The 66,316-nt window shown below is 38.5% G+C and overlaps 3 protein-coding genes across 7 annotated transcripts; 1 reads left to right on the forward strand and 2 right to left on the reverse strand.

The window, feature by feature from the left end:
* Positions 1-5,231: 5,231 nt before the first annotated feature.
* LOC121867170 (protein arginine N-methyltransferase 9-like) lies at positions 5,232-35,686 on the reverse strand (the record flags this gene model as incomplete). Of its 5 annotated transcripts, none has more annotated exon segments than XM_042366951.1 (5): positions 5,232-5,468; positions 15,755-15,881; positions 22,578-22,719; positions 25,834-25,961; positions 35,636-35,686. In XM_042366951.1, coding segments are annotated over 4 exon segments (578 nt in total), but the record flags the coding sequence as incomplete, so codon positions are not given.
* LOC121867171 (UPF0739 protein C1orf74 homolog) lies at positions 14,080-15,756 on the reverse strand. Its single transcript, XM_042366953.1, has one exon. The coding sequence runs from the start codon at positions 15,286-15,288 to the stop codon at positions 14,431-14,433; it is 858 nt and encodes a 285-aa protein (XP_042222887.1). The 5' UTR covers positions 15,289-15,756; the 3' UTR covers positions 14,080-14,430.
* Positions 35,687-36,985: 1,299 nt separating the features above from the next.
* LOC121867172 (ATP synthase subunit gamma, mitochondrial-like) lies at positions 36,986-51,136 on the forward strand. Its single transcript, XM_042366954.1, has 6 exons — positions 36,986-37,122; positions 42,279-42,465; positions 42,935-43,116; positions 45,144-45,287; positions 45,425-45,645; positions 50,540-51,136. The coding sequence occupies exons 1-6, from the start codon at positions 37,088-37,090 to the stop codon at positions 50,638-50,640; spliced, it is 870 nt and encodes a 289-aa protein (XP_042222888.1). The 5' UTR covers positions 36,986-37,087; the 3' UTR covers positions 50,641-51,136.
* Positions 51,137-66,316: the final 15,180 nt, after the last annotated feature.

Consider the following 66,316-nt stretch of genomic DNA (forward strand, 5'->3'; position numbering starts at 1 on the left):
AAGTATTGCCAGAACAGGGTGCTGGTAAAGGTGGAAAATTTGTTGGTGAGTTATTTGATTCGTCAGGCGCGACGCAACATGGCGGTGGACACGCGCTCAGTGCAGGAGTACGCACGTGAACTGTACGCAGCAGTGTCACGTAAGCTGTGAATTGCAGAGCCCAAACCCTTCAATGCTTCCTCTAGTTGGCTGCATAGGTTTAAGAAGAGGAACAAGATCACCAACATCAACATTGGTGGTGAGGAAGCGAGTGCTGACCGTGTGGCGGCTAGAGATTTTCCTCCGTTCTTACGTGAGGTTATGGAGGAAGGACAGTACACTGACGACCAGGTGTTTAACATGGACGAATCTGGTCTTTTCTGGAAAAAGCTACCTTCCAAGACTTTCGTTGTCCAGTCTGCCAGCAAGGTAAGGGGTCGGAAGTTGCAGAAGGAACGCATCACCGTCCTCTTTACCACCAATGCCTCCGGTACCTGTAAACCAAAGTTATCGGTGATTCACACAGCCCGCAAGCCGCACGCCTACAAGAATATGGACATGAACAAGCTTAATGTCCACTGGCTAACCGCACGTAAGGCGTGGATGTCCTCTTCTCTGTCCCTCTTCTGGTTTGACGACTGTTTTGTTCCCGACGTGAAGAAATTCTGCGAGCAACAGAATGTTCCATTCAACATTTTGTTGCTCCTTGACAACGCACCTGGACACTCGCCCCTACTTATGGATCGTCACCCCAACGTAAAAGTGGTCTTCCTTCCTCCCAACACTACGTCATTAATCCAGCCCATGGACCAGGAGTTGATCTGCAATGTGAAAGCTGCATACTCTGCAAAGAAGTTCAAGCTCCTGAACGACTCTACCAACACCAAGGATGAGTTGCGTAAGCTGGATGACACCGACAGCGAGAGTAAAAGCGACAAGGACAAGGAACAAGAGGTGGCGACTCAAGAAGTTCTCGTCAAACAGTTTTGGAAGAAGTTTAACGTCAAACAAGCTGTAGACTTCTTGGTGGAGGCATGGGATCAGCTGTCTATTGCTACGATTCGTCACGCATGGAGACATGTGTTGCATGGCATACCAGGTGAGAGGAGGAGTCAACCTGTGACTGGTGAGGTTCAGACTGTTGCAGTAGCAGTGGACCTTGCCAGAGAAGCTGCGCACAATATTACAGCTGAAGGCTTCTCCGAGACCACCAACGAAGACATCCTGGAGGTGATCAGAGATCCTGAAGTGACTGCCGACGAGATGTTGGAAGATGAGCACGTCAGAGAAGAGGAAGAAGGTGCGTCATTCTCCGAAGAACACAAGTTAAGTCATAGTGATATTAAGGGTGCCATGGAGTGTGCAGAAAAAATGAAGTCCTTCCTTTCCCGCGACAATGACGATGACCGCTATGAAGTCTTCCATACCCGGCTGGTGCAGGCTATGGAGCCGTACATCACGGTGTACCAAGACAACATTAACACAAGCCGTCAAAAAAGCATTACCGAGTTCTTCGCCCGCAACCCACCACAGCCAGCCAGAGCCAGTGATAGTGACAGTGAAAGTGACTTTGAGGGATTTGTCAGGGAAGCCCTGACAACTGTAAGTGACAGTGATGGTGATGCACCTAGTAATGGTGATTCACCTGAGGGCCAGTAATCTGCCCTCTGCCTCGGAACCAGCCTCCATCCCCGTATGCCGACCCATCTCTTCTACTAACGTAAGTGTTCAACATAACTTTTAGTTTTCCTAACCTAACCTTTATTTTTCCTAACTTAACCTTTATTTTTCCTAACCTAACCTCTTCTATATTACTTGTTTGTTCATACCATCATAAAGTTATGATAAAATTTTTACTACAACATAGTTGTGTGTCGTCAAAAAGTGGAGTTTGGGGGTCGGGCCAGTCTCTATTGGAATTAATCCCATATGTTCTGTTGTTCACTTAACGCGGTTTTCACTTAACACGGTACCCTGTGGTTTCAATTGACCGCGTTAAGCGGGATACTACTGTACTGTAATTTTAATATCAAATTATAAATTATATATACAGTATAGTCTGGATTTACGCGGTCAATTGAACCCATGGAAGTCCGCGTAAAACGAGAAACGCGTAAACAAAATAACAGAACATATGGGATTAATTGAAATAGAGACTGGGCCGACTCCCAAACTCCACTTTTTATGACACAATACGTACCTTGTAGTAAAAATAACATCATAATTTTATGATGGTATTGATACACACATAATATCTAAATAAAAAACTACAAATCTAAAGGTGTTTAACGCTTGCGTTAGAAGAAGAGATGGGTCGGCACACGTGGATAGCGGCTGGTTCCGAGGCAGAGGGCAAATCAGTGGCCCTCCGGTGAATCACTTTCACTACTCGCAGAGGTTTGCAGGGCCTCCCTGACAAATCCCTCAAAGTCCATATCCTCACTGTCACTATCACTGACTTGGGCTGGCTGTGGTTATGGTGGGTTGCGGGCGAAGATGTCCGTAATACTACGTTGACGACTAGCATTGATGTTGTCGTGATACATCTAGACATACGGCTTAATAATTTTCGACAGAAGGTTATTAGACACTTCATACCAATGCTTGACTATGTCTTTGTCAAGGATGAGCTTAATTTTCTCCCCCAACTTGATGATTTCCTTCACATAACCATGGTTTTTCTGGGGTGGTGGGAGTCCAGCAGAAGCCATTGTGAGGGGAATAGCGGGCACAAGAGAGAACTGTACAGTATACGCGGACTGAGAACAATGAGACTGGCCCGGCTAGGTCAGCGACTTCTGGTGGCAGGCATGTCATGTTACATTAGACCAATCACAGCTAGCGGTGGAGAGAATGCGTGGGTGGTAAGGATGCGTGGCCCAATCACAGTCCGATACGCCATATGACGTCAGCGATAACGTAAGAGCGACCTAATGCGCACCCTGCCCGCGCCGCTTCCCGCGTAAATGATGCAATGACCCGAGTAATTCAAAATTTTCATTCTGGAAAGGTGCCGCGTAAATGACCAAACGCGTAAACAAAATCCGCGTAAATGCAGACTATACTGTATTGTAGTTTTTCTGTAGTGTTTAATATTTTATATTATCAATGATAAAACATACACCAGAAGAGGCTGATCCTACAAGAATATGATTATGAATGCAGGTAAATAAAATCATTGGTGAAAATGCCAGTGCCAGCCTCCCTCCCTCCTCTCTGCCTGTTCCCTGTAACTCAGTGTCTCACACAAGACTTTAAACTCTAAATATGTGTATGTGTGTGTGTAATAATAATAATAATAATAATAATAATAATAATAATAATAATAATAATAATAATAATAATAATAATCATAATAATAAACGGTTTATTGAAAAAGTTCTGCAGCCTTGAGGCTGAAAAATACATTGGACATAAATGACTTATTACATATATTGGTGGTTTAACAAAAACCTTCATTAGAGAAAGTTAAAGGAACATACAGTGAACATACAGATTAATGTTTGCAGTGGAGGTCACGTAGATCATGTGTGCTGAGGTGCAGAATAGCAGACACGTAGTGTAGTAACTCCCTCAGATGGTGTTATGAGGGTGTGTGTGTGTGTGTTGGGGTATTAATTAATGAATAATAACTCTGGCCTAAGGTTAAAAATGCTTTGAAAGCATTTGAGGTGGATGTAGGATAGATGATTAGTAGGTCTCATGTTTTTTACCTGACCTGACCTGTTGTTGTCACCCATTTTCATAAGCTCTTCTTTCATTTGCGGTGGAGGTTGTGTGTGGATTAATGGATCCCATGTTACTGACCTGACCTGATGTTATGTAAGGTGACCCATTGGATATAAGCCTCTCTCAGTCCCTGAAAATTCAGTTGCCTCTGAAGATGTCTTGAATTAAGTCGAGAGCTAAGGTGCTCCAGTGTAGTTAGTGACCGAGAGGTAGCAGTGAACATCCCACATGATGGCGGCAGGACTGACTGAGTGAATGTAAACAAACCCGACATGCCAAGTGACGTGTGGCATGTTTGGCGGGGAATTTAACAGAATCATGCTGGATTTATTTAAATAGTTCGGTAGTAGGCAGCTATCAAACAGGGAGGTACTACAGCCTGGGAAGATATTGGAAGTATAATGTGTTGTCTCATGGTAGACCCTGCTGCCATATGGCACCACAAAAATTGTGACCAAGTCCCAGGTTGCTGATATGACTTTCTGCCTCATTTACACACAATTGCAGGGTCTCAATTGTCTCATACTATTGACATCACAACATACATACTGTCGTTTCTCACTCGTTTTTTTTTTTATTACAGTATTATTATTATTATTATAATTTTTATTTATTTTATTAATTATTATTATTATTATCATTATTATTATTATTATTATTATATTTTCACCTCCAGGCCCTGATGTGGGTCAGTGACCTGTGCCCGGGTGGACTAATCCTCTTAATAAAAAAAAAAATAAATAAATAAATAAATCCAGCGAACATAACAGAAAGCTTGATTAAACAGAAATTTCAATTTAACGAACAGGTGTGGCTCGAATTATTCGTTAAATCAAGAAAATACTGTACTTTCAAACTATCCCCGTGTACATCTTCAGTGCTAATCAACTAAACTTCATGTTAGCTCTATTTCTAGCTCTCTTCTTTTTCAAAATTTCCAACATGTGTTAATTGAAAACTTACACCCATTATGTCTGGAAAATGCCTGCAAGTGAGTCTTGGTAAACCAATAGCTCCTCCTTCTTGTCTCCCACTGCTGCCACGAAAGATTAGTAGGGGATGGTGCGCAGTAGGAAGCAGTGGTAAAAAAAACAGCAAAATTTGACAAAATTAACTGGCGAGTGTTTATTAAATTTAGTTTCATATGTTAACACTTTGTTTTACCTATGAAAACCATAACATCTGCAGAGTCATTACTGTTACCTAAGGAAGCCATCTTACAGTATTTATAGGGTAAGAATTGACACTGACAAGAATGCACATTTATAGGGATGTTTTAATGACATTCCAACAAATTAATCACTTTAACAGACACTCCTCTAAAATATACCCACTCTGTTATGAGAGGTCTGATTGTATATAACTTTTTCAGTTTCTTTGACCAATCAAGATTATTGACTAAAACTCACACCCACTTATATTACAAGATTTAATGTTATGGTTTTCTTGGCAAAACTAATTAAATGAATTCCCTTAAGCAAAACCAATAGAATTCACAAAGCAGGCTCACCACACTAACTAACCTGAGTAGGCCAGTGCCTGATCCTATATCCAGCACGGTCTGGTGTCCACATTCCATTGCTCTTTCAATCGCCAGTTTAAAGGCGCCATTTCTGGTGGAATCATTGAGCATTGGCAGGTGCCATCGATCAACCAGGGCATTGGTCAACCGGCTTCGAGTCTCTTGAACATTTGGGTCACGAGGACATTCCACCTGAGCCAGACATGCATAATTCCAAGCTTCGCGCACACTCCCATGTCTGTAACGACCCAAGGTAAATGAAACCACACATATATGCACAACCAAATTTATTGCACAGAGAAATTCATCATTTCAAAATGTCTTTGAATAATGCAAAGCTTCCAGGCTTAACTTTTACATTAATACAATAGGGCATAGTTTTTGGGCTTTGATAAATGCGGATTATATTACACATTATTATCGGATTCCATATATTCTAAGTCCTCACAGTTTGATTTTTGTTACTTTAAGAACTCACAGGAAAGAAACAGTGCACTGTACTGTAAAATAAATACTTAACAGTAAAACTACATGGGCCTGATGATAGTTTAGTATTTTTCAAGTTTAGAGCAAATATCAACATTTATCATAAGGCTATACAATTTAATTCACAACTGTATTTTAAAGCTCAAGAAGAATGTAATCCACTATATTTTTTTTTATCCATACCAGGTACAGTATACAGTACAGTACCATCTATATATACTGTAAGCTACTCCATCAATATCATGATGACTAGCTTAACTTCTTATCTTATAGTTTTAGCATTACCTTAAATACTGTATACTTAATACAAATTAACAAATATGAAAAGTGCTGGAAATAAGCATAAACATATATGTAACAAAGACACTCTTCAAAATAAGAAGTTTCTATGAGAAATATATAGGAGAAGTTCTGTGACAAAGTTTTTAAGGTCTGAGTCAGGTTTTATTGCCCAAACTAAATTTTTTTTTCACACAGATGAATTTTTAGGGAAATTACATTATTCTATACGATAGTATAATTTCCAGTCTCAAAATTTGAACCAGAAAATGCAAAAGCTCCAAATAGGTGACATAAGTACCTGGTGCATAACCCCAATATTTCACATTTGGAAATACAATACTGTACAGTGTAGTACAGTATTCAGAAACCTCTAAAATAATAAGGTTAAAAAAAATAAATATACAGTATTTATTTTTTTACAGCACTATCATTATAATAACACTAAACGTCTCCGAGACTTGTTAAATAAGTATCTTGAATTAAAGGTCCCATGGAAAAAAAAATGATTACAGGTACTGTATATCTATTTTTTTTTTAACAACATTCAATAGCTTTTTCACATAGTATGAATTAGTATTGTAACGTGTTAGTTTAATCTCATCTTCAAACACAAAATACAGCTGCAGTACATTATCTGGTTTGTCTGGACCCACTGACCATAATTTTATATATTATATACAATAGAGTTTGCATCTGCCATAAATTATCTCAATTTTGAAGAAGAAAAAATGCTCTAGTTTCAACCATAGGTCTCAAAGTGAAGAAAGGACATAAGGAGTAACTTCTATATGTACAAAACTTACAACTGCATTTAAATACTGTAGAAGAATAAATAACGCATGAATTGAATAATTCTTAAGCTGAAAACTTGTTTTCTTCGTTTTTCAGTATTTACTGCCATATACTGGAATTTGATAATTCAGAATTTTATATAACTTGGCATGGATATGGTCTTGGAATGTATAACTCGGGGTTGCCGAGATATATAAAATTATCTGGGAAAATCTTGGCATATCTGGCCACCTGCATCACCTACCGTGCCTTTGTGTCACCTACCGTGCCTTTGTGTCACCTACCATGCCTGTGTCACCTACCATGCCTGTCACCTACTATGATGCTTCATTCTTTGCCTGCAGTGCTGGTAAATGTTCCCATTTTTTACATTTAGTAATTACATGTACACATATAAGTTAATAATTTTTTATTGTTGTATTTTTGTGGGGAGCCTCAATGTCGGAATTTGGGATAACTAGGCAAGGCCAGAGCCCCATATGTGCCGAGTTAAAGAGGGTTTACTGTTTACAGTATTTAAGTAATTTTAGGGTTTCTATACAATAAAACAAACTCTTTTACCAAGAGAACAACATAAAAACTGAGGAATCATTAATTTTTTTTAAATACTTTCTGAATTTTTAAAGCAAATGGCAGAGAAACCGGACTTAAGACCTCAATCCATATCCTATATTGAATCGGTCATTATTTTTGTCTTAATATAACACAAAAACTAAAAACAGTGTATTTATGTTTGAATGTGATCATGACCTTCTCAATGTTCTGGTCATTCTTGAAAGGTCATAAGAAGTACCAATCAGTCAAAACAAAGGAAATATGTGCCACCAAGAAAAATGTCTTCTGAGAAAGGACACATAGAAGCCAGCACACAGAGAACTGATTAACGAATGCTCATACATATCTTAAGCAGATAATATTTAGCAGACATAGCACACATCGGTTTTTTTTTTAATTATTCCAAGCCTTTTTCTATTATGATGTAAGATGGTGATGATCCTTGTTTATTAGTAGTTAGAGACTGGAGGGTTATCCCACCCTCTTGGTAGGATGCTAGTCCACCAGAGTTTTTCCTATTTATGTAAGTATACAGTCCCAGACCAAAGTTCCTGATCTGCACCTTACTTGTTGGCAGGTGATACCACTCATGAAAAACAATGTTTTCCATATTTGCTTCTGTATCTTCCCAGGTTGCTAAAAAAATTTCAAGGTATGACAAGGAATAAAATTATTTTAAACCTAATCAATACAATTCTACAAAATGTACAAAATATATAAAATATACACAAAATAATAGATTACAAAAGCAGAGATTTTACTTCATATCTCAGCAAGTAGACCTGTTACTGTAATAATAATTTAGTGTAACCTACTAAGTAATTAATTTTAATTGCTTCTACACTGCAGCAACTAAGAAAATATATTTAATATTTCTTCAAAAATGTTATAAGGAAGATTCACATTGCTTACAGCTGCAAGATTGGCGAATCATGGGTACAGGGGTGCAAATCACCTAGGTTTTCAAAATTTTCTTCCAAGCCTTTAAAGTTGGGGTATATTTTTTAAGATCTAGCAAAACATTTCAAGTAGTGGTACCATTGGTCACTGACTAGCCATTGTCACCAACACACAAACTAGTACTGAACAGGTCAACATTCTATCTCTGATACTTCCATTTCTCAATAAGGACTGAGAAAGGATGTCATGGTTTTGTTTAATAAATTCACAAAACAATTTACCTAATCAAATTTGACATTATTTGACACAATAGGTTACATCAATATTAAATAGTCATGACATAGTGAAGAGTGTGTCTTGGTGGCTGGGATTAACAAGGATAATATCAGATTCCTCCAAGCTGTATTTTCCCTCAGAATACTAGGCATGAATGTGAGGGATATTATGGTTCTGAAAAGGACATTTTATCTCTCTACTTCCCAAGATCAGTGCTGAACGACATGGCCAATATATTGCACACCAGACAGCAGGACAAGTTTAAACAGAGGTGTTATCGACACCACCACAGCTGACAGTGTCGAGTAGCTCCACCGACCAGACATGAACAGGAGGGAAGAGAAGTTAGTCTTAAGAAGAATCGTCGGCCTCCGTGACTCTGGTCTCTCCATATGTGCCATCGCGTATGAGCTTGGTATGTCCCCCCACAACTGTAGCCAAGTGGATCAGGACGTGGGAGGAAAGAATAAATGTGACCGACCTGGGTAAGCTATTATTGGACCAGTAATACCGAAGGACAATAGCATTGATGAATTTAATATGATCAAGATAAACTCTATAAGATTCCCATTCTCTTCTCAGCAAGATAAACTCTATGTGGAGAACTACTCCAGCTGGTGGATGGCAACACCATCGTGGTAGCCAAGCGGACCACTTCATAAACACTGAGTTCCCTAAGGGAGAGCTTGCAGTTAGCAGTGCCTGCAGGGATTGTGAGACAGAGGTTGAATCAGGGGGGATCTACACCACTGCACTTCCATGAGGAAAGAGCGTCTGACAGAGGGACACCGGGCAGGGAGACTGGCTTTCACTCAGCTTTATGCTGAGAAAGATGAGGATTTTTGGAAGAGTGATATTCTCAGATGAAAAGGTTTTCCACAGCACTTCTCATGGCCAAATTCATTGCTGGAGATGCATAATACAAGGCATGATGTTTGCAATATGTGCAGTCATGCAGATCATAGTAAATACTGTAAATGGTGGTAGTTTTACCATAGAGAACAACAAATAAAATAAAGGGATTTTCTACATTATGCATGATCTACTTTATACAGTATATTGCCTATCAATAAGCATTAACTAATTGTTACTCTGTCACGCTTGCAGGTATGACAAGTCGAACATACTGTATTCTAAAAGGCCCGTTAAGGACACGTGATCTGCACTGTCTGGGGCTGGGTTTCACAACATGGCATGAGTGATGTGTTCCTAATTGAGGGGAGGTTTACAGCAGCAAAATACATTGTGCTGCTTGAGGAGGGTTTCCTGCCATCCCTCTGTTTACCCTTTCCTTCCTGGGCCCATTCTATTTGTCCAAGACCGTTACCCTATACACACTGCCTACGTTGTTCAACAGAGGTAAGGGAGGCAGGACGAGTTTGGTATGTTTTGGAGCACCCGTTTGGGCGCTGGCGATTTGGCACGGCCGTTAGGACGGCAAACCTCGGCGCCAGCCCATTTGGCAACGGACCTTTTGGCGCTGAGAACATTGTTTATTTGGAAAACTGGTTTTTGTTCTACATATTTTTAAATTCAAGAGTTGATATGCAAAGTAACATTTGTATCCGACTTTGAAACTAACAGAACTAAACAACTAACCTCAACTACCAAACTACTCAACTACTCAACCTCGTTTAGCCGTTTGCTCAGGCGACAGATGGCGCTACTGTTCCTGCCAACAGGTGAAGTCACAGTTCCTCCTTAGTCTCAGTTGTGTTTGCTGCGGGTGCGCTGCCACAAGTGTTTCATTCTTTTGCCATCTTTTTATATTTTGTTTAACTAAATACCCTTCGTTTATGCATATGATGGCTGAGGAAGTATTAACGAAACGTGGTAAAATTTTTTTTTTGCATAATGGATTCCTCTACGTCTTTGACAAAGCAAGCAAAGCTGATAGGGAGTTGAAATTTTGGCGTTGCGAGCAAAAAAATCGGTGCAAAGCAAGGCTGCATACTAAAGCTGGAGAGGTGGTAAGGGAGCTGAACATCCATTTGCGTGAAGCTTCTGCTCACAACTAGGGGCTGCACTTGTCAAAACTAATATAAACAAGAGAGCAGCGGAGACTCTTGAGTCACCGACTGTAGTTGTTAATGAATGTTTGACAGACATATCCCAAGCTAGTCTAGCCCCCATTCCTAATATATCTGCTTTGAGAAAAATAATACGTAGAAAGCCTAATTCAGTGAACAACGCCCCCACCAATCCAACTGATTAACAACAATTAGTTCTGCCAGAATGCTACAAAATATATGTCCCTCAACCAGGAGTGGATGATATTGTTTTATTGTGTCATAGTGGACCAGGCCCTAATCGGATATTAATCTTCGGAAGAGCGAGCTGGCTCAAACATTTAGTGACATATGATATGTGATTTGTCGATGGCACATTCAGTATTGCTCCCAGCCTCTTTTCTCAGATTTATGTAATTTTGGCAAAAAAAAAACACGGAATTCACCCTATACAGTAGTGTATGCTCTTTTGCCCAACAAGCAACGCACCACATAAGTGAGAATTTTCGAGTTACAGTATTGAAAGAAATGGAACCCAATTTGAGACCCACTTCAATCGTCTGCGATTTTGAACAAGTTGCGCACAGTGCTATGAAGGACTCATTCCCTGATGTTCAAATAAAAGGACACTTTTTTCATTTAGCCCAAAATTTTGCAAACACATCTAGCTAGATTGGGTTTCACTAATCTGTATAACACTGATCCAGATTTCGCGTTAAAAGCTAAAATGATTATTGCCCTTTGTTTTGTACCTTTGAACAAGATTGACGAATATCTGGATGCTCTAGCGACCGAGTTGCTACAAGAACTTCAAGGTTTGAAGATACACATGTTGGTCGTCAAAACAGACGAGCTCCTCTATTCCTCCCCGTGATTTGGAACCTTTATCAGAGAACTTTAAACGGGGAAGACCGCACAAATAATCATTCGGAGGCAGCCCACCATCGATTAAAATGTGAACTTAGCATGCAACGTCCCACCATATGGAAATTAATAGATGGGCTGCGTAAAGTACAGAAAGATAGAGATGCATATTATGAACGGTTACTAGCTGGGCATGAACCACCGCAGAAACTAAAAAAGTATAGAGATGCAGATAGAAGAATACATGAAACCGTTCTTAGATGTGAAAACATAGATACTGTCGAGTACCTGAGGAGCCTTGCTCATAATTACCAAATGAAGAGCTAAAAAAAGTTACATAACTTTTTTTTATTGATTAACAGATTTAACTTTTTAGGTATAAAGGTAAATTACAGTTTTAAATTTTTTTAAAGTTTGACCTTTGAATTATGAGGAATCAGACAAATATTTTATTTCCTAGCGCCAAAATGTATGGCGCCCAAAAACCTGGCGCCAAATCAGCTAGAGACCAAACGGCTGAGCCCAATCGTCCCATTCCGAGGCAGGACTACTTAGGGCAGACACGAACGTTATAGAACACGTGTGGGCATACAGTACATGGTCAACACGTGGGAGATGGAAGAGGAATGGACCGGCAATCAACTTATGATGTACATTAACGGTGGGAATACTACAGGGGTAGACCGGAGCTGGTGCGAAACCTTGTGGCATCCATGCCGGACAAGCTACGGCTAACAATGAAAAGGAGGGAGAATGGACCAACTACCGTAAGAATAATTTTGGTGGCAACATGTATTATGCATAAATTCTGTAATCTAAAGAATAGATTGTTTGAATTACCGCTTTATTTTTTAACTGTAAATATATACGAAGATATTAAGTGTATATATCATCAGCTACACAACATTTATGGTTACCTATATAGGGTATACGAGTATACGTAGTATAACTAATAATAAAATATGGTTATGCTGCTTTTAACTTATTTTTCATGCAACCCTAATCAATGGTGTTATGACCTACTTATAGTTGTGATGCACTTTTATATTAATTGGGTCATTCATATGTCAGCTATACTCCCATCATGTCATCCATTGTAGTGATCAAGCCAAGGTTACGTTCGGTAGACCCTATGATAAGGTCATTATCACGGAGGGTGATAAAGCATTTGCTTATGAATCATATTATCCCTCAGAGTTATGCTTAGTTTTTTGGCTAGCATTCTAAGGGAAAATACTGTACAGCTTGGAGGAATCTGATATTATCCTTGTGAACCTCATCCACCAAGACACACACACTCTCCACTGTCATGATTATCCAATAATGATGTAACCTATTATGTCAAATAATGTCAAAGTTGATTGAGTAAATTGTTTTGTGAATTTATTAAACAAAACGGTGACATCCTTTCCCAGTCCTTATTGAGAAATGGAAGTATCAGTGCTCGATTGTTGAACTACTCGGGTACTTGTTTGTGTGGGGGGATGATCAGACAGCGGACCCACCGTCCAGTAAGGGTGGGAGCGGACTTTGACACCCCCCCCCCTAAACTGTGTCAGGAACTTCGGTCCGGGACTGTACATCCAAAAGAATATAAATTCTTCAAGGGTTAATGGTCCGAATGGGAACCCCAGTCTTCTGCTCCATCTGGAAATCAAACCTGGTACTGTTTTCCTGTGAGGAAATACTCAAACACTGATATAAATAAATACTGTATGTACAGTACCAGATAAGCTAATTTGGTATATGCATCCTGATCAATGGTCAATATCAGTTCTTACAGTAATAGAGTAGAATGCTCTGTCCCAATCACCTACATAAACCCTGGAAGCCCTACAGAGGAAAAAAAAATAGGAAGCAAAGACAAAATGTTCTTTTAATTCTGTGATTCCCCTTAAAGGTTTGCCTCTTAAAAATATCCACACTAAATCCCAGACATAGTGGAACTGCAAATATTAATAATCTTCTTTCCTTTAACTTATATATTTAAAAAAATCTTTTGTATATTTATCCATGCTTAAACAGTACAGTACTTGAATTATCTCTTAATCATATTCTTTGACGCCCACTGAAGTGATCAAATAGGGGGAAAAATGGTGCCATATACTGGGACACATTCACTGAGAAATGCCGCTTAATAATCTGCCACACACTTTTCAGACACCATTATTCTTTCAAGCACCGTTACAGTACTGTATTTTCAAAATATTTATTACCGATTCTCCTTTATATGTTGCTCTCTGCCAATTTTGCTCATTTATACCTATTTAACACACTCTTTTTTTCAAATTGTTTCATTTCTCAATGCAAGAAAGAGCTAACTGCTTCTCCAATATAATATTCAACCAATAAACTTCAAGGAGACAACCCAAGCTATTTACATAATAAGTCCTAGTTTACCATATGTTTAAAAAGAAGCAGAGGTTGATTCAAATAAAATAACATGTAATTGGCACAAATTGGAAGATTTTTAAAATCAAAACTACACAAATTACAGAATGTAATATCTGCAATATTCATGTAAGCAACTAAGGCCTACCTGTGGTGTAATGGTCAGCATGCTCACCTCACAAGCGAGCAGACCCGGGTTAATTGATAAGTGGACCGTATTCTGGGGTAATGGCGAGTTGTCCGGTTTTCTTGGGCTGTTCCTTGACACTGGGTCATGCAGCTCATTAACTCAGGGTGTGATTGTTGTTGGAGACAGCTTCTACACCTTAAACAAATTCATCCCTAGGTGGCCCTTGGGCCGGCCATCCTTGTTACATGAGGGGCAACCAATGCCAAGAGGTATCAGAACCAGGCACTTTACTCCCACCGACATAAGAACTATAATTGCCCCTATACTGTATTCTAGATATTCAAACCTGCAATATCACATAACTGTGGATTAGAATGGCAAATGATACACTCCATAAGTTTCAAGTACAGTACTTGAATGTTATTTTTCCTGCACCAAGAAACATAAGATCTGAAGTAAGCTGTTCAGTACTGTGCCAATACATGTTAATTGATAAGCATATTACTCAAAACATTTTATAAAGCTACAGAAAGACAGAGGACTGAATCACATCTGAATTTAGCATTTGAAAAGCTGCCAGCCTGCTCAATCCTTACATTGACAACGTTCCCCCAATGTTCAATACCTGGCCGTAAGTCTCCCTCCAGGGCTTCCGGGATGCTGAAGGAATACAATTCGACAACAGTTCCATCAAATGAACAATTAGCACTAAGTTTGAATACCTTAAGGGGCATACCGGAAAGGCTATTACCACCAGACTCACCCTCCCACCAGTATATATGAGGATATCCAATCATACAGCCAAATATAGTGCTTAGGTTAAGATCATCAGGCAACTTTATTTGTACTGCTTTAATTACTCCACCATTGCCAGCTGTACCTGCACGATTAGAGTGAGAGGCACCATCAACTCCATTTTGGGGGTGAGTACCCACAGAGCCTAATGGTGAATTTTCTTCATCATCTGCAGTAGCATTACCTAGCTGGGCAATGATGGAATTAAGATGTGTACGGAGCTCCTGGTGATTTTCATTACTGGCAACTTTAGGTGTAGCACTGCTTATATCAATTAACCAAGTTGGAGTACTGCCTGTGATGCCACTGAGGGTACGGATAACAGCAGCAACATTCACAATAAACACATCGAGACCTAATTCAACCAAAACAAGCTTGGAAACTAACAAGCTCTTTGATTGAGCTTGGTTGAGAAGGGCAAGCAATGCTGAGGTATCTGCAGTACACACATCCCATAAAAGGGATGGCTTTACCCCCTGATCCACTGCAACTAAGAGAGGTGCAACCTCATCACAATACTGAGCTCCACGTCCACCTAAACACTCCCTAAATAATACACGCCACGTTTCCAGAGCCATCTTGAATTTGGTTTTTACATATATTCACATATATTTCTACCAAGTTATACAATGATCCTATGCCATTCGGAAAATTTTATAACTCATTAATTCATACATTATCTGCCTCATGAGCAAATAATATTCATTGTAAATACTTAAATTTTTGTTCAATATTGTACAGCACTACAGTATATAATTATTTTCTCACAAAAGTACCTTACTGTTTACATAGTACATAACACCCAGAAATATTTTTTCCAAAAGAACCGGTAATAATTTCTAAGTTATCACTAATTATGTAAACTAGAAATAATTCTCAAGATGAATAAAGACTATAGAGCATAGTACTGTGTATCATCAGACTGTACACCAATATCTTCTCTGACACATCATGAATTCTGGACACAAATTATTGTTAATATACTGACCCTCCTTTAGACAAATGTATAAAATATTGACTTCAGTACATCGTTTAGCTAACTACCTGGACAGTGTCTTTGCCAGCAGATGGTGAAGGTCTGGAGAATCAGGGTAGTGGTTTAGTGCAACCTCAAATATGGTCATTGACTCTTGGAAACCATTGTTCTCTTCAACTTTTGCTATCCAGTCTTCTGTAACAGGAAATAAGGTTATATTTGTTAAAGGTGAGGGACTGATTCTAAATTCCTCTTTTCTAACTGAGTCGGGATTGGATAACTCATGCTTTGTCAATATATCTTTGTGACTGGACACCCAGGTTCTCAGGACCCCGAACTTGTGACACGTGTAAAAATTTGATAGTGTAAACATTTAAACTAGCATTTACCACAGTTTGGAAGTACAGTATGGGTATAGGAGTGGGGTGAGCATCTCCCGAACGTGAGTTTTCATGTGCATGCTCCGTGTGAACAGACCAAAAAAACTTCATTAATTTCTAAACTGCGCAGGCCAATACTATCGGGGGGAAAAATGCTCGTGTGAAGTGGGCGTTATATCTGGGATATGAAAGAAACGAAAGAAAGCGAAAGTCATTGTTTTCATGATTTTATCCCACTTTCCACTGTACAGTAATATGTATGTCATTTCAGCCAAAATATTACATTTCCATATTTATTTCTGAGAATATATTCATTCAGTCACAGTTAAGGTAAAATATACTTGTGATGTAATATTTTAATGAAAATACGGTATCGTAGTTTTCTTTTGTATCAAATTTAATTAACAAAGATTGATGTTTCAAATGTAATGAAAAAAAATTTATGTACAGTATCTATAAATACACTTTAATAAATGAATACTTTGTTTTACATCGTCCTGTGCTACCATACCATGGATTTGGCTACTTTGGGCTTGCTATGATGACGCAAGAGATCTGCCCTGGCAACTGTACCGACACTCACAGCTGGTGGTGCGTTGGTGCATCGTTTCCATTGTTTACTGATAGTTACTGGTAAATACTTTTCAACCTAACAAAACTATTACCCTTTTAGAGGTCGACCCCCAATTTTTTGCAAAATAATTTGGTCTTAAAAACTCGAACTACACACAGGTATATACGGTAAATAAGGACATGGGGGGCCAGGGGTTTTTTTTTGGGGGCAGCAAAAGTACACGGATTTTTAACATTCACGGGTATCTCTGTCACCTAACCCCCGCGTATGTTAAGGGCCGACTGTACTGCTGTAATTTCAATATTCAAAGGGGAATACGGAGAGAGAATTATTTTACATTTGTTATAAAGTAAGTACAGTACTGTAGTGAATATTCCAATATTATTTCTCTGATATCTTTGGGAAACACTGTTTTACTGTATACAGGTACCCTGTATATGTAAATTGAGGATATGAATATTGTACAGGGGGTCCTCATTATCCACGCAAATTGGGACTGGAAAAATGCCTCTGATAACGTATCCACTTAAAAAGGGGAATTAATCCCATATGAAAGAATGGAAATAGGTCAAATTGGCACCATGACATTGTACAGGACACAAAAAAAATTTACATGATGCCTTTCAACAACTATTTACCTCTGTAACATTTGTTAAACATCTGATAACACAATATTTTCAGCAATTATTTAACTTTATAAGTTATCTAACATCCTTAAAGTTCATTGGGGTCTTTGTATGTTCAGGCAACGTAGGCTGTGCCAACGACCCAGTGGTCTGCAGCAATTGTTGCTGGTGCACACTCACTCAAATGGTTCATTGACACAAAATACTTATTAAACTGTTTTAAATATAAATAATTTTAACATAATAAAATATTTTAATTTACTTAGCTTTAAAGGTACAGATGTTTGGCTTAATTGGATTGATGGAGGTGGGTGTTGGGGGATGGAGGATTAGTCGGAGGATGAAAAAGAAACAGGACGAGGTGGATTGTCCACTCCCACTCTTCTTTCACCTAATCACTTCTTATTTTACATCTATACTATAGCTAGTGTGCATCCCTTTGAGCGCTGCACCACCCTGCTTGGGTTGGGAACTCATGGCCATGAAAATTATAAAATAATTCACCACATCATGCATGAAAAGACAACAAAGGCAGGAGAAAACACAACACGACACTGGTCAGGACAAAACAAAGTGGGAGATTGGTGTGGGGACACCGGATATGTGTATGCATGCATGATGCCAGGAGGAGGAGGAGGATATTTCAAATGCTTCAGCTAAGAATCCATAGATTTTTTGGGGAGTTTTAAATCCGTAGATGTTATCCGGAGTTTTCAGAGTTTTTGAGTGGAATCCACTTAAATGTGGGGACTTTTTACGTGGCTGGTCACAAAAAGTTGACTGCGAAACCACAGATACTGAATACTCTTATAACGAGGACCTCTTGTATATAATTCTGTATATTGTCTAAACTCTTTCCCATAACTTTCAAAATTAATATTGAAAAACTATCCAAAACTATTCCCCCTCCAGGGATGGCCCAAAGTGGTTGTGATGTGGGGGTGGGGGTACCAGCTCACCAATCAGCCTATCAAATTTGACCAACTAATGAGGATTAAAAAAAATGTTTTTGTGACATAGTCCAGAATGCAACGTCTTGCTTTACTCACAGAATTTGTAATTCAACTGTTAAACAGAGGTGTGATAGAACTGTTGCAGTCAGAGAAATGTTTCATGTCTCGCCTATTCCTAGTCCCCAAGAAAGGCAGCGACAAATTGAGGCGGATTTTAGATCCTTTCGTCCTGAACAAGTTCATTACCAAAATAATGAACAAGTTCATTACCAAAACAAGTTTCAAGATGCTCACTTACGATCATCTGAGGCATCTACTTCCGCCCAATGCTTGGATCTCAAAAGTGGATCTCGAAGATGCCTATTATCATGTGCCTGTTGCTCCCAGGTACAGAAAGTTTTGAGTGTTCACAGTGGGGGATGTAAGTTATCAATTCACAGTGATGCCATTCGGCCTGACAATTGCACCAAAAGTGTTTACAAAACTGGCAAACATCCCCAAAGAGATCCTTGCAAAGGAGGGCATAAGAACTTTTGCTTATCTAGATGATTGGCTGATAGTGGGAACTCTTTCGAAGATTATCAAAGGGCAACCCAATGTACACTAGAACTATTTCAAAACCTAGAATTAAAGATAAACCAGGTCAAATCAAATCTCAAACCATGTCAGAAATTGGATTGGTTATGTCTCCATTGGGACACCAATCAGCAGTCAGTCAGTCTACCAGAAGCAAAAGTAACAGATGTGATAAACCAAGAAGAAGTCTTTTGTGTAAAGCAAGAGGTTTCTTGGAACGATTGGGAAAAAACTACTGGGTCTGTTGAATTTTGCCACCATAGTAGTTCCTTTGGGTAAGTTAAGGAAGAAGAAACTAACTCATCTGGGGTCGAATTTGCTTCACAGAAACAGAAATACTGCTTCTTCTCTCCCTATTCAGATCAAGAATCATCTGTCACGGTGGAAAAATTTGGACAATCTAATCGGTTCATCTCCCTGGGTTCCCCCTCAAACAGACTTGGTCGTTTGTACGGACGCGTCCGAAATAGGATGGGGATACCATTCCTCAAAAGGAGAGTTCCGTCAAGGGAAGTGGAGTAACTCCCTTTGGGACAAACACAAACGTAAAAGAATTAGCAGTAGACCTATTCTTTTTGTTGGCAAACCCAAATTTCAAAAACATGACAATTCTGTTTGCCATGGACAACAGAGCAGCAGTGTTTTGTCTCAATCATCAAGGCTCAACCAGATCTTGGCCCCTTCTAAACTTATCAGAAAATTTTTTCAAAGTTTGCGTAACACAAACACTTTACCCCAAAGCAACTCACATACCGGGAGTACAAAACAATTGGGCAGATGCATTGTCCCGTCTCAGGCCAGTATCGATGGAAACAGAATGGTCCCTAAAGATATCGAAGTTCAAGGGTCTAGTGAGGAGGCTTGGGACTCCACAAATAAATCTCTTTGCCTCACAAAACAATCACAAGATGCCAATTCATGCATCTCTGGAAAGATCGAATCTTTTAGGAAATGCTCAACTCATAGATTGGAGCCATTGGAATTAAATCTATCTGTTCCCACCTGTGAAAATGTTGCCCAAAGTGGTTCACAAACCCAGATCCATCCAAGGGAAGGTCCTCTTAATTGCACCATACTGGATCCTACAACTGTGGTGTCTCGATCTGTTGGACTGGTGCCAGCATCCACTACAATTGCAACAGGGATATCTAGAACAGGTACTGCACCCTCAATTCGAGATATCCTTGGCACTTCACGCTTGGAGTTTCTCGAAAGATGTTTAAATAGAGTGTTGGGTAATTCCAATATAGTTAACCAAGTGATAGCAGGTCATAGACCCCAAACTTCTATGCAATATGAGAAAGTTTGGAAACTTTTTCAACAATTTATCAGGTTAACGACTCCAAATCACATTGCCGGAAACAGTGGTAATAGAATTTTTAGATTTTCTGTTCAGAGTTAAAGGCCTTCAAGGATCGACAATTGCATCTAACAAATCAGCATTGGTTGACCCTCTGGCATGGGGTTTTAATATTACTTTGAACCCAAGAATTTACCAAATGCTCAGATCGTCCTTTTTCATTCAGAGACCCCCTTGGCCTAAGAAAATCCCACCTTGGTCTCTCGATAAGTATACTAAATTTCTTATGGGGCCTAATTACAATATAAATTTGAACAAGGACAGATTGCTCCAGAAGGCAGCCTTCCTTCTAGCAATAGCAACAGGTATGAGAATCAGTAAGCTGATTTCAATTTCCAATAATCCATCATTATTGGTATTTTCTGAGGAAGATGCCACCCTTTTTCCTATGGAGATCCTAAGAAAAAATGAAAGGGAGGATTTTTGAGCTCAACCTATCAGGAATCTTCAAGAATGGTTAACCAGATTCCCTAATCGAGGCCCCAATGTATTCTCATCACAGGATGGTAAGAAATTGTCTCCTAGTCAAATGACAAAATATTTATCTCAGTTAGTGAGTAAAACAGACCCTGGCAAGAAAGTTTTGGCACATGATGCTAGGAAATATACAGGGTCTGTAGCCTTTCTGTGGCATATGAGTCTCAGTCTGATCAAAGAAGTGGGCTTTTGGAGATCTTCAAAAACTTTTAAAAACAGCTATCTTCATCTATCTCTGAAAGATACTTCACATGTGGTGGTGCTGGGGTCCCCTCCCCTACCTAGTCAATCTCCACAGCCAGGACCTTCTTCTTCCTCATCAGAGTAAAGTGAGTATCCTAACTGGGATATGTAAATTAACATTTTACCTTCTGGTAAATGTTCCTAATACTGAAAAATATTCCAAAAAGTTTATAATTATAATCTGGATCAAAGCTAGCGGAGCCTTATACGCAAAGTCACCTCCAAGGGAGTAGAAGCCTGAAGAGTCAGTGGTTTATGTCATCAAGTTATTGGAAGCTCCAACAACTCCCTGAATACGAATTCGCAACTTTCGACTTACAACAGGTACCTACTTTACTGCTAGGTGAACAGGGACTAATGGGGGCTAGGAAGTAAGTCCAAACAACTTCCACCGGCCCCCGGGAATCGATCCCGTGACATCTCGCTTGTGAGGCAAGAACGGTACCGCTTCTACCACCGCCCTTAACTCGTGAAACATAAAGGCAGGCATGAACTTAGCATGCTTCCCTGTTGGGTGCTGTAAACACTTCTGCGCTTCACCTTACACAAGGATGTAGGGGGGTGCCCAATACATATAAAAAAAAAAAGTCACCTCCCTCTCCACCTCCTGCTCGGGTAATCAAAGCTAGATGTCGCATTCTGGATTGAACAAAAAGCCGTTTTTTTTCTAAAAACCTCTAACTGATCAGTTATGTCATTTTCACAAGCTATGATAATAAGATTATGCAACCGCTTTTCTAAGGTTCTGTTTCGCAGGGATGTTTTCAAAAGCTTAAGCCTGCAAAAAACTTTCTCTTTCACATAATGAAGGTGGTACTGTCAAGAATAGCCTGAAAACTTTTGCCACATGAGAAAATAAATTTTATTTTCTATGAGCATTCAGTGCACATTGTGCAGCTGAGTAAATTATTTTCTACATTAGGATGCTGCTCCATATAATCAGAAAAATTAATGTTGAACACTTCTAATTCAACTAGAAAAATTTAGTGTTAAGTATTTCAGATGGATAGGTTTCCAACAGATTTTTCATGGATTCAATAAAACTTTGTCAGAGTCTGCAGCATTAGGATCAAGAACATCCGCAAAAATATTTGAATGAAGATTTCAGATTTTCACATTTTGAAGTCAACATAGGAATCACCACATCTAAAACTGCTTTCATTTCCTTACAATAATAGGGAACAAATTACAGTACTATATTGATCACGAGAGTTTGGATTATCATCAATTTTGTTTTGGCTGTTTCTTTTGACAGTGCACTCTCTAACTCTTCTTCTCCATCAACATCAAAATTTTTTGTAAATGTTTACGAGCCTCATCATCACTTCGTATTGACAAATATTTTCAATGTACTTTTCATACAGATAAGAGCTCCATGATCTGCTGTGTTACCTCTTGCTACCAGTGTGTGTGTGTTTTGTCCCTTCTTAACCATCTCCCTGAATTCTTGAAATCATTGCGACCAACTTCTGGCAAATTGACCAATCATTGGGGGGGATGAACCCCCCCCTTTTTACTTCAATTTATTAACAGTGAAATAAAATACCTGTAGCTACAGTATATATTTTTGAAATTATCAAAACAGAGCAGTCTGCCAAACATCATACAAGTAAGCTTCTAAATGCAAAAATAGCTTACTGTAATAAAATTACTCAAATATACATCAGCCTCCTTTTCCAATTTAGAAAATAAATATACTGACCAAAAACTTCCAAGTAGGTAGTGTAGTACTGAGTCTTGAGGTGTGGCAGAATGCACAGTGCCAGAGACAAGTGTGAGAAGCTTCGACCAATATCCCCTCTCTGCTGACACCACTCAAACTCCTGAAGATGACGCTGTGCAACCTGTGGGGTGGCATGAGCTCACTGTTTAGAAATTAATTAAACTTCAACTTAGAAAACTATTCTTATGATCTGTATAGATACTGTGCTTTCACCATTCTGTAAAATGTGTAAAGACTGAAACAACGCACTCGTATAAGTAACACATAAGAAAGAAGGTTCACTGGGAAAAAATATTGTTACAAAAGAAACAAGCTACAGTAGATACAAATACAGTACAGGTATCCCTGCTGTATGAATGTTTGAGATATGAAAATTCACTTCTACATGATCATTTACTTAGCGATATTTAAGTTTAGCGATTTAAAGATTTTAACTCCCTTTCAAATTCAAAAATCGTTAATTTTTGGTTTAGTGATCTTTGACTCGCTGGGAAAAATTCTGTAGGGAAGTCGGAAAAACTGGGGATTTTGTGCTCCAATTGCTTTTATAAATAAAGAAAATACTGTGGTGTTTATACTGTACTGTATATGGTACAGCAGTCCTATACAGTGTTGTATGGTACAGTACCGTATATAGTATATGTTGTATGGATTTTGGCTTAATTTGCAATTTTATTTTTATTTTTTCAACAAATTAAATGATTTGAATTCGGAATGAATTCGTAATAATTGAGTGGTTCCGAAAAGTCGCCCTGGCTACCACAAAAAATATTTTATTTATAATTACTGTGCAAATAAACATTTTTTTAAATGTACAAACAGTAATAATAAAGTAAATACTGTAGTGCTGTACAGTAATAAATAAATGTAACATATTGCGAAGTGAGCTGTTAATATGCAGATGACAGTGTATTCTGAAAGTGTAATGGTCACATTGTAAATGAAGTAAAAACCCACACTGGAGAAATAAAAGATAAAATCTTGGAGCTGGTATACTAGGACCCTCTTCAGCCAACTATCAAAACAAAGCAAGGGAGAAAGACATTGAACAAAGGAATCAGGTTACATAACCTATCCCCTCTTCTTGATGACAGCATTCAGGATCAGGTCAGTGGGTTTTTACATCATTTACCCTGTGTGACCATTACATGTTTGGAATGTCATCTACATATTATCAGCTTACCTCACAATGTAAGTGTTCCATTTATTAATTGCTGCATTATTTACTTTCTTACTACTGTTTGTGCATTAAAAAATATTACAGTATTACCCCGCTTTACGCGGTTTCACTTTCCGCGATTTCTCATTTATGCGGTGCCTCGCCAGAACCGAACTTTCACTTTCCGCGGTGCATCTACTCATATACGCGGGAAGCGGTACGGGCAGGATGCGCACAAGGTCGCCCAGTCATCAAAACATTACTGAGTTCTTCACCCGCCACCCACCACAGCCGGCCTAAGTCAGTGATAGTGATAGTGAGGATATGGACTTATATGGACTTTGAGGGGTTTGACAAAGAGGCCCTGCAAGCCTATGTGGTGGATAGTGATACAATTGATACAAGTGATACAGGTGAGGGCCAATAATCTGCCCTCTGCCTCGGAACCAACCCCCCATCCCTGTGTGCCCAGCCATCTTTTCTACTAATATAAGTGTTAAAAAAACTAATATTATTGATATTTCTCTAAATTATTAATTGTGTGTGCATACCATCATAAAATTAAGATGTAATTTTTACTACAACGTAGGTATTGTGTCTGAAAAATTGGAGTTTGGGGGTCGGGCCAGTCTCTATTGGAATTAATCCCATATGTTCTGCTGTTCACTTTACGCGGTTTTCACTTTCCGCGGTACCCCATGGGTTCAATTGACCGCGTAAATCGGGGTACTACTGTATTTGTTTGAACAGTAATTACAAATAGAATATTTTATGTAGCAGCCAAGGCATAGTAACTGAGTATGTTTGTTGGCTGAAATAATGAGGACAACCTGAATAAGATGCAAAACCTGAATGGAAAACAAACAAATAATTGAACACATAAATTTGGAAACTGTTGAATAATGTTAACCTGTAAACTGGTCATTAACATTCAAGTACGTGATCACCGATGTTACTATCTCTGGTCATTCACATACTAGAATATTTTCTAAGTATACTTTTCCTGTGTCTTTGAAACTGATTCTAGCTGCCATAATTTGTTGGCTGGTAGTCTGGCATCTAATTTAAACTTTTCCTGCCACTTGGCATTGAGGACCCTCCCCCCCCCTCCCCCCTCGTTTAGTGATCCTTTCACTTAATGACTGGTTTTCAGGAATATTTGTACATCCCAATCGCTAAATGAGGCATACCTGTATGAACTTCCTAAATTACCACCTCTTTTTCGAGTTACAATAACTTCCCCCACCAACACGAATTTGGGTCCCGGCAAAAATTCAGATTGTGCACCTCCTCGAGTCAGCTGGGCCAACTACATTCCCCTAGCGCCCTCCCTACCAGGCTGAGGTAGGAGTTATGTTATGGCTATTTTTCAACTCGTAATTTTGGGTAGATAAACATAACTTCCTTCATATTCCCCCCCCCCCCATTAAATGCACACACAACTCAACATACAGAATGTGAAAGAAAAAAAAGTTATTATAAAGTAAAAAATATAAAGAGAATAAACACTTGTTTGTGAGCCAGCTTGAGTCAGGAGGTTGAGCAGGGAGGTTATGTTATGGTTATTATTCAACTTGTAACTTGGGGAAGATACTTAATTTTTTTTTTTACTCAGTTTCAGGCACACACATTTCTTAATACATAATTTGCCCCCTCCCCTAGACAACATTACAGTAAATAGTAACTATTAGAAGTTCCCTTTTCTACAAAGAGGCATTCTGTATCTCCATTTCAACAGAAAAGTATTACTGTTATTTGTCAATTTTATGACATAAAATTACAGAAATAAAGAATCCCCATACAGTATTACACTTAATAAACAAAATTAAAAAATCCGAATTACTCAAGTATTGTATCTTCCACTGAAAACAAAGCAATTATTTCAGAGCTTAATTACATTACTTTTAAGTCAAGTAATAAACAAGTGCAAAAAAAAAAAAAAAAATTGATGGGTATAAACCCACTAAAAAGAGAGGTACAGGTAGCTATTGCAAAAAGACTGTAAATCCTACAAGATAGAAGGAATGTCCCAAAGTGAGAAACAATATTTGCTAGCTGTCTAAAGAGTCAACTAACCTGTGATCCAGTCACAAGACTTGCCTTAGTCTTGCCGTTGATAGCACCTTGGGCAGTGGGTCTTCCTGACATACTTTTCTTAACTAAACAATAGTATACCGGTGTGTCTGGTGGAGATTGCCCAGAAACTGCAATTGAAAGAAGAATTACATACACACAATATATATATATATACAGTGACCCCTCGTTTAACGAACGCCTCGGTTAACGAAATTTCGGTTAACGAACTGCCTTCCATAAGGATCTTCAATTCGGTTAACGAACAAAAATTCGGTTAACGAATTTCTTACGAACCGACCTCAACATGTTTTCGCTTGCACTGACCGGGCAACCAGCTTTAGTATCAGTCCGCCAATACATTAATTGGTTCTAGGGCTTAAATTCCTTACTATTTTAGTAAATATCAATTAGTTTATACTATTCAATAATTTTAAAAGTTTAATATTCAAATTTTTAGTCATTTTAACAATTATTGAACATAATTGAAGGTAAAGTGACTAGTTTAATGCGCGGCATCCAGCCTCTTGACACAGCAAACAGGCGTTAGTCTCTCTCAGTTTTTGTTAAATATTTTAAATTGAGCAGTGCAGTGTTGATTTAAACCAACCAAAACCCCCATTCTAAATCCCATTGGAAATACATGTAAGTAAACTTCTTCCATCGGTTGGAATTTTTTTCGGAACGGGATTGAGTTCGTTAACCGAGGGGTCACTGTATGTGTGTGTGTGTATATATATATATATATATATATATATATATATATATATATATATATATATATATATATATATATATATATATATATATATATATATATATATATATATATATATATACAGTGGTCCCTCCGTTAACAAGCACAATCCGTTCCAGCAGGTTGCTCGTTAACCGAAAAACTCGTTAACCGAAACCATTGTTTCAATGGGTTTTTGGGTAATTGGTTCCAGCTCACCGAAAATTTCCTAAATTCAACAAAAATGGAAGAAAAGTTTACTTACTTTGAGGTGTGTATGTAGAAGGCTCCTGGATGATGATGATGATGATGATGGGAATTAGAATGGGGGTGGAGGAGAAGGAAGAAGAGAAGGCATTGGGGTGGAAGAGAAGTCACCCCATGGCACCATTTCACCCATAAAATTTTAGCTCTCTTGGTGTAATTCAAGATTATTTTCTTTAAATCAACACTGCACTGCATTATATATTGTCAATATGTAAAATATATTTCAAAATGCACCAATATATTGTCAATATGCAAAATGACCAATAATTTGCTTAAAACACAGAAAAAAAGCGTTTAGTTGAAGAGTCTCAAGCAAGATGTTACCTCCACTGAAAACAGAGAGAGACTAACACCTGTCTGGTGTGTTAACAGGCTGGATGGCACGCCAGAAACTAGTTTCTTTACCTTCAATTATGTTCAATAATTGTTAAAATGACTAAAAAAGTTAATATTAAACTTTTAAAATTATTGAATAGTATAAACTTCTTGATATTGACTAAAATAGTAACGAATTTAAGCCCTAAAACCGATTACTGTATTGGCAGACTAATACTACAGCTGGTGGACCGCCAAATGCAAGCGAAAACATGTTGAAGTCGGCTCGTAAAAAACTCGTTAATCGAGGGATTGCTCATTAACCGAAGTTAAGAATCTTATGGAAGGTAAATCGTTAACCGAAATCTCGTTAACCGAGGGACCACTGTATGTATGTATGTATGTGTATATATATATATATATATATATATATATATATATATATATATATATATATATATATATATATATATATATATATATATATATATATATATATATATATATATATATATATATATATATATCCCTGTATACCAATTACAGTACTGTACAGTATTGTACTGTACTTTGATTTTAAATTGTAAATATGAAGAAAATAAAAATGAGTAGAAAATCAATAATTAGTTTCCAACATATTATAATACAAATAATACAGCAATATGGTAATCTGACAGTCCCATTATGAATAGCCACTATGTACTTTTTTGAATATCTCAAATCTTATAAAAAGGGCAGAATTTGAAGAAAAATAAAGTGGAATACAGTTTTTAAAGGAGTTCAACAGTCTCTGTTTTGAGATAATACTGTCCATTCTGATGATAAACCCTGTAGTAAATAACATTCTCTCTCTTTCATCTTTCATATACAGTACAGGGTGATTCAGCAGAGTACATTAAATTGGAGGATGAAATCCTTGGATAATTCTAAACCACAATGTATCTCTGGTAAAATGTCAGATTCTGCATACGCCCACGTGTTCGTGACAGGTGCGAGCAAATTAAACATAGTCCAGGCATAAAGGAACATGTCAGACAATCAATGGTACAATGTGTACAGGCCTGCATTGAGGCAGAAGGGGGCAACTTTCAACATTTCCTTTAGGTTGTAACAAAGAGGGGCCACACTGTAGAGATCTGTGAATAAATGATTACAAAAACTTACAGGGTGTTTTACTTCAAATTCACTGTCATTAATACAACATTTTAAATGTATTGTAACAGGGAAACTATGCAGAATCTGACATTTTACCATAGAGACATTGTGGTTTAGAATTATCCAAGGATTTCATCCTCCAATTTAATGTACTCTGTTGAATCACCCTGTATATTATATACCTGTACTGTATTGTGATGGTAGGACTCTTTTCTTAACATAATTTTATTTTCAAAATAAAAGTATGACAAACACAAGAGAATAAGGTGCTACTGTGCTACATAGCATAATTCATTATCCAAGTAATTTGTCTAATGGTAGACCCTGCTGGCATATGGCATCACAAAAATTGTGACCAAGTCCCAGGTTGCTGATCTGACTCTGCTTCATTTACACACAATTGCAGGGTCTCAATTGTTTCTCGTATTATTGACAACACAACATTCATATATCGTTTCTCACTATTGATCTTTTTTAATTGTTGTATTTCTTTATGGTTCTTTTTTATTATTATTATTATTATTATTATTATTACCATTAGTGTTGTTATTGTTATTATTATTTTATTTTTTATTTATTATGTTTTATTTACTATGAACTAATTATTATTACTACTACATTTTCGCCCCCCAGGTCCCGATGTGGGTCAGTGACCTGTGCCCCGGTGGGCTAATCCCCATAAAAAAAAAAGGTAAAAAAAAAATGAATAAAAAAATAAAAATAATAATAAATAATAAAAAAAATATTCAAATAAAATTTATTTTCTTACTATATTTTCATTAGTGAGATCTGATTTAATATTAATTTCTTGAGTAAATTTTTCATTTGGTAGAAAATTAGGCACCTCGGTGGGAGAGTACAGTACTACTGTACTGTACTTTGTCTTTCTCAGCAGTGATGCCGCATCCCGGACGTAAATAACCAACCAAATTTATGTACTTCAAAACATTCCACTGCACTCTCTGCCATTCTCCGATTGACAACTATGCTCAGTGTGTGTTTATGAGCCATTCTGTCCGGGGGGCTGCTCTCACGTCCACAAGGAACGTAAAATTACACCATATTATACTAAGCTCTTTCTGTTTAATATGCTGGGGGTCTGGGGGGTGGAGCCCCATGGCTAGGATGTTAGGTATGTTTCTTTGGTTAGGTTGATGAGGTCTTTTAATAATGCTTCTGCTGCTTGTTTTTCTTATTGACAAGGTTAGGTTAGGTTTAATTTAGAAATAATCACTTTTTTACACATTTACCCAACTACGACAGTGTTCACTACAAAACACGGTAAATCCTGACAAGTTGCCACTACTGTACAGTATATGAAATCGAAGTTAAAACTATGTTTTCCTGAAGGTTTTTGGTGTGTTATGAGCAAATTTGACCTTCATTTCTGAGCGCAAATCAATAGCTTCTGATATAAGACCCCCTCCCATCTCAGAACCTAGAGATTTGCCATAAAAATTAAGGTAGAAAGTGTTCAAAACAAATAAAAAATATCGGGAAAAGTCTTGAATCTAAACTAATCTAACCAACTTACCTAACTGGGGGCCTCCACAGTTGTTCGATGTTCTGGGTGTGTAACGCCACATATGAACATACTTAATAAGATGTTAAATATCTTGCATAAACGCAATTAAAGCCAGTAATGCCGGCAGATTTTTACAAGTTGCCCATATTCTACTGAAACATTTAGTTTAGTTTAAGCTAGGCCCACCAGGGATCCTGGGGTGGAGCTCCCAGCTAGGGGTTAGGTTAAGCTCTCCCCCATTATTGTAGGAGGGAGGGGGGCCCAAAAGCGAGCAATTACCGCCAAAAATGAAGGTCAGATTCGTTTAAAATACACCAAAATACGGTCAATTTATAGTGTCACACCGATCTTTATTTTGATATAAAAATGGGTTTTCCTATGTACAGCTCCTCCCCGACTTACGACCTACTCGACTTACGACCACCCGCACTTACGACCTGCCTCATTCGTACCAAAATTTTGTAAAATTACGTATTTTCGAGTCCCAACATCAGTACACAGAGAAAATTTTCGTTTGAAATTCACTTTAAAATAGCCAGCAAGCTTAAAAGTGAGAGTTTTGTGGTGCTGAGAAGAAAAAAGAGACACCCATTTCAGATTTTCTATGTACTGTATTATTTAAGCATTTTCGACTTACGACCTGAATTTGGGTCCCTAACCCCGTCATAAGTCAGGGAGGAGCTGTACAGGCATTTTGATGAGTTTCGAACGAATTTGATATTCATTTCCACCAGAAATCACGTGTTTTTTAGATAACCCCCACTCAACAATTATAACGGAAAAAGTTGGATTTTTTTTTTTAATAAATAACAAATTATGGTCTTATTTTACTTTTGAACATAGTGCCCCCGAAAGAAACAAACCACTGAAACATTTAGATCTAGCTATTCTGAGCATTTTGAACCCCATATATACGTGGTGGAAATGGATAATAGCGACACAATTGAATTTAATTGATTTTAAGTAGTTTTAAGTCTTCGTCTCTGTGAGAAGATGTTATCTGCGCATCACGCATGGGCAATGTTGACTGACATCATCATGCCGTGACCAATGAGCTATTGATATCATCACGCAAATTTTTTTCGACCAATCACATTTGATTCTTCTCAAAGGAAGCATCTTGGGTATGATTTTAATTTCATTGACCAGTTTCACAATGGCCGTGGTGGAGGTAGGCTCGATTTGACTTTGTCAAAGTGTTGTTTTTGCCTCCCAACACTACATCAATTATACAGCCAATGGACCAGAATGTGATCAGCAACTTTAAGAAGCTGTACATGAAGAAAATGTTCAGGTGTCATTAGGCAACTTCCACTGATCCTGAACTAACACTGGCACAGTTCTGGAAGACACAGTTTAACATCCTGGAGGCTGTAAAATTGATTGTGTCCTCATGGCAAGAAGTCTCCACTAGAACCCTCAATTCTTCATGGAAAGCACTGTGGCCATCAGTAGTCCATGATTTTGAGGGATTTCAGGATGAAACAGAGTTGCACCAGGAGATTGTGTCCATCGGTCAGTCATTGGGCCTTGAAGTGGAGGAGGATGATGCAGAAGAGCTTGTGATGTCTCATGAATAGGAACTTACTCCTGAAGACTTGCAGCAACTGGATGAGATGTTAGAGGCTACAGTGGTGAGGAGGAAACGGAAAGTGATGACCATATGTCAACTTCAGAGTTGAAAGATGTTGTTGACCACTGGGAGAAGTTCAGGAAACTGGCTTCAAGGCACCCAGATGTGGAAAATTTTTTACTAGCTTTGTGTCATGTTGAGGACAAAGTGGTCTCCTTCAAACATCAGTTAATGATGAGGAGAGATGCCCCACAGACAAAAATTGACAGTTTCTTCAGTAAAAGGTGGCAGGAACAAGATGCTAGCCCTCAGCCCACCACTTCAAGAAGGAGAGAGGATGTTCCTGGTGGGAAATCTGTCAGTCCAGAGGTTCCTGACATTTTCATGGAAGGTGACTCACCTTCCAAGAAGCAGTAAAATGCTTCTCCTCCACCTCCACTTCCTTTTGTTCTCCCTTCTCCTCCTCCACCTCCCACTTCAAATTCACATCAGCATCATCATCCAGGAGCCTTCTACATACACACCTCAAAGTAAGTGTACTTTACTACCTTTTTTGTTGACTCGAGACAATTTTCGGTGAGCTGGAACCAATTACCCAAAAACCCATTGAAACAACGGTTAACGAGCAACCTTCTGGAACGAATTGTGCTCGTTAACCGAGGGACCACTGTAATACCCGTCGTCGAGGGAGAACGGTAATATACGTCCTCCCTCGAGGAAAGACAGAACCATCCATGATGGCTCTTAATAATGTCTTCCTCTCGTCAAGGATATCAAACTACTGCCGCAAGAGGTGGCCAGAAAGCCGGCTACTTAATGCCTTAGCTCAGCACTAAGTGACACGACTTCCAGTGGACAAACTTTATCACGTGCTCCGAACATGCTACCTCATAGCTAGTGGAAAGTTACAGAGGGTGATAGAGTATATAAATCAAATGTAATTAAACCATTTATATAATACTCATGCCTATAAGACAGGGGCTATTACATCGCTCGGTCACATCATCCAAGCTCCGCGAGGAATAAACTAAACTCGCAGAAAAACCCTATACATAAACCTAACCATTTTACATGCATGTGTGTAAACACTAAACTGGGGAAGCTGACACCTGCGGTTGAACAGCTACTCAAGCCCTAGTCTGCAATGCCTTATTGAGAGTACTGTATATTATGTACACTGGCAAAATTGGATGATTCTGACTTAAAAGACAAAAATATTACTGTATAACTGTCACATTTGCAGTTTAAAAAGATGTGTCTATGACATCATTAAAATTATTATAAAACTATCATATTTGTAGTTTGATAAGATATGTCTATGACACCATTAAAATAATTAACATTATTATCCTTCCTTCACGCGAAGCTCTCTCGGTTCGGCGCGCTGCCCTCACTCGTGGAATGTCACAGCATCCCCAAGCCAGTTTGTGTTACGACTTCACAACATTCATGCGTGCTTAAGTGCTTTTGCTCTAAAACTGTACTCTAACCATTCAAAATAGCTTCCAAGCGCCCATCAAGTGCTATTGATGCTCGTGTAGTGAAGAGGCAACGTAAGACCATTACCCTTGCTGCGAAAATGGATGTAAGAACCCGATTTGAAAAGGTGGAACGTGCTGTGGACAAAGCCGCTGTGCTTGGTCTAACCCCCACAACGGTGCGTACTATCCGGACCAACGCTGACAAGATTAAGGTTAGTGCTGGAAATGGTTCTTCTCCGAGTGCTACTAAGACAACTCGTACTAGAAGCACTGTGATAGAGGTGGAAAAGATGCTGGCAATATGGATGGAGGACCAGAATCAACGCAATGCCCCTGTGAGCCTTATGGTTAACCAGCATAAGGCCAGATCCTTGTTTGACGACATGAAGGAAACAGAGGGTGAAGGATCGAAGGAAGAGACCTTTACGGACAGCCGAGGCTAGTTTCAACGATTTAAGCACTGGTATAACTTCCACAACATAAAGATGACTGGTGAAGCTGCCAGTTCAGATACGGTTGCTACCGAGACATTCCACCAACACCGGAGGACCAAACAATCAACGGAGGATGAACAAGCATCAACAGAGGATGAGCAAACATCAACGGAGGAGGAGCAAGCAGCGGTGCAGGAACCCCAGTCAAACACCATGCGATCGAAAAAATGCTATAGTTTCTTCGTTTTTTCCCCCAAAAAACTCGCAATCTGCTCCATACAATTTAAGTGACACCCATCGCAGACTTCCATGGTCGGAACTGAATTTGAATTTCAAAATATGAGACCCAAAATAAAACTTGAATTTGATTGGGCCAAAAATACCGCAAATTAAACCCAAAATCATTTTAATTGGTTGCAAAAACAAAAACGCTTTTGATTGGCCACATGACGTGTACGGGAACGCATGCGCGTGATGATTTATGAAGAAGAGACACAGTGTGGGAGGTGAGGTAGGCGATAATGGCGCAAGATTAATTGAAGAAAATAGAAAAAATTTTGGATACGCTTCTCCGTTATTACACATTTCCGCCGGTAATGTAATAGATGAAAATCATCTTATAATTAGACGTCTTATTCGAATATGATAATAGATTAGTGCTAGGAATGTGTGGTGTGTAAATGCAAAAAATACCCAAAAACTAACCATTTCCGCCAAAAATGAAGGTCCGATTCGTTTAAAACACACCAAAATACACTGGAAAACATAATGGTCAAACCCTAGGGACTCATGTCCTAAACTAAAAATTTACCTAAATTATATTACAAACCAACCAAGAAAACCTAACCTAACCAGGGGGCTCCACCCCCCTGGACTCAGCATCGGAGGCCTGGAGCGATGCACGAGCAGGGGGTCAGCGGTCCAACGAATTACCCAAAAGTACCCAAAAGTATATTAAATCTGGGTAAAATCTTAACGAATATATGTTTTACATCAATAAAACCTGATTAATAATGTTTTCACTGAAATGTAGTCAAAATAATGAAATAATAAACAGCGAAAAATGCTAAATTCCAAAGAGTCACCTATCCAAAATGGAGATATAATTACCGATGTTTCTGTTACTTTGGGGTATTTAACATAGCCGTAGGATTTACTTTTCGTTAGGTTAGGTTAGCGAAGTGCATCACAATGGGTCTGAGTTATCTCCCTTGTTCACGAACTCTTTGGAATTTATCGCTCGCCAATACTGAAAGTTTTTCGCTGTTTATTATTTCATCTTACAAATTATTTTTACAAAATTACACTAAAAATATTATTAAACATGTTTTGTGTATGTATAACAGATATTCGTTAAGATTTTACCCTTATTTGCTATACTTTTGGGTACTTTTGGGTACTTTTGGGTAATTCATGGCTCCCGGGGGTCAGACCATAAGTAAACAAATCATGGCGATACTTGTGACTGAGCGAAAGTAAAAATCTTGAAAAATTGATATCTCGGTTATCCTTAATTTCCGGTGAAAATATCAGAAGAAAAATGTCTTAGAATTGTGTTAACATTACGAAATACAAATTTTTAATACGGAAATAAAGACCGGTGTGATACTATAAATTCACCCAAAATACAATGGAAAAACTTATTGGTCAACCCCTTGGGACTCATGTCCTAAAAATAAAAACTTACCCTAACCTAACTTGGTAAATGTTTACAAAGTGCCCATTATCTAACAAATTAATGCGATTTTCTCGAAAACGAACCATTTGCTATGGAAACGTTACTAAGAAAAGTTGTTAGAACTGAGGAGATATGATTAGAACCGGACCCAAAAAAAAATATTGTGGGACATTATGGGCAACTTGTAATAAAATACCAAAATGCCATTGAAGAAAAGTGTCTTAGAATTGCCAAATTACTGATTAAAATTATAAAACTCCGGTGATACGTTTAGTGGCAACAAGTGAAATACCCAAAACACAAAATTCCAAAGATTCCCGTGTAACACTTGACCTCAGTACCAGCACCTTGAGAACCACACCGACCCCCACACGAGCGTAAGGCACAGTGTGGGCAGCAGCACTCTATAGGATACATTGTTGCTTCTCACACTAGAACTGATTGTGAACAATGTACAACATTTTAAACACTAATGGTTTCATTCGCCCACTAGCTGTCACAGTGACGGCGACACTCTAACGTACAGTAAACGAGTTACGTTAATTTTGTTTTCACTAAGATTAGGATAATAACAACCTACACTGCACTCTTCACATTAAGCAAATTATCATTAATCACAACTTATTCTGAGTATTCTTTACCTCTCCACAGACTCCACTGTTTAACCCCTGCGGCGAGGTAACTGACCTTACTAAAGATCAACCAAACATGCCGCTTTAACACACTGTAGACAACTAAGTTCCTCCTAATTTCTATTCTTTATTTGCCATTGAATTAAATGTTATTCATATACTTTATAAGCTAATAGCTTATATAAGTTTGTTATAAATTGGGTAAAATGTATTTATACCACTGTCGCTTGGTAGGACTGTACATCGATTACTTTATTTGCAAATACTAAACAAAAACAGCAGTTTTTGACATTCTGTAAGGAAATTTTGATTCAGGTCATAATTTATTTAATGGAGTTACCGTACATGGTGAGTAATAGCATTTACACATGGGGGGGCATAGTGTTGTTCGTTTGTCTCATGGGCGTGAGCATTGTGGGTCATGAACCACAGAGACTCGAACCTGGGTGTTTGTGCTTCATAATAACATTTGTTTCAAGTGTTTTTTTATGGTGTACAGTACAAACTTCTGATTAATCACTTTGTCGAAACTAAGAGCATAGTACAGTAACTGTATATTTACATCATGTAAATGTACATGCATACATGTCATTCAGAAAACATTGTCTTTTTTGCAATTTTGACTTTGTGAAAAAATTATTAGCAAATTACAATTATTTTAATTGAATCATTTTTTATACTAAGTAAGTTCAATTTAACCTTAACTCTGAGTTAATGTAATATGTTGCTTGTGGTGTAATAACGGAACAATATCAGTTCAATAGAAATTTATGTAATAAATATTATACGAGAGTAAAGCTCACGTAATACATTTACTCCACGTTCCCCGGTCCTGTGCATTTGCGTATATAAAATTGCATTATATCCATTAGTGTGCTCCAACAGTTTCGTGCATAACAAGGTTAGTGATTACACTTGAAATAATTATCAAAATACCGCACTTATGTAAGTGACAAGAAAGAAATATAAGCTCGGTACACAGTGCAGTACTCACCAATAGACCTATAATAAATATTCTGTTTTTATACTTTACTGGGTAAGTCAGCAGCTGTTGATGGGCAGCTTTTGTGGCTTTTTTCCATAATTTTATTCTTCTCTATTGTTTTAACTCTCGGAATAAAAATCATTATTACAATTAAAATTTGAAACAAAAGATGGTTAGGTTTAGTGTGTTTGACAAGAACATCTTAGGGAAACTTTATCAATTAGGGGCCTTGTATTAGGAACTGTCAGCACAAAGGAGCCCAACTACTCAACTAAGGAGACCCTGCCCCAAAGCCAAGTCTTACTCGGGTAACTCATAATCATAAGCACTGTTTAACTTATTTGACTTAAGTGGTTTATGAAGCAGGAGTTAAGAAGCCTAATGGTTCACAAGGCTCCGAAGCCCATGGTCGAGGCAGGTGGTGAAGCATCAGACTCCCTCCCGGTGTTCTTCGGGTCGGTCACTGCACAGACGACATGTTCCGCCGAGCCACCCTTCTAGTCCCTCACAAGTAAGAGAATCTCAATCCATTAAATTACTAGCTTACGTTTGGCAGGATACTATAGTTTACGTATCAATAAATGTTAAACTCAGAACCAGTGTGTGTGTGGTGGGATAATAGAGGATAAGATGTTGAAAGTGAAAATGGCTTCCAGTGGCCGGTTAGCATCAGCTGATACAACCAAATGTAAACAAGACGGTAATTAGTATTTCTCCTCGGTGACTTAAAAACTAATATATTAACCTAAACCATGTTTCTTTTGAGCTTGATGCTGTGATGTGTACAAGTCTTTTGGATAAACTAATAATAGAGAATTTATCCAAGTTCCTTACGGTTATTACCAAGGCTGTGGTTATTTGTCCGATCATTGACCACTGCATACACTATTTGTGTGGCATTGATCTAGTTGATGACGCTGATCCAGGATTAATAGTTTTGATCTCTTGCAAACATGTTATGGTTAGGTTAGGTTTGCAAGTGACTGAATACAGTAAGCTTGGAAGGTGTCTTTTAACTCTAAATCAACACAGGCTGGACAAGTAGCGGAAGCTTATAAAGGTCTGTGACCAAACAAAAATATGGTAAATTTTCACTTGGCCTCACTAAACGAAATCGAAGTTGAAACTATGTTTTTAATGTGTTATGGACGAATTTGGATGTTATTTTAGGTTTGGTCATCCTGGGAATTTAGGTTAGGTTAGATCTACAGTAGTTCCTGGGTTGTGGCTTGGTTAGGTGAGGTGGTGGTATCGTTTCGGTCATCCAGTGAATTATAGGATTTTAAGTTACCACTGTCCGAGAGAGCTCCTGTGTGTTGCTCTGACCTTCATTTCTATTGCAAATTACCACTTTTTGTGATTTTCCCCCACCCAAAACCCCTGGTTTTCAATGGGGTCCCCCATTATCGTTGGATAAGAATGGGGGAGCTCAAAAAGTAGTGATTTGCTGTAGAAATGGTCAGAATCGTTCAAGACATACCAAAAACCATCTGAAAAACATATCAACTTCCAGGTAGGTGAATGACAGAAAGGATAATTTTACCTGTTAGGTTAGGTAGGCATGGATATCTAATTACAGGGATGACCTATACTATAATTTTACCCGAATTTGACCTTCATTTATGGCGCAAATCAATAGTTTGAGACAGCCCCCCGTTACATCTCGGCATCTAAGCATTTATAAAAATAAAGATAAAAAGTGTTCAAAAATTATTGGAAAAGGTTTTGAATCTAGCCTAACCGAAAGGTTCCACAATCATTTGATGTTCTGAGTGTGTACTGCCACCTACGAACATACACAATAAAATGTTATATATCTAGCTTATATAGTATATCATTAGGGTAAAGGTGTAGAAGAGGATGACCACCAGAAGGAATTGGTTGAAATTATTTCTACACAAATATCATATTAAACACAAAAATGGAAACGACAATGCATAGAACCTATTAGAACCTGACCTAACATACCCAACCTATGGGTTTGTTGGGTCAGGTTCTATGCATTATCGAGTTAATTTGTGTTAAACAACTTACCTTAATATTGAGGTTGATATAAATCAGCAATCGCGTGGAGGAGTATGTGGAAGTGTTCAACATCATTTATAGGAAACGTCTCTTGAAGAGGGATTCAGCGAGGTAAACAGGCGTAGAGTAATTAAAAATAAAATACTTAAAATCATAATAGAAAGTTGTCGTTTCTTTTAATATACAGTACTTAAAATCATCAAAACAATAAGTACAGCATTGCAAAAATTTAGAAAATCAACCAACAACTTCTGGTGGTTACCCTCTTCTACACCTTTACCATAATTAGAGCCAGAATTATCATTGAAGAAAAGTGTCTTACAATTGTCAAAATTACTGATGGCATCTATAAAATTCCCGAGATTTGTTTAGTGGCAACACGTGAAAGGTACATTTTCATACATAATAGTGTTAAATATTTCACTTGTATGTAATCTGTGCCAGAAATGTCATTGAAGAAAAGTATCTTAGAATTGTCAAAATTACTGATTACTACTATAAAATCCCAAGAATCGTTTAGTGGCAACAATGAAATAATACCAAAATACGGTAATATATGAGAACATCGCTACCTCCAGAAAAAGTTTACAGAATTGTTTAATTTTTTCATGTTATCATTATAGTAAGTATTTAAAGAGGCGGCATTTGCCAGAACCTAATAGAACCTGCCCTAACCAACCAAACAAACCTACCTAACTTCCTACCAGGAAGCTCTGCCCCACCGGACCCCCTGCCATATTAAACAGAAAGTACTGTATTTTGATACCTGGTACTAATGAAAGCAACTTTGTCGATGCATTATTGTGTAATTTTATGTTTTCTGTGGACATGAGAGTACGCTCATACTGAACAGATCAGTTGTAAACAAGAAAGTAAATGACAACATGCTGACTGCAGATTTTCGGAGGAATATTTACAGTAAATAATACATTTTTCACATACAAAGTACGTACTGTGTTTTACACCACAATTTCCCCCCTCCTTCATACCCTTCTAATATAGGTGATTTATGATCATAGATAAAGGAAAAAAATATATAATTAAAATTAAAAGTTGTCGCCTCTTAAAATAATTACTATTGTATAATGGTGAGAACATCTGTGGAAAAAATGAATGAAATTGAACAACTTCAAGTGGTAATACAGTAGTTTCCTCATAAATTACCACAAATAACCAGAGCCTTACTGGCATGGCAGAAAGTAAGTCAGTGAAATTATATAATATAAGGCAGTGTTTTGATTAATTAAGGCTGGTGACACTGATCTTGGTTACACAATCAATCAATATTGACTTGAAGAAAGTGTAAATGTTTATGGTACTGATTTTGTTAACCTTTTCACTCCAGCTGGATAACCATCAATCCATAAAAACTAGGCTTGGTAATATTTGACAAGAGTGGTCTGGCCCTAGCTGCTACCTGAAAAATTTCTTGCATTTTGAGCTGAAAGCTTTTTTACCTTGCAAAATATCCAAAAATGCCCTAGGAATGCATGGAATTCTGTTGATTTGTATGTTGAGAGATAAACAAAAATAGGCAGGGACTATTTGACTAGACATAACGCAGAACTTTCAGAGAGGGCCTCAAGAACAGTATATTCTCATAAATCAAATTTTAGATCAGGTAATGATGACTCACAATAAACAAATAATAGTGTATGACTACAGCCATCCTGATCATAATCCCACAAAGTGGGCTGGGCCTTGAAGTAGATAGAAGTTGTGGCATAAAAAAAAAGACCAAATATTTAAGAGCTGGTACCTGTGTTAACCCTCAAACGTCGGGCTAGGAGAATTTTCACTGCCCCTCACAGATGGGCTAATTTAGAAAATTTAAAACAAATATAATGGAATTGATATATGTACTGTATATCATTCAATTGGATTTGTTATACCGGTATATATTGCAAAAATCACAATAAAAATCTTCCTCTCACACTCCTCTGAGTATAAAAAGGCAGTAAAATAATGGCTATGACGCCATCGAATTTAGCAATGTTGCGGGATCTAGCAGTAATGGCTGCCTCGCTACACGTCGCCCATTTTGTAATCTTTTCCACAAACACCCAGAAGGTAGAAAACCAATAAAAATTTTTATTGTAGTAACCCTAGTAGGCCTAATCCACACATTCTTTGAAATAAAATTTTTATTTTCAGGGCAAACTAAACAAAATAGAATGTTATAACATGAGAGTTGCACATAGTCTCTCCTTGACTTACGACATATGCGACTCATAACAACTCGGACTTACGACGGTTATATTATATTAAAAATATTTTACTTTATTTTCGAGTCCAGACGTTTGGTCGTAACGTCCAAAGACTCTGTACGACAACTACGTCTGGCACGCTGCCGTATGTGTACAGCATCCACGTCATGTTCCGCTCAGTTTGTGTATTAAAAAGGTAAAAGTTTTACAATTATTGCCTGCACTATGTATTATTTTAATCGGTTCGACTTACTACCTGGTTGTCGGAACGGAACCCCGTCATAAGTGGAGGAGAGACTACCATGAAAAGAACAAACGAACGTCCTCTCAATAATATTTTAGTGACACCATGTGTACTGTTATACCATTAATAGAAATAATTTGTTTCTTTCACAATCATATTTACTATATCTGTGGTCATGAATTGCAAAAAATAATCAACATATTCACTCTTCTGGAAGCCGATAATTCTGACACGGGCCTGGTGTCGGTGGATCAAAGTCGGGGATGTTTGGCACAAAATCTCTCCCATCACTCCGAACGAAGGCAAAATTTGTACTAGCTGGTGGTGAATCAGAGTCACTTACTTGAGTACTATCAGGGTCACTTTCCTGGGTAGCAGGCGCAGTCATTGTTCGTGTTGGTGCGTCGCTTGGTATAGAGTGACGTTGCCAAGATTCATTTCCCTCCACCGAGAAATTACTTTTACTGTACAGTATCTTCATTTGGTTTCCACTCATTGTCACCACTAGCATCATCCAATTCTTTCCACCCTTCCCAACTCGAAATCTATTTCTTCAGTAGAAAGGTTTTTCTTCTCTTATATCTCTTTTACGTGATGGCTTGGGCTCTTCGACAGTGGTAACACTGCTGCGCTCACTCTGATACGCTCCCTACTGACTCCCACAAGGGGGGAGGCAGGAGCAGAAGTTGTATCTCCTTCCTCCATGACTCATTGGTTCGCACTGAGGCACACTTTATGGTGATTGGCTTAACCAGTCGGCTTGAGGGGTTGCTGAGGAGACACCTGGCGGGCTAAATGTGAAAATTGTTACTCAGGACTGAAAGATGTCATATGACCACACCCGGCGTTTGTTTTGGGATCATCAAATGACAATAACCGTTGTTTGAGGGTTAAGGAGCTGAGCGAGAAAAGTTTTCAAAAGAATAAAAGTGCATTGGCTCTTCAAGACCATTTCAAAAATGGTGGAGGGAAATTTTTGGGGACCCCCTGGTGTGTAAACGTAACCTAACCCTACAAGACACAAAAAATGAACCTAAAGAACCAAACCCAAATTTGAAGTCAGAAAAAAAATATACAAGTTTCTGATGAAAACACTATACAGTAGACTAATTTTTTTCTCAACGTACATACAAATTAATAGAGGTCTGTGTTTAGTCACTACTGAATATTAACCAACAATTTTCCTAATAGTGGGCAGCAGCAGGTGCGTGGGATGGCCACCCTGAAGGCCATTGCCATGCGCCTGAAATCAGTAAAGAACATCCAGAAGATCACACAGTCCATGAAAATGGTGTCAGCAGCTAAATATGCACGAGCTGAAAAGGAGTTGAAGCCTGCTCGGCCATATGGTGCTGGAACAGCTGCTTTCTATGAGAAGGTATTGATTATTTCCTTCTGTGTAAAGCTGTGTTATCTCTTACCCTTTACAGTACTTATTTTTATTTTTTTACCCAAAATATAAAAGGAATTCTACTTTTGTAATGGAACAGACTTAGTTGAGTACTGTGCTGTATGGGGAGAATTTTATTGATTTAGAATTTAAAGGAGAGAGAGAGAGAGAGAGATTTTTTTTCTCGTGAATTGCAGCAGTGTTAGAAATGGTGTAAAGTTTTCATCTGTAATCTATAAGATAAGCTATGATCTATTTTTGAATATGAGTTTTATTCATACTTTAAATATAGGAAGTGGTATAATATGTATGTATGCATGTAGATTGGTGTGGCTGTCATATTCATAGTATTTATTCATATAAACTGTTACACTGCCTTGTTGTCTATGTGCTCTTAATTTTTGTCTCGTGCTGTTTCATCTTTCTATGGTGCTTTTTTCTCCATTAAATGCTATAGGCAGAAGTAAAGCCTGAGGAGGAAAAACCCAAGCGGTTGATTGTGGCGTGTAGTAGTGATCGTGGCCTGTGTGGAGCCATTCACTCAAACGTCTGCAAGCACATCAAGGCAGAGCTGCTGGCAGATGCCTCCAATGCCGCCATTGTCTGCATTGGTGACAAGTCACGAGCTCAGCTGGCTAGGTCAGTGTGGTATATAATTTTGATTTTAATACTCCGCATACATCTTCTGTGGATTGTGTTAGGAAAAATAAATTTCATACGCAGTATACAGTACCCTGTATTACAATATTTTCTCAGTCAGAAATAGAGTAAGCAGAATATGAAAGAAAATTTAAATTCAGAAATGAGAATGGCACTTTTTTCTTTTTCTTTTTTTTATGTTTAAGGCTGCACATTTTCTACCTTATGTAGATTAGAATTGAATTAGGTTGGTAATAAAAAAAAAGAGGCCATTTTGGGCATCGGAATTTTTTGGGTTATCAATATTTTGAATGTGACAATGTATTGTAACCAGAATGATTAAGGAAGATTTTATGTTCAACATAGGAGTGTTATGCTCTACTGTACTGTAATGTAATGTAGTTTAAGAGGGTCAATAGAAGAAATGTTCAGGTTTAAAAAATGTTTTCTGCTAATTCCAAGTTGCCTTTTGAATGCTGCAGAGGAAAGACACACTCAGGAGGGTAATGATTCTTCTAATTGAGCATCAGTCTGGTACTGCTGCTGGCTACAGTGTAGGATTATGCTAACTGTATAAATAGAGAATTTATGTTACAGTATTTATTGTTGAATAATGCTTAGTAGTGGTTGTCCATAGCTATGTACAGTAAAAATCATTGATTTTATTTTAATTCAATTTTTATTTATATATTTTTTATTAATTATATTCTTCTACTACTACAGGATACTGAATACTGTTCATGTCCTGTCTGTGTACTGTTGGCTCAGATTAAAAGCCACAGCCCAGATACATTCCTGTTCATGTCCTGTCTGTCACTGGTGGTCCAGAGATTTCAGTCTGAGTTGCCGGTGTTCCTAAAGATAGCATATTTCAAAGCTTAATATACGGTACACAGAAAAATCATAATAAACTGATATTATGATGACATGACTTTAAATCCCAGTACAAAGTTATACAAGGATTTTCTTTTATAAACCTTCAAATTTCTTTTTTGGTAATTTTTTTTTTTTTTTGAAAAAAAATCATGATTTTTTCTGCAAAAAAAAAAATCATTGATTTAATCAAGTAATTAAATCAAATTCATTTAATCAATGCCAACCCTGCTGAATACAACTAGAAAGAGGTGGGAAGGAGAGGGATATTGTTAGACAATAAACGCTTTTATAAAATTCAGTGAATATTTAGTGTGTACAGTACTGAAAAAATCATACTGTATTTGTAAAACTAGACTTAATTGTTTCTTGAGCAGTTTTGAAGTTTAGATTTCTAAAATCAGCTGAAAGTACAAGTAATTTAATTACAATAGAGGAATTGTTTATAGAAGTAGCATCTAAGAAGCTGTATTTTCATTTATGTAAACCCTGTAGTAATTTGTTAGTCAAATCCCATACAGGAAAAATATACATTGCCAAAAATTTCTAAAAAGAATAGTGTACTGTATTATGGATTTTGGATAAAATCCCTTAAATTTCATAAGAGTAATTGAATTACCTGTAAAACTTAAGTGTTGCTCTTTTTAACAATGACATCTTATAAAGCTATAAGGGTTGTCTTGTCTTGTCTTCCCCAGCAATAATACTTAGGAGCTGACTCAAGGGTCAGCATAGGTAATAGGCCTTCTTGGCCTATGCCCTTTGGGCTGTGGGACTGAAGTTGTATTGGGGTTAGGAATACAACTTTAACATTATCCTACAGGTCATTGAGGCTGTATAGAATGAGCTAGAGCATTATCTAGTTCGATGAACTCTTGAAATCAAGGTTTTCATCCAAAACGCAGAGTTAACGCTAGCTGAAGACAACTGACAACACTAATGCAACAGTGATGCTAAGCAAACACCTTCCCTTGTTCATAAGTGAATAACTAAACAATAAGTGGGAACTCCCTGTATTTTATTGTACAGTTTGTGTCCTTTTGAGGGAGGCACTTTAAATATGTTTGCATATTGTTTTAATAAATATTTGGCAGCCACAGAAATTAAATGCGTATAGGCTGGATAATTATGGACTAACAATGCTGCTTTTACAGGGTGCTCTCTCAAAATATAATTGCCCAAGTTGGAGAAGTTGGGCGTAAACCTTCCACTTTCGAAGATGCCTCCAGAATTGCTACATTCATCCTAAACTCAGGCTATGACTTTGGCTCTGGCAAACTTGTCTACAACAGGTTTAGGTAAGTAAGAGTAATATTGTCTGATAGTTTGTGGACATATGAAGTCATGATGGTTTTTTTTTGTTCACAAGAAATCTATATTATAACTGTTTGGGACACTGATATAATTTCTATATTACAAATCCTTACACCAACAGGACTGTGGTATCTTACGACACATTGGAGTTGCCTTTCTACTCGGCTTCATCCATCACAAATGCAGAGAAGATCTCTGTGTACGACTCTCTCGATGCTGATGTAATTCAGTCTTATATGGAGTATTCCCTGGCATCTCTTCTTTTCTATGCACTAAAGGAAGGTGCTTGTTCAGAACAGTCCTCAAGAATGACTGCTATGGACAGTGCTAGCAAGAATGCAGGTGAGTTTACCATGATGTTAGCTATACTTTGCCTCAACTTCTCTTTAAGCATGTAACAAGGTTAGCAATTGTATAATAGACTGTACTGGATATAGTTTTAAAGAGCAAGCTGTCTTGAATATTGATTTAGCAAATAATTTGTTTCCTTTTGAATTATTGCCTGAATTTTTAGGAGGGTTTTTATTCTCATTCCCTTTGTCATTTTATAAGCAGCTAAAACACTTGGGCCTTTCCACCAAATGTTTATTCACACCCGTGACTTAGTTGCTTTGAGGTTTTGTACAGTAAGTCCTCTCTTTATGTCATGGATGCCTTCTGAGAAAATACAACTTAATGATATAAATGGAGGAATCATTGCTGGGGGTATTTCTTGGGCAAACTTTGCAAAAAAAATTTATTAAATAACTACAGTCCCAATGTTACACAGTACAGTATTGTAGTAAGCTTAAACAAACAAATATTACCATATAAGTGTACAAAAGAACAGTAAGTCTTGAAGATTTTATTGTAGGTAGTAGGTATCTACCAAACAGGGAGGTACTACTGCCTGGGAAGATATTGGAAGCATAATGTGTTGTCTAATGGTAGACCCTGCTGCCATATGGCATCACGAAAATTGTGACCAAGTCCCAGGTTGCTCATCTGACTTTCTGCTTCATTTACATGCAATTGCAGGGTCTCAATTGTTTCTCTTACCATTGACAACACAACATACATATATCGTTTCTCACTTTTGATCTTTTTTTTGCGTTTTTGTATTTATAGCTCTTTATTATTAATATTATTATTATTTCAGTTACTGTATTATCATTATTTTATTATTTTATTTTTTTTTGTTTTATCATAAAATTTATTTATTATTATTATTATTATTATTATTATTATTATTATTATTGTTATTATTATTACATTTTCGCCCCCCAGGCCCTGATGTGGGTCAGTGACCTGTGTCCGGGTGGGCTTATCCCCGTAAAAAAAAAAATTGGAAGTATACCTCCACTACTGTGTGGTATCTTTACTGTAATACTGTGAACAGGAGCTAGTGTGTGCACCCACTGTCAGCTAATGCATTGTGCTGGATGTCAGGCTGTTGGTAGAGATGCAATCTATTCTAGTTTTATTCTTTATGATGTTTTTTCTCTATTTTCTTTATAATTCTTTTAACTAGAATTCTCGACATATTTATAGATACAGTAAACCCTCAAATGTCCAAACAATTTTGGGGTTCTGGGGAGCACTGTGCACTAAGCAGTCACTTGTTAGCTCCTCAGTGGTCCTTAAATTTGTTTTTTAATGTGCAAAAAATGTCATGTGTGTTTCCTTTAAAAAAAATTCTTTAGTTTGAAGTCAAATTACAAATCATATATTTTTTCTATTTAACATTGACCTATAATATTTTATTTCAAATGATATTTTTTTTCCTTATTTAATTTGCATATTATTTTATTTATGATGAAACATACATCATAAGAGGCTGATATATATATATATATATATATATTAATGAATAAATATAAGCAAATGTGGCAAAGCCAGTGCCCCCCCCCCCCTCCCTGCAATTTTTTGTGCCCATTAGCTCTTGTTAGGCTCATATCAAATCTGATTAGACCACTGTACAGTATCCCCATTAAAGACAATACAGTAATCATGAGCAATTAACTTAAAAATTTAATTGTTAACTTGTAGAAGTTAACATTTAAGTTAATTGTTCCTTGCCTGAATTGGACACTGCAACAAAATTTAAGTAACTGAGAGGCGATAGACAGGCAGCTGCAGTGCCGTCACACCTTTGACAGTCTGTGTAGCTACAAGTACAAACGTGTACTGTAAGGGAAAGCCAACGACATGGATGTTCACTCAATGGGTGCAAGGGTTGGTGTGTTTTATATTACATAATAACTATTTTTTCTAAGGAGATAATTGATAATTAATCAGTCAGTCAATTAAGTTAACTGGTGTTTTAGCTATTTAAATAATAAAGGTAAGATGTTTTATAAAAAAAATTGTTAATGAACTGTACAGTTCATTAAAAGATAATTTATTTTTTATAAACTATATTATTTTATTTATTAAAATATATACTGTATTGTCTTTAATGGGGATACTGTACTCTGGTCTATTGAAATTTGATTAATGCCTAATAACCAGACATGGGGTAATCGTAATCGATTACATTTTTATTTTTGGCAGTTATCGTAATCAATGACATTCAAAATGTAATCGTAATCACAATTACAATAGTACAGTCATCCCTTGGTTATCACGCCTAATTGGGACCGCGCCTAGTGCGTGATAACGAAAAACGCAATAACGGAAGTACAGAACCTATGGGATTTACTCTAATTGGTTCCAGGCACCCAAGACCCAACCCCTATTTTCCCATTTAAACCCACTAAAGATATAGATAATGTTATGGTAAGTATCAGAAACACACATAGGCATGGCTAGCTTTATTACAAAGTGATGAAAAGGGTACGCTCAATACTGTAGTCCACAAAACATGTAGCTATGCTTTCTTTATTTGAGTCCCCGTCTGAGGAGTCCGTTTTCTCATCGCTTCAGGACGCCTGAGTCCTCCGTTTTCTCTCATCTTAGAGTGCACCCGAGACTTTGTTATTCCTTAGTTATGACACAGAATTTGAAATTGCAACTGGGGTTGCAATTGTTAAGGCAACTAGATATGTCTGATTACAGCAAATGTGTTATTGTCAATTTGTAGGTGAAAGATTTTATCCTCAATAGATGTAGGTGAAGCAAGGGGGTAACAATACACCTGGAGGCAACTGCGTGATAACTAAATTCTCGGCCTGAAAAATGCGCTATAACAGCAGGTGTGCAGATTTTGATGGAGGTGTGATAACGAAAATAGCGATAACCAAGTGCATTATAACCAAGGGATGACTGTAATTACATACCAGTACTTCATTTCCTTTTTTTACAATAGTGTGCTCGTGATTTTCCATCTACTGTACATTCAGTCCTTTATATGATTCAGTAAACATTCACCATCCATATGTCTAATACTCTAGCTGCTAGTAACAAAATATCGAGTCAGTAAGATTTAAACATGAAGTTCATCAAAAATAATAAGTTTTAATTTCAATATCCCTGTCCTGAGAAGGTGTAACCACTAAATATTTTCTTATTGCTGTTGATGTTTATGTATAAAATGAATGTTATACAGTACAGTATTTGAAATTTAATGTTAGTACAGTATTGCTTTGATAATCTACATTTACGGAAAGTTATGTCTTGGGTATATCCATGTATGCAGTATACCTTACATTTAATTTTATCAGAGCACTAAAGTACTATCTTCTTACAAGCATTTGTGTTAATAATATTGCAAAACCTCAGAACACTTCAGAGTTACTTAGGTTAGATACATTCCTGTATTTATAATTTCCATATTAATTGCATGAAAATTTTGATCCATATATTGTATCAGATTAAAATTTTTCTTGTCTGTTAAATGCTTGCACCATTATGTGTAATGCATTATGTCTACCCTTTTCATCTCTCAGAAAATATGATTTATTGTACCAGGTTGACACAGTACAGTAAATTGTGTTTTTGTACTACATTCGTTTATTTATGCACATTCGTTTTCCAGTTTTTTTATTTATTCATTATTATTTTCTCGTATGGCCAGCCTCCTTTGGTGTATGTTATATTATAAATAACGTACAGTACATTATTAGATAATAGAAAAAATATTAATAATTGGTAATTTGACTTCAAAATAAAAGGACAAGCTGAATCAGAAGGTAATCTGTTCCTTGATGGAACTGATGGGACTATTTCCTGCTACATCCACGTTTATTTTTATTTATTCATTATGTTCTCAGATGATCTGCCTCCTATGGTGTATGTTTCATTATTAATAATATTGAATATTATAGAATAGAAAAAATTCAATATATAATTTTTTATTTGACTTCAAAATAATGAAGAGATGGACTAAACTAGAGTGTGTGTGTGTGTGTGCGCGTGCGTTCGTGCGTGCAAGAGAGAGATGTGGTTGCCTTCTGTTCTTTTTCCAGGAGGAATACCATCACCATGTGTGTTGAACTTATAACTAATGCTAACCAATCATAGTGCAGCATTATGGGCAAGTCCATTCTAAGATTGGGGGAATAAACTGCTAACTCACGGGACCGAGAGGAGGAAAGGTGCCAAGGGGTTGCTCGCTGGCAGTAATTTCAAATGACTGCGCATGGTGGGAATTTCAACGAAAATTTTTTACCGGTCTGGACAAATGTTTCTTGTCTGGAAAGGGTTCAGACTATTCAAAATCTGGATAGGGTTTGGACTTTCAAGGGTTTACTGTATTTTCAAATTTACACCTTTATCAAAGGGAGCAAAGGCAAACACCAGTCACATTAAGAAAATTTGAATAATTAATGGCACCAGGTAGTAATAAAACCGTTGACTGCAGCAGGCTATTTGAAACCGCTTTTAGCCGTTTTTTTATTTTTTCTTATTAAATAGTAAAGCAAGCCTTGTTATCTGTATGAAAATACAGCACTCACCATAGATGGTAGAGGAAATTGTTTGTAGAGGCTGCCCAAAGTAGCAACATGGATTGGCTCATGAAATTTATTTATTTTTAATATTAATTTAAAATATCTTGATTTAAATTGGAAATTGTTCACAGATAGTGAAAGGGTATAATTCGGAATGACAAAAATGAGGATTTACTGTACAATATCTTAATTATGACATTCCAGATATTCAGGGTACAGTACTGTATAGTACTTGTATACCATCAGGCAATGTAGTACGCTGTACAGTAATGTATTGATACTTTCATGGTTTTAGTTTTCCAAATCCTGTTGCTAACTGTATATATCCAGTACTTCAGATTGTTTAGAAATAAATTTATTCATTTCAGGTGAGATGATTGACAAGCTTACACTGACATACAACCGTACGCGGCAGTCTGTCATTACTGGAGAATTGATCGAGATCATATCCGGCGCTGCTGCTGTCTAAAGGATGTTATTTGCTTCTTATATTAAAAGATCTTGAGATTGGAAGTTTTTGTGTATAAAATGTCACATGGTCTGCTGTAGAAAGGTTCCCAGCCATAAAAAAAAAAATCTTTGAGGCATACTGTACATTGGAATCCGTGCCATGCATTACCCCAATTAGTAATTCCTCACCAATGTTAAAACTTAACTACCAGTGTAACAGTGTAAGCTAACCCCAGTGTTTAGTCTGGTACTTGGAAGTTACCCAGATTGTTGCATTCTGTACCAACAAGACAAAAATATAATGTGGTGTGTTTGCTGGGTTTCTCGGAAGTATGTGTCTCAGCCCAAATAAATAATATGTAGAGTGGGATTTATCAAGGTAATTCTTGCTTTACTCAAACTTTTTGTGTAACCCAGCAAATAAATCACAACCAGAATGTAGAGAAATGCACCCTGAAGTTATGTTGTCTGTACAGATAAAGATAATTTTGGTGTAATAAAGTTGATATACAGTATACCATATTTTTTATTTTTACCACTCATAAAAAATCGGGCATTGGGTACAGAACATATCTGGGAATTAGATATTTTCGGGTAAAGAGACGACTCTCTCAAAGCCGGGGAAAAAATCCCTCGTCCTCAGAATTTCCCGGGTAACGGGTGAATTTTCTCGGAAGTTACAGAAAATGCACATTGCATCATCTCTTGAACCCGGAAAGAAATCCCCCATCCTCGGGATTTTTCTGGGTAACGGAATTTTCCAGAATGATGCATTATTTCATCTCTCAAAGCCGGAAAAAATCCTTCATCCCCAGAATTTTCCAGTTACCGGAAAAATTATCTCGCAATTTCCAGAAAGTGCCCCTGGAATATTAGTCCGCCAATACAGTACAGTGACCCCTCGTTTAACGAACACCTCGGTTAACGTAATTTCGATTAACGAACTGCCTTCCATAAGGATCTTCAATTCGGTTAACGAAAAAAAATTCGGTTAACGAAGTTCTTACGAACCGACCTCAACATGTTTTTGCTTGCACTGACCGGGCAACCAGCTTTAGTATCAGTCCGCCAATACATTAATCGGTTCTAGGGCTTAAATTCCTTACTATTTTAGTAAATATCAAGAAGTTTATACTATTCAATAATTTTAAAAGTTTAATATTCAATTTTTTAGTCATTTTAACAATTATTGAACATAATTGAAGGTAAAGTGACTAGTTTAATGCGGCATCCAGCCTCTTAACACAGCAAACAGGAGTTAGTCTCTCTCTGTTTTCACTGGAGGTAACATCTTGCTTGAGACTCTCTTCAACTAAACACTTTTTTTTCTGTGTTTCCAAGCAAATTATTGGTCATTTTGAAATATATTTTACATATTGACAATATATAATGCAGTGCAGTGTTGATTTAAAGAAAATAATCTTGAATTACACCAGAGAGCTAAAATTTTATGGGTGAAATGGCGCCATGGGGTGACTTCTCTTCCACCCCAATGCCTTCTTTTCTTCCTTCTCCTCCACCCCAATTCTAAATCCCATCATCATCATCATCATCATCCAGGAGCCTTCTACATACACACCTCAAAGTAAGTGAACTTTTCTACCATTTTTGTTGAATTTAGGAAATTTTCGGTGAGCTGGAACCAATTACCCAAAAACCCATTGAAACAATGGTTTCGGTTAACGAACTTTTCGGTTAACGAACGACCTTCTGGAATGGATTGAGTTCGTTAACGGAGGGGTCACTGTAATCGGTTCTAGGGCTTAAATTCGTTCCCATTTGAGTAATTTTCAAGAAGGTTGTGCTATTAAATATTTTTTAAAGTTTTATAAAATTATTAGTCATATTTACATTTATTTAACATAATTGCAGTACAGGAAACTAGTTTTTGGTGCGCCAATCAGCCACTTCACTCACCCACCACGTCGTCAGTTTGTATCTCTCGTCAGTGGAGGTAACATCCTGCTTGTGGCTCTCTTGAACATAAACTATTTTTATGTTTTCACAGTACAATTATTGGTCATTCTAAAATGTATTTAACATATTGATAATATATAGTGCAGTGCAGTGTTGATATAAATAAAATAATCTTTATTTACAGCAAATAAACTTCAAATTTGTGGTGAAATTGTTATTGAATCCAGCATGGGTCCAAAGAAATCTAGAAAGGCGATTTCAATCTAGGTAAAACAGGAAATCATAAAGAAACATGAAGAAGGCATTAGAACAAATGTGTTTAGTAAAGAATATGGCATGTCGGCATCAACTGTGTCGACAATTCTTGTGCAGAAAGACGAGTTTAAAGAAGTGAAAGTGAGACAAATCTACCAGTGTTTTTAAAGGTAGATCCTTAATTGCAGAAACAGAGAGGTTACTTCTCATTTGGATTAAGAAATAACAAAGGAAAGGAGATTCAATTTCGACTGAATTTATTTGTGAAAGAGTCAGGGAAATCTACGAACATTTGAAGGAACAGCAACCTAGTTCTTCTAGCACAGAGTTTGAAGAGTTTAGGGCCAGCAAGGGCTGGTTTGAAAAATTTAAGAAAAGAAGTGACAATTTCAGTGTTATTAGGCATGGTGAGGCTGCCAGTGCAGGTAAAGAAAGAGCAACAAAATTTGTAGTGGACTTTAAGGAACTGGTGGAGGAAGAAAATTATCTTCCACAGCAAGTGTTCAATGTGGACGAAACTGGGCTGTTCTGGAAGAAAATGCCCAAAACGACATTCATCACCAGAGATGAAGCCTCTTTACCTGGGCATAAACCCATGAAGGACCGTCTCACTCTATTGCTTGGTGCCAATGTTTCAGGGGACTTCCGACTGAAGCCTATGCTTGTCTACCACTCTGAGAACCCCAGGGTGTTCAAGCAACAAAAGGTGGTAAGGCATGGGCAACAAGACAGCTCTTTAATGAATGGGCTGTTGCGGTGTTTTGCCCTTCTGTGAAGAGCTACATAACCACCAATAAACTCCATTTAAAGGCTCTTCTCCTTATGGATAATGCCCCTGGTCATGACCCTGAACTTGCCAGCACTTTGGAGGCTCGATTTGACTTTGTCAAAGTGTTGTTTTTGCCTCCCAACACGACATCAATTATACAGCCAATGGACCAGAATGTGATCAGCAATTTCAAGAAGTTGTACATGAAGAAAATGTTCAGGAGGTGTTATCAGGCAACTTCCACTGATCCTGAACTAACACTGGCACAGTTCTGGAAGACACAATTCAACATCCTGGAGGCTGTAAAATTGATTGTGTCATCATGGCAAGAAGTCTCCATTAGATCCCTCAATTTTGCATGGAAAACACTGTGGCCATCAGCAGTCCATGATTTTGAGGGATTTGAAGAAGAAGCAGAGTTGGACAAGAAGATTGTGTCCATTGGTCAGTCAATGGGCCTCGAAGTGGAAGAGGATGATGTGGAAGAGCCTGTGATATCTCATGAGCAGGAACTTACTCCTGAAGACTTAAAGCAACTGGATGAGATGTTAGAAGCTGACAGTGGTGAGGAGGAAAGGGAAAGTGATGACCATATGTCTTCTTCAGATTTGAAAGTGAATTTTAGAAGGAGAGGAAAGGTGCAGTGGCTTACCACCGCTTGCGTGATGTGGGGTTGTAAGTTTGAGGCAGCAGCAACTTGCCTGGACGTGGTGAGGAGGGGGCAGGACCCTGAGTCAGGTGAGCGTCAGGTTAAACGTCAGGTGCGTGTCGGGTTGGGCAATGGTTTCTCAGTACTTGGTGGAGATGTTCGGGGTACTTAGTTCTAACTACAGGAGCAAACACAAACACCTGTAGAGTTCTGTAGGTTCTATTCAATGGAAATATACAAGGGTGCGCTTACAAGCACAGGTAGTCCCTACACTCCTTTATGGGTCAACTGACCTCTCTCTGACCTCTCAGGCAACATGTGTTAAGTGGTACATTAGCAGCTTCCAGATGTTGCCAGGCACATTATCTAAGCGTGTGGTGACATGAAACAGGGGCTTTGCCACATACTACTGACTAGAGAAGTAATGTATATAAGTAGAGTACATACAACATACATAATATACATACACTTGGTCGGCTTGATTGGGTGTGGTGTTTTCTTGTTTGGTGGAAATATCTTGGTCTTCTTGTTAGCTTGAAGTTGATGATCTTCTTTTCCTCCTTTTCTTGCTCTCTTGGATTGTCCATTTGGTAGTGTTTGGGTCCGGTTCTTCGTCGTGCCCTTGGTGTTTGCAGATGTGGATTAAGTCGGAGGGGGTGATCTTGATGAGGGCTTCTGCCCCTGGGGTCTCGTGGTGTTCTTGTTTCTTGGTAACGTGTGTCTTTTCTTGGTTCTTCTTTTCTTGATTTTTCTTTTCTTCTTGTTTTTTCTTGTCTTGGGTGTGTACAGCAAGGAGGGCCTCTTTGTAACCCAGTTTCTTGTCGAGTCGAACCTTGGCTATCCTGCATTCCTCCTTCCATTTGGGGCAGGTCTGGTCAGCAGAGGAAGGTGGGCCGCCACAGGCAGCACATTTTTTCACTGTATTGGGGCAGTCGGTGTAGCAGTATCCGGGGGTACCGCACAGGGAGCATATGTCCTCCTGCGCCTCACACTTGTTGACAGTGTGACCGTAGTACTAGCATTTGTAGCAGCGTTTGGGACTGCAGTAGGGCTTGACTGGTACAGTTACCCACGCCAGTTGAGCCTCTTCGGGTAGGGTTTCGTGGTGTCGGACAGCTTCTTGACACAGCTGAGTTGTCCCTCAAGTAGTTGGTCCAGCTCTTCTGCTTTCATGTGGGCAATTTCAGCGTGGGAGATTACTCCCAGCTTCAAGTTGTCCCATATGTAGGCTATCACATGTATTTCGATGCCGTTAATGTCGGAGATCTCCGCGTGTTGTCCAGGCTGACCCTATTCGGCGAAGGTGATCTTGATGTCTCCATGCAGCTTCAGTCGTTCCACCTTGGTAATCCCCACGATCCCTTTAGTTTCAAAGAACTTCTTGAGGACTAGGAGGTTTAATTTCTTGGGGCAGGTCTGCATTACCGACCGTATCCAAGACACCTTGGAGTCTTCGTAACCGCTCATGGTGAGAGGAGTGAAAAAAGATGTTCACGGCTGGGCTGAGGCGTATTTATGCGATTCTCCAGGATCAGAGGAGCGAGGTGCGAAATGAGCGGCGCCAATCACCGCCCAGCCTGTGAGTGAGGCCTGATCTGTGGAACTCGCTGCTGATTGGCTGGTATCGGAAGGCAAGTGATCAGTCAGCAGTTGTAGGGGAGAGTTTCCACTACACCTTCTCTTTATTTATCTATATGTCACTTTCTTGAGAAACATTATCAGCATTCAGTTATCAATATTGTTTTTTTGGGGTTGAGAAAAATTAATTTATGTACATTGAGTTGTTCCTTGCTGTACTTCAGTTTATATAATTATTAACTGTCCATATCATATACTTAGATTATCATACCTATACAGTACAATATGTGTGTAGTTTAATAATTTACGAGTTGATTTATGTATAAACCGTTGTGAGCTGACTTATTAATTATCAATTGTGATAAATAAAGTTAGTGTTTTCTTGTATACATCGTAATTAGTTTTATTTCCAAATAGTTTCCTTTCAGAAATTACAATTAATAATGTTATTTATATGGCAGAGCCTTTATTAAAAAATCTTGCCCCCCTCGGTCAGTCAACTAACCCTCCTAGGCTATGAACCTGACGAAACCGAAGGGTACTGCAAAGTGAAAATGGACTAGAGCTTGATCCAAAGAGTACCGACTTGAAATGATTTGTAGTCGATGACCTATCTAACTTATGAGGATTTTCGGGCCAGAGAAATCTAGTAAAATCTCTATCCTGTTCCCGTAATACCACTACGAAAAAGGCCTTGGAGATGTCCTCTTTGTCACTATACTGTTGTAGGGGTATCGAGATATTAATGTTGTCTAGCACTCAGGATGGAAGGAAACTCTAATGTGGTTTTCTTGTATAATATAAGTTATATGATAGACAGTCTGGTGCTGGAGGTGCAGAATGAGAGTTGGTTGGTGAGGAAGCTCAGAGAAGGACAGCTGGTGGGTCGCCATGCTCGCTGGCGGGAGCGAGGACCGCCAGGCAGGCGGAGGAGATGCGAGGGCTGCCAGGCAGCGGCGGAGGAGGAGGTGTTGCTTGTTGTAGAAGAATGGTCAGAATGAATCTCAATGGAGAGACAGAGCTTATATACCCAGCAGCAGCCGCCAGTCCTCTATGAATCATGTTGGGAAAACCCAGAAAGTTGCCGGTGACTAGTTTCGTTGCTAAGCAACGGTAACATCTGGTTGGTTGCTAGGGAGGGGTGGCAGCTACGCAGTTTGTAGGGGAGACGTCCACTACACTGTACTACATTATGCTTTTATTACCACACTTGTCTTGTTCAAGCTGAACAGTAACGAACTGATTTTTTAGATAAAGAAGTTGAACATTCTTATGATAAAAGTAGGAACTTTTTCCTTTGCCAGTGACATCTGAAAACCATATACAGTACTTTGTTTTATATTTCTTTAGTTATCAGTTCACCACTTATCAGCTTACTAACCGTTTGGGAGATTGGTCTGTGTAGTGTTAGTATAGAAGGAAACCGGAGCAAGGAGGAAACCTGTGATATTTAGTAGGGTCACATGGATAACACCCTTCCCACGTGTGTCCAGGACAAGACTCAAACCCAGGACATAAAGATGAGAGACACGCATTGCCGCTGTATCACCAACAGTTATTCAATAGTCTTAAGGGCCTTTCATCAGGTAAACCGGAATTTCATAGAAATTTATATACAGTGGAAACCTAGTGTCTTAACAGCTAAAACAGGATAACTGTTTGGTCTACAAATATACATTGGTTTAGTTGGATAATCCGATTCAATATCATGCAGGTAAGTTAAATTACAGTACAGTATATAAATATTTATGTGCATTATTTTGCGAAGTGTAATATACTGAGGTACAGTATTACTGACAATCAGATACATGACTAGATCTATTTAAAGCATGACATAATTGAAAATATGTAAATGCTGGATAAGCCACTGGTTCAATAGCTTGTAATATTCATGTGTTACATTTTAAAAATGTTATCACTTATTAAAGGCACCCTGGTCAAAATGTTTACAGTTGATACTTCAATACTCTTGAGAATTTAAAAGCTCACTGGAATAGAGTGAAGACCCCATCTGAATAACACTTACAGTAGGTAACTATACAGTACAGTTCTTGAAGGGGCTTTCAATTTGTTGACTAAAGAACTATTAAACATATACAGGGTATATATATATATATATATATATATATATATATATATATATATATATATATATATATATATATATATATATATATATACACAATATATATATATATATATATATATATATATATATATATATATATATATATATATATATATATATATATATATATATATATATATATATATCAACGCTTCTCAGTGATCGACCAGGAGACTGACCCAGTCAGCAATTCCTTTCTCCATACGAACCTAAACCTAATACTTGTATAACCTACCTGACCTAGCCTAAAATAATAATACTGTACTGTAATAATATACTGCACTTCCATCCTAGGTTAGGAAGGTTTTGTTGCTTCATAATATCTATCATAAATCTTAATATAAGGTATTATATAACATTCACTGAAGTGTTCGTATGTAAGGAATGGACGATGCTGCTGTTGGGAAGCAATCGTGTTTGTGAGCATTGTTATGCAAATAAAAATATTACGAAAATTGATATTCTTACAATTATTCGTTCCTTTTGATGATGCTATTTGTCTTCATAGTGGAAGAAAAATAATTTATCATTATTATCTATATTCAAAATTTCTAAAGTAATTGTACAGCTATTTCTTAAAAAAAAGGAATAACGTGTGTTTATGTTATATATCATACATTACTGCAAAGGTCTTTAGGTCCGTAACAAGGTTCGTAATACACTAGTCCATTAACATTTAAAATTAAGAGAGATAGAACTCTCTATATTGAAATAATGTTAATGTTTATGAAACACTTGGACTCCTCACTTAAACAGCTGAATGAAGTGCAACAAGATGGCATCGTCTAGTAGATGAGGCTTGAATTCCTTATTTGAGAAAACTAGTGAAAAAACAGAATGTAAGGCAATAATAATGAATATTGATGATGATGATGATAATAATAATAATTATTATTATCATTATAATAATCATCCAGCACCAGTAACAATAGTGCACATGTCAGGGTACACTGCGGGTTATAATTGCATTATTTCTTGAGGATTTCTTGCAGATTTTTACAGCCCATAATGGCAATTCAACTTAGCTAAATATAAATTTCGCGGTATTGTACAGTTATATAAACTGTCTCTCTTCTGGGTAAATGTGTTCTTGAGGTCACATATTACAATACTGCTGCTGACGGACTCGACATCAAACACATCCAGTACTGTAATACTGTACCTATCTACATAGTACAATTTCTGCAAGAAAAGTAAATGTGTTCTTTATAATCAATGGAGGAAATATCCATTTGCTGACAGTCTTCACAAATGGCCTCATGATGTACGTGCAATATATCATTTTCGGCCTCAGTTCTTCAGATTCCCCCAGTAATCATTCTTTTATTTTATCCCTTTCGCCACTGATTGGCTCGTTAGCCCCTTGGGCTAAATGTTTCTGAACCTACTCCATTGTTGGTCAAGTCTGGTCTTGAAAGAGCTCACACTTGGTGCCGTCACGACACTCTCTGGCAGGTTGTTCCAAGAATTCACAATTCTTACTCCGAAAAGTTTGCCCTCAGAGTTTTCTGGACTTGTGGCTTCTTCAACCCTGAGCTGACTCCTTGTGGGGCGGGTGTCCGCTAGCTCCAGGAATGGACACTCGACTGAGTAGTGCCCTTTCAGATGTTTATACACCTCAGTTCGGTCACCCCATGTCCGTCTCTAGTATAAGCTAGGTAGTTGCAGGCGCTCTCTATCTCTTTGGATAACTGAGGTGCCTAAGTGTAGGTACCAGTCTGGTGGTCCTTTGGACATTTTCAATCAATTGACAGTGATCCAGGCGGCAAAGCATCTCACTCCTGAAGATTGTTAAGAGGGACGGATCGTCTAGATATCTGAACGACCTTCTTATAGGACCTACTAGTTTAGTTGCTTTATTCACCTTCTCACAATGGCCCAAGAACTTCAGTTCATTGTCAACATACAGACCCAGGTCCTTTTCGCATTCGGTCTCTATTGATTTCTTGTCTCGGGCTTATTTAAATTAAAAATAGTTTTATTTACCATGATAATTATACGGAGTGTAAAGCTCAGCATCAAGCCTTAACATGGCTCAAGGAATAATTAAAATAAAGGTTGAAATACAGTAATACACAATGAACAGACTCAACACACTATGTCATCATAGACTAATATTTTCACTTAAAGATTTATGGAAATATAGTACTGTACATGAAATGGAAAGGCACTCAACACCACATTTTAGTGTTTATACATACTATATACAAATACAACTTTTGACTGAAAGGAATCACTAATATCGACTACGGTATGGAGAGTAAGAAATGTTGTACATGGTACATAACTAGTTGAATCATTGGTAACGGTTATCAGTGACTAGTATGGAGCTCTTACAGTAAGAAGTTATACCCAAAGTCTGGGATGTCAACAGTAACAAATGGTCCAAACTCCAAAGGTTATTGAGGTTTTATAAAATATCCCAGATAAGACACAACATAACAAAATCCAGCAGTTTGTGCTGCTGACTAGCCAGCATACAGTAGTAAAGAAGTCAGTACCGGTAACTGAGAAGGTAGGTAGGGAGGTTCAGTACTGGTATTCTGAGAGCGGAGTCTCGGGTTGCCAGAAAGACTCCCTCAGGTAATCGTGGGAGAACGTAGAGGTGAGGGGCTGCGGCATATAAGGATACTCCAAACCCTCCAGCCCCTGCCCCGATGAGAAGATGGCCAAGGCGGAGTGACTGGTAGTGGTGACAGACTGAGGGGTGCAGATGCGGTGCTGGAGGCGAACATTTGGAGGAATCGAGGTGACTGGATAGGGCGGAGGGTCGTAGCCGGGGTAAGTGGCGTCTATGGGTACGGAGAGCGTGTTGTCCAGGTGCCGGATATAACGGATGGCCAGCCTGAGGGAGTACGATGTCAAGGATACAATGTGAGCTTAAAGATACAACATGAGGCAAGTGCTACAACTTGATGTCACAGTTAACTACTGTAGATGATGTCACAGGTAACTATATGATGTCACAGGTAACCATATGATGTCACAGTGAAGCGACATCGTTACAACACACTACCTATAACCCTTACTACTAACGTACTTACACCCATTTGTAATTTTGACTTGTCTCTCAAAACATAACTTATCAAGTTGATACTTCTATACCAAAATGGCATTTATGTACGTTATGTACCGTACAGTACAGTACAGTGTAGTGTAGTGTAGTATAGTATAGTAGTACAGTACAGTATAGTATAGTATAGTACAGTATAGCATAGTACAGTACAGTACAGTACAGTGTAGTATAGTATAGTATAGTATAGTATAGTATAGTATAGTACAGTATAGTGTAGTGTAGTATAGTATAGTATAGTACAGTACAGTACAGTACAGTACAGTACAGTACAGTACAGTACAGTGTAGTGTAGTGTAGTATAGTATAGTATAGTATAGTATAGTATAGTATAGTATAGTATAGTATAGTGTAGTATAGTATAATATAGTATAGTATAGTATAGTATAGTATAGTATAGTTTAGTATAGTATTGTATAGTATAGTATAGCATAGTGTAGTATAGTATAGTATAGTATAGTATAGTATAGTATAGTATCGTATAGTATAGTATAGTATAGTATCGTATAGTATAGTATAGTATAGTATAGTATAGTATAGTATAGTATAGTATCGTATCGTATAGTATAGTATAATATCGTATAGTATAGTATAGTATAGTATAGTATAGTATAGTATAGTATCGTATCGTATAGTATAGTATAGTATAGTATAGTATAGCATAGCATAGTATAGTATAGTATAGTACAGTACAGTACAGTATAGTATAGTATAGTATAGTATAGTACAGCATAGTATAGTACAGCATAGTATAGTATAGTATAGTATAATATAGTATAGTATAGTATAGTATAGTATAGTATAGTATAGTATAGTATAGTACAGCATAGTATAGTACAGCATAGTATAGTATAGTATAGTATAGTATAGTATAGTATAGTATAGTATAGTATAGTACAGTATAGCACAGTATAGTATAGTATAGTATAGTACAGTATAGTATAGTATAGTATAGTATAGTATAGTATAGTATAGTATAGTATAGTATAGTATCGTATAGCACAGTATAGTATAGTATAGTACAGTATTGTGTAGTACAGTAGTACAGTATAGTATAGTATAGTACAGTACAGTACAGTACAGTATGGTATAGTATAGTGTAGTACAATATAGTATAGTATAGTATAGTATAGTATAGTATAGTATAGTACAGTACAGTATAGTGTAGTACAGTATAATATAGTGCAGTACAGTATAGTACAGTACAGTACAGTACAGTATATAGTATAGTACAGTATAGTGTAGGACATTAGTACAGTATAGTATAGTACAGTACAGTATAGTACAGTACAGTACAGTATAGTATAGTGTAGTACAGTATAGTATAGTATAGTATAGTATAGTATAGTATAGTACAGTACAGTATAGTATAGTATAGGACAGTATAGTATAGTACAGTATAGTGTAGTACAGTAGTACAGTATAATATAGTACAGTATAGTACAGTACAGTATGGTATAGTATAGTACAGTATAGTGTAGCACAGTAGTACAGTATAATATAGTACAGTACAGTATAGTACAGTACAGTACCGTACAGTATATAGTATAGTACAGTAAAGTGTAGGACAGTATAGTACAGTATAGTACAGTATAGTATAATGTAGTACAGTATAGTATAGTGTAGTATAGTACAGTGTAGTACAGTATAGTATAGTATAGTACTGTATGGTGTAGTACAGTAGTACAGTATAGTATAGTACAGTACAGTACAGTATATAGCATAGTACAGTATAGTGTAGTACAGTAGTACAGTATAGTATAGTACAGTACCGTATAGTAAAGTACAGTACCGTATAGTAAAGTACAGTACAGTATAGTATAGTGTAGTACAGTATGGTATAGCATAGTATAGTACAGTGTAGTACAGTATATATCTTATTCAAGGTGTGGACGCGCGTGAAGGCTGTAACAAAGAACAGACCGACATGATCCCGCACACACTTTGGCGCTATGTAACCTTGATGCAGCCGTGACCGTTTTATGCTCTGGAAAAGTACAACATATCGTAAGCACTAGCTGTGGCACCAAGCGACAAACCCACAACCAAGACTAAGATCAAACACTGTCACTGCAGGTTAAAGACTGGCCAACCACCGGTCACCGTCACAGTTGTCAACACGTAAATAATAAAGCCAAAGTGGCTAGATTATTTATGAAAATAGCTAAAATGCTAGTGTAAAAAAAAAGCCATAAGAAAAAAAAAATGGTATACTTTCAGCATTTCATTTATGGCTGTAATAGCACTAAATACAAACACAATTATAATAATGCGCGTGGCTGAAGAACAAGGAAAAGCAGTACATGGCACTACAGGCTAGCCCAAAAACTGCTAGCAGCTAAGTTGACAACACCGTACAGGCGTACGGTACACGTGACTTATCAGTTGACGAAAATTGCACGAGATCTCTACTGTTTCCAGCTCCCCTCCCTCACAGTCTCTCTCTCTCTCGTCATTACAGTTTCATGTTTCTTTCCGTGGAGAAAATGATGGAAGCTGAAATTCCGGACTTTTGAAGAATTTAAAAAATTACTTCCGGATGACGATTTCGAGACCTAAATGGAGGACATGTCCGGGAAAATACGGACGTATGGCAACCCTAGATAAGAATATACAGTAATAAACGGTTGTGATGAACTGGGTAAGTACCAATGGATGAAGTTGGAAAAATAGGATAACCTGAAGATAAGCTTAGATACCCAACCTCGTTCCCCTAATATTACTTGGGGAGGTTTAGGCTGCCGCTAGGTTAACGTTAGCGTGTTTACATTAATCAGCATCTGAAATAAAGCTGAGGCGCCTTATCTTTAGGTGATCTGAAACTTTCAACAGGCACTGAGTCAACTGATAAGACTGAACCCACTTTATGAAGCCATTTCTTGAAGGGAAATATGACCCAAAATATTAGGTAAACTGTCTGAGCTCTTGACCCTTCCAAAATATAAACACCCATGATCTCGTGTAGGTAACCTCAGGTCATTGTTCGTATAATGTATTGATTTTTGTGTTCAACGTAACGTGCCGGCTTGAATGACGTAGTTAGTGGATCACCCTTTACTATACCGTAGGTGAGATATTAACTAAGAGAGGAGAACCACTGTATACTCTCGCCTGACACACACACACACACACACACACACACACACACACACAAACATATACAGAGAGAGAGAGAGAGAGAGAGAGAGAGAGAGAGATAAAAAAAGAGAGAGAGAGAGAGAGAGAGAGAGAGAGAGAGAGAGAGAGGGATCAATTACACCAGTTACGTTGATAAATGGAGCAACAAAATAGTGAAAGAGTTGATGAAAGGAATGAATTGCCATACTATTCCGATCAATAGGAGACCTTAATGACTAGTGTTGGTGACGAGAGTGAGGGTGGAGGGTGGGAGAGTGAGAGGTGGAGGTGGGAGAGTGAGGTGGGAGAGTGAGGGGTGGAGGGTGGGAGAGTGGGGGGTGGAGGGTGGGGGGAGAGTGGGGGTGGAGGTGGGAGAGTGAGGTGGAGGGTGGCGAGTGAGGGGTGGAGGGTGGGAGGAGTGAGGGTGGAGGGTGGGAAGGTGGGGGTGGAGGGTGGGAGTGAGGGTGGAGGAGGGTGGGAGAGTGAGGGTGGAGGGTAGGGAGGTGGGGGTGGAGATTGGGAGAGTGAGGGGAGGGTGGGAGGAGTGGGGGTGGGAGGAGTGAGGGTGGAGGGTGGGAGAGTGAGGGGTGGAGGGTGGGAGGAGTGAGGGTGGAGGGTGGGAAGGTGAGGTGGAGGATGGGAGAGTGGGAGGGGGGGAGTGGGAGAGTGAGGGGTGGAGGTGGGAGGTGGGGGTGGAGGGTGGGAGAGTGGGGGTGGAGGTGGGAAGGTGAGGGACGGAGGTGGAGGCCAGGGTGGAGGGTGAGAGGATGGGAAGGTGGAGGTGGGAGGGTGGGAATGAGGTGGAGGGTGGGGGTGGGGGTGGAGGGGTGCAGGTGAGGGGCAGGAGGGAGGCAGGGGTGAGGTGGAGGGGTGGGAGGAAGGGAGTGGAGGGGAGGAGAGGGGGTGGAGGTGGGAGAGTGAGGGGTGGAGGTGGGAGGAGTGAGGTGGAGGGTGGGAGGAGTGCAGGGAGTGGAGGGTGGGAGAGTGAGGGCGGAGGGTGGGAGGTGAGGGGGAGAGTGGGAGGGGGTGGAGGGTGGGAGAGTGAGGGTGGAGGGTGGGAGAGTGAGGAGGGAGAGTGAGGGTGGAGGGTGGGAGGAGTGAGGGGTGGAGGAGGGTGGGAGGAGTGAGGGGAGAAGTAAGGGGTGGGAGGGTGGGAGGTAGGGGTGGAGGGTGGGAGAGTGGGGGGGGTGGAGGGTGGGAGAGTGAGGGGTGGAGGGAGAGTGAGGGTTGGAGGGTGGGAGAGTGAGGATGGAGTGGGAGAGTGAGGGGTGGAGGTGGGAGGTGGGGGTGCAGGGGTAGGAGAGTGAGGGGGTGGAGGTGGGAGAGTGAGGTGGAGGGTGGGAGGTGAGGGGTGGAGGGTGGGAGTGAGGGGTCGGAGGTGGGAGAGGGAGGAGTGGGGGGAGAGATTAAAGGGTGGAGGGTGGGAGAGTGAGGGGTGGAGATGGGAGAGTAGGGGTGAGGGTGGGAGAGTGAGGGTGGAGGAGAGGGGTTGGAGGGTGGGAGAGTAGGGGTGGAGAGGTGGGAGGTGAGGGTGGAGGGTGGGAGAGTGGGGGTGGAGAAGTTGGAGAGTGAGGGTGGAGGGTGGGAGAGTGGGGGGTGGAGAGTGAGGGGTGGAGGGTGGGAGAGTGAGGGTGGAGGGTGGGAGGAAGTGGGGGGTGGAGGGTGGGAGAGTGAGGGGTGGAGGGGGGAGAGTGAGGGGTGGAGGGTGGGAGAGTGAGGGGTGGATGAGGGAGGGAGTGAGGGGGAGAGAGGGGTGGAGGTGGGAGAGGAGGGGTGGAGGTGGGAGAGTGGGGAGGGAGAGTGAGGGGTGGAGGGTGGGAGAGAGGGGTGGAGGGTGGGATGGAGTAGGTGTGAGGAGTGAAGGGGTGGAGGGTGGGAGAGTGAGGGGGAGGGTGGGAGGAGTAAGGGGTGGAGGGTGGGAGAGTGAGGGTTGGGGTAGAGTGAAGGTTGGAGGGTGTGAGTGAGGGGGAGGGTGGGAGATTAAAGGAGGGGAGAGTGAGGGTGGAGATTGGGAGAGTGAGGGTGGAGGTGGGAGAGTGAGGTGGGAGGGTTGGAGAGTGAGGGGTGGAGGGTGGGAGAGTGAGGGTGGAGGGTGGGAGAGGAGGGGGAGGTGGGAGAGGAGGAGTGAGGGTGAGAGTGAGGGGGTGGAGGGTGGGAGATTAGGGTTGGAGGTGGGAGGAGAGTGGGGATGGAGAGTGGGGAGTAATAC

This window comes from Homarus americanus, unplaced genomic scaffold (assembly GCF_018991925.1).
Source record: "Homarus americanus isolate GMGI-L3 unplaced genomic scaffold, GMGI_Hamer_2.0 scaffold6317, whole genome shotgun sequence".
Lineage (NCBI taxonomy): Eukaryota > Metazoa > Arthropoda > Malacostraca > Decapoda > Nephropidae > Homarus > Homarus americanus.

Excerpts from the sequence above, each read along its gene's own strand:
- LOC121867171 (XM_042366953.1), bottom strand. The coding sequence starts at position 15,288 with ATGGCTCTGGAAACGTGGCGTGTATTATTTAGGGAGTGTTTAGGTGGA.
- LOC121867172 (XM_042366954.1), top strand. The coding sequence starts at position 37,088 with ATGTTCCGCCGAGCCACCCTTCTAGTCCCTCACAA. Across the intron at positions 37,123-42,278 it reads ACCCTTCTAGTCCCTCACAA|TGGGCAGCAGCAGGTGCGTG; the intron begins GTAAGAGAATCT and ends TTTTCCTAATAG. Across the intron at positions 42,466-42,934 it reads CAGCTGCTTTCTATGAGAAG|GCAGAAGTAAAGCCTGAGGA; the intron begins GTATTGATTATT and ends TAAATGCTATAG.